Source organism: Hemicordylus capensis, chromosome 11 (genome assembly GCF_027244095.1).
Source record: "Hemicordylus capensis ecotype Gifberg chromosome 11, rHemCap1.1.pri, whole genome shotgun sequence".
NCBI lineage: Eukaryota > Metazoa > Chordata > Lepidosauria > Squamata > Cordylidae > Hemicordylus > Hemicordylus capensis.
The window spans coordinates 6,976,744-7,038,053 of NC_069667.1; the positions used below are offsets into that span (position 1 = coordinate 6,976,744).

The window sequence follows — 61,310 nt, forward strand, 5'->3', positions numbered from 1 at the left end:
TGGGGGGGGCACTGGGGGGGGGCTGAGGAACTCTCTCTCTAGCGCCCTCTCCAGTGAAACAAAAGGCTGAGATCAGCAGCATCATAGAAGAAGCAACAAGGATGTCGACCGAGCACCATCACGGACCAGATACAGGCTCGGGCTGGCCCACAGGCCAACAGGGCAGATTCCCGGGGTGCCCTACCCGTGTGCCCCAACTCTCACCCTTCACGACCGATTCTTCTCCAGATCTGGCGCCCTCCCCACACACATTCTGGCGCCCTCTCAGTGCCCCCCGTCCGGCCGTGACCAGATCTGGCACAAAGACTCGAAGGGAGACGAGAAGGAAAGAGGAAGAAACGGCGGGATGCTAACAAAAGTGGCAACTTTATTAAGATACTCAATTAGGCCACAAGTCGTCACTTAACTTTCTAACTAAAGGAAACAAAACAGGGCAGAATGGAGTAGGCAAAAAAACTTCCCATCTCGGCCAATCTGTTGGAAAGCCAAAAATTCCTACTCGGCCCCCAACAGGGCGACCAGCAAAGCCCATTCTGCCCCTGGGAGGGAGGGGGAGGGAGGGAAGGAAGGAAGCCCAGGGTCACCAAGGCAATGGGAGGGCAAACAAAATTGGGGGGAGTCCCAGCCAGTCCCCCACCCCACCCCCACCCCGCTCCTTGCAGGCACGTTCACTTGGTCTCCTCTTCTGGGGCGGATCGACTGACTCCTCCAGCCGCCCAGCAGCAGCACATGCCTGCAAGAAGCACAAAGCAGCATCAGTGGGGTTGCCCTGCTCCTCCTCCCTTTCCGCTCCGGCAGCCCAGCAAGCGGGGATCGGGCAGTGGGGTGGGGGTTGATGGGGGGGCAAGCCAGAGAATTCTGCTTGACCTCAGCTCCCCACTGTGCAGCAAGGGACGGTGTCATGGCCACACCTCCCGCCCCGCTCCAAAGAGGATCTTCTGCTCACTCCCCCCTGCCTGCTGGAGCAAGAGGGGCTCCTCGCTTGCCCAGAGCAGATGGAAGGGAGCAGGGGTGAGTGAGGAAGCGGGAGGTCGAGGCATCGTCCAGCCTGGCCCAAGCACCCTCCCTCGGCCTCCTCGGCAGACCTGGTGGCTGATGACTCCCTTGCCCCCTCCCCTCTGGGGTGGAGAAGGAGGAGCCCCTTTGGTATAACAGGGAGGGGAGGGGAGGGGAGGCCTGCCGCTGGACGCCTCATCACGTGCTACACAGCAGGGAGCGGGAGGGAGAGGAGGGTTCTCTGGCCTGCCACCGGGCAGCACCAGGGGGCGCTACTGGGGCTGCAGGGGGCCCCCAGAGTCTCCCGGGCTCCTCTGCTGCTGCCCCGGTTTGGGAGGGGGGAGGAGGGAGCGGAGGGGGGAGGGAGGCGTGGCTGCGGGAGGGGAGGGGGGAGGAGCACACCCTCGGCAGGGGAGGGGGCGGATGCCTGGATGGTGCTTCCCCTGCCAGGGGAAGCCAGGCCGCTGGGGAAGGGGAGAAAGGTGGAAGGAGGAGGGGGCGCTCCCCGGCCAGCTGGTGGAAATGGAGGGAGGCGGTGACCTTGCCCTCCTGCTGGGGCCACACAGCCTCCCCGGACCCAAGGAGAGCCCAAGAATGGTTCCCAAGGGCCACTTGGGGGCAGGGTGGTCCTGTAGCCTCCTCCCACAGCCTGCAGCAGAGGCAAGGGGAGGGGCTTCTGCACCCCAGAGGCGGGGCTTCCTTGGGCCAGGGGAGTGGAGCCTGCTTCCCCCTCACTCCTCAGACAGAACTGCACTTCCCTGCTGCCGTCTTGTGGACAGCTCTTTCTATCCACGGGGTTGGAGGAGGTCTTCTGGCTGGTCCGGATCCACTGCGCTGCATGGTCTTTCTTCAGTCTCCCTTCAGCTGCTGATCTTCCAGGGGAGAGCACGGGGCTGTTGTTCCTGGAAAGAGAGAAGGACATTGGTTCAGAGATTGGGGGTCTTCTCACACTCTCCCCCATGACACCACCCAGCACCAGGGACTCCTGGCAGAATAGCCGTGTCCTCATTTCCCAGAGGGAAGAGAGATCTTTCCTCTTTCCCTTGGGCTACTTGTACAACTGGCCACAAGGGCCGAAGATGGCATTCCAACACGAGGGAGGGCTGCCCAGATTGCTGCCCGCCCTTCCTGCAGCCCCAGCCCCCTCCCTAACCATCGGGGCCCCTTCCAGTGAAGCCCTGCCTTGGTCTGCTCACCAGTCGGTCAGGTGGAGAGATCACCGTACTCTGGCGGGTGTCTCTTCTTCTTACAGCCTGCCCACAAGCGCCGAACGGCAGCCCGCAACCCATGCCGGGAGTGGAGGGAAAAGGCCTTCTTCACGATCTTCTCCGTCTTGCAGGCAACTCTCCCGACCTCGGGGTCATGGTCGCCAAGCAAGCTCTCCAGCGCTGGAAGGATGAAGGAGAAACTTCAGCAATGGCATGAAGAGGTCACCCCACCCTTCGCCAAGCCCCACCATTTCCACACCAAGAGGGAGCAAGTCCTGACTCTTTCTCCCCTTCACTCTGGGAAACCCTACTGCTGGGCATCCCTGAGGATGCAACCGGGACCTTCCCTTTGAGGGTCTGTGGTCCCTAAACCTAGGCCTCTCCCCTCACAGAAACTGCCCCTTCCCACCCAGAAACCTGCACTTACCAGCATGGAAGGTCTCTATGTTCCCTTCAGTGAGGATGCTGCCCTTTTTGTGGACCAGGTGACCTAAAAACAAGGGTGGAAGGAAATGGGAGCACAGTTCAGGACCCTGCGCATGGACAGCTCACTTCCCATCATTCAGGAGAGGAAGTCCCCCCCTCTCTGCTCCCTCTGGGACTGACAGATTGAGCCATTCCTCCAGGGACTCTTATGTCACCTTGGGAGGAAATGAAGTCAAGACTCCTAGCTAACGCTCACTGGGCCAGTCCTCCTGGGGAGGGAACAGCTCCTGCCCCCCCACCCTTCTGGAAGTGCCCTCAAAGAGAGTGAACCTTTGCCCACCAAGACGACCCACGAAGGGAGACCCAAAAGTCTTGTTTCCCTTACCGATCAGCAGGGCAGCTGTTCTCCTCACTGAAGGCTGCTCGCTGCGGAAGAAGCCCAGGATCTTGGTGGCCTCCATCTCCACGGCGTCCTCTGTGCCGAGCTGCCGAATCTGGGATCAAGAGCAAAGAAAATCCCGAGTGAGCAAAGCATCGCCCAAAGGTCCTTGAGCCATTTGAGCCGAGGGACGGACAGGGAGGGGCTGCCCTTACCAGACGCTTGGCGATCTTGTGCAGCAGCTCCTGCAGGCTGTAAGAGTCCCGCGCCAGCAGCCTGCCCTCCAGGTGCCATAGGAGGGCTTCTGCCAGGAGGCTCAGATTGTCCTTTGCAGCCTGCCAATGAAAGACCGGAATGGGAGTGGAAAAGCCTCCCAAGGGATTCCAAGAAACCTCTTAGGGGGCTTCAAGGAGTAGGGGAGATTTTGGACTTTGGTGGCCTCTCGTTGGCTGAAGCACAGCCGAGGACAGCCAGATTCAAGAGGGGAAGCTTTGCCCCATCCCAGGAAAGAAGGGCCCTGGATGAACTCTGGGAAGAGAAAGTAGAAGGGGGTGGAGAGGTCTATTCCCTGAAAGGTTTCAGAGAGGCCTGGATGGGCCAAGCCACAGCGGGACAGCTGGATGATTCACCACCCCGTGAGGCTAGCTCTGAGGCCTGCCACTGGGCGGCTGGACTTGGGGAAGCCTAAACACCTTTGTAGAGGAGGCAGGGAAAAGTGGGCTCTCACCTGTGCTACCTCCAGGTCCTCATCCTCCACGTGCATCAGCACCGCGATGAGGGTCGTGATGTTCTCTTCTGTACCCTCATGATGGTGGTGGCGGTGCTGCAGGAGATCCAGATGGGTCTTCATGGCTGCCCTTCGGATCTTAGCCTCCTCCTACAAAAAAACAGGGGTTGTCGTTGGCAGGGAGGAATTCCTCACCTCCATCACCATGAAGAAGAGCTTGCATGGGTCTCTTGCAAGAGGTCTCAAGGGGGTGTCCGGTTTCCCTTCTCCAACCCGGTCGGAATCTACAGGTTGGCCGGCCCTCATAGAGCCGGGGCGGAGGGCTGGTGTGCAAGTACTCACGTGGTGGAAGAGAGGGCGGCACAGGGCAGCCAGGGCAGCATTCACGGTGGCCTGATGTTCCGATGGGCAGTGCCTCAGCCGCTCCATGAAGGCCAGGACCCCCAAAGTGGCTTCCAGACTGGAGGTCCTGAGCCCTCCCAGGATCCCGGCACTAAAATCCTGGGGTTTCTTTGCCTAGGGTGAAAAAAGGTGGATCCTTGGAGTTCTTTCAAAGACATGCTAGTCCACCCCCTGCTAAACAGACCACAGGCCTCTCGGGGGGCTGATGCCGCTTGGCCTCCATCCACTGCCTTGGGGAGGAGATCACTCAAGCCATCCCAGAGGCACAGAGAGGGGGGAGAAGGCAGCATTGGAGCACGTGGGGAATCAGGGCTCCCACTGAGAGATGCATTTCTGTGCCTTCCCTTAAGGATTTCTACTTCGTCCTGTGGCAAGGGTTCCACAGGCTCAATCCACCCAACTGGAGAAATCTCCCCATCACACCTGGGGATGCCTAGGAGCACCAGCCTCAGGTAGGGCTCCCCAAAGAGAGGAGTTTCCATGCCCAGAGATGCTCCCAGGCTCGTGGGTCTGGGTCACTCACCGCCTTCAGCTTTCCATACATTTGGAGAAGTCCCCTTTCGCTCAGGTAGCGGATGTTCTGGCTGGGGTGGACTAGCCACGCTACCAGGAGCGTCCAAGTCTTCTCCAAGGCGGCGAAGTCTTTGTCTTTCAGGAGCAGCTAAAAGAGGGAAAGGAGGAAAACATCCATCAGCCCCTGGGGCCAGACCCTCCTCTCAGGGAAGCCCACGCTGAGGAACTCGCTGCTCACCTCCACAAAGAAGGCCACCTCTGCGAGGGAATGCTGTTCTGGATCTTTGTCCAGGCTGAAGAGGGAAGCCAGGTATGCCTTCAGCCTGGCCACTGTGGAGGATGGTGTCTGTAGGAGAGCCCTGCAACACACCAAAGGACCCTGCTGAGTCCTGGGCGGAAGGCCCGGAAAGAGCAGACCTGACCCAAAGCACCCCAGCCCCCAGGCCTCCTGAGAAATCTCCTCTTCCCTCCTACTTACCTCACCAAGAGGGCCACACCCCGGAGGCAGCTCTGCGGAGAGCACAGGGATTCCCAGCAGGTCTTCTCTGGGGTCACCTGTGCCACCCTCTCCAGCAGGGTCCGGACAATCTGCGAGGTCTCCCTGCAGAGAAGAGAAGAGGAGGTGGCTGTCCCCAAAGTGTGTGTCTCCTTGCGGGGTGGCGTAGTAGTGTCAAGGGTGGAGGGACTGTCTTGGACCATAGGAGGGAGACCACAGGGGTGAAGTGACTTTCCCCACAGCTGGTTTTTTAACACCGCAGACGCATTTTAAGGCTTTCTGCAGATCCAAGAGGGCTGCAAATTCTGGGGTCTCCTCTGTGTAGCTGAGGGAGGGGACCACCGTGCCAGAGTCACCCCAAGAGGCCAGAAATGCTCCTCACCCATCATTGTGGGACATGGGACAAATGGCCCTATCCTGTCCTCCCAGAGTGCTGGAAGGAGGACTTGCTGGCCTCGCTTTCCCCAGCGCCATGACTTACGCAGGAGGCAGGTCTTGGCTCTCCCGGTTCCCCACTCCCTCGGTGGTGTTCTGCAGGCCGGTGAGGATCTTGTTCACCAGGCCCACCAGGAGTTCGGGGAACCTCTCCTCCACCTCACTGGCATACTCCATGCACCGGATGACGTCCCCGATCTTCTTTGTTGCTCTCCCCTGAGGAGAAGGGGAGGGCCAGGCCTCAGCACACAGTCCAAGGGACAGTAATGGGTCAGGAGAATCCCCGGGGCCAGGCAAGTGCCATGGGTGTCTGCACGCACATCTGGGCCTGGAGGGTGCTGCCTCTGGCTCAGGGAGCATGAGGTCCACTGCAAGGGAAAGACATCCCCAAGGGGGAAGGGCAAGTCCCCGCCTCCCGTGTGAACAGTGGCTGCCATCCAAGCCGCCATGCTGCGTAGTGCAGGAAAGGAAGGGCGGAGGGGTGGAGGGAAGTCACCCTTGTTTTCCGCCCCTTACCTCTCCCAGATGGACCGAGGAGAACCAGTCTGGGGCCAGCTGTCCTCTTCCTTCTTCACCGCCGCCGATGTTCCTGAGAGAGGAGAGGAGAGAGAAAAGCTGCTCAAAGGTCTGTCCTGTTGGAGATGGCAGCCAGCTGGAGAAGAACACGAGCACCCAAAGAGATGGTGAGCAAGGATCTTGCCTCCCTTGGGAGGTGGCTGGCAGGGGAAATTCACCAGGCCAGAGATCTCCCAAGTCCAGCCTTTCGTGCCCCACTGAGAAGCCCTGGGAAGTGTTCAGAGAGGGCATCGAGAAAGGTGCCCTCCCCTGCTCCTTCTCCCCAACACCCGGTCATGCCAACAGCATGGGGGTCTCGGAGCTCCCTCTGCTAACAGCCAGCAATAGACTTGCTGCTGTCTGTCTCGCACCTGCTGCCAATCGGCTTCCTTGGGTGAACTCCCCCTCCAGAGTCCTCAGAGGGCAAGGAGGAGGAAACATCCCTCTGTGGGGCTCAGACATGGGGGAGCTGCCCCTGTCCCCTGCAGCCTTCTGCTGGCTACGCTAAAAGACCCCCCCTGCTCTCTACTGGCTCCTAAGGCCCTTCAGCTGAGAGGAGGGTACCTACCTGGCTGAACCGGGGGCCGGTGGAGAGTCCCACACCTCGTCCTCGATGCTGCTCACCTCATACATGGTGTCATCCTCGTCCGTAGAGGAGCACTGGGGAGGAGAGAGAAGAATAATTGGATTGTTCCATGGCTTGCATTGACCTTGCGAGGCTTCTGAGAGGAGGAACTAAGCCCAAGGGACTTAGCGCTGAGTCCAGGCAGCACCCTGTTCCTGCTGAGTAGGGCTTGACCAAACTTTCCAGAGGAGCAGGTGGTTTGGGGTCATCCATCGTGCTGTAAGGGGCGCTGAGGGTTCCAATGAACGGATGACCCTCTAAAACAGGGCTGCACAATTTCAACCCTCTAGACATGGTTGGACTACAACTCCCATCATCCCCAGCCACAGTGGCCCATAGTCGGGGATTATGGGAGTTGTAGGCCAACATCTGCAGGAGGCCCAAGGTTGTGCAGCCATGCTCTAAAACCAGACGTGCCTCTTAGAACAAAAGCATTTGGCATCTCCGTCCAGAAGAGCCTTCCACCGCATTTCCAACCCCTTCCCAGTGCCTCAACGGGAGCCCTGCATTTTCTTCCCACCCCACTCATCCAAATCCCTCCCACCCTGCGGCATCTAGAACTGGAACTGTTCCAGGTTCTGTCTCCTATCGGGGAACAGGGGACACACACACACACACACAACCCAGAGCCCATCCACCTGAAAAAATGGATGAGCATTCCTGACCTCTGCCGAGGACGAGTCTTCCACCACTTCAGTGTTCAGCAGCCTCTTGATTAGCCACTTCTTTGGCTTTGGGACTCTGAGAGAAGAAAGGAGAGACGGGGCATGAGAACATCCATGCATGCCAAGAGCCCTGTGGATCTGGTGAAAGACACGTGTAGCCCAACAGTGGACAGCCAGATGCCTATTTAGTTGGTTGTGAACCACTTGAGACCTGGTTATATGTGGCATCAAAATGTGTTTATTCACACACAAACACACCCCCCCCTGCAGATTCTGAAGTTCCTTGGCTATCAAGGGTAATAGTCTTCAATTGGCTTCTCCTCCATGAACGTGTCTAATCATTTGCTGGACTTAGTGGCCATTAGCCCATCCTGGGGTTGTGAATTCCGTAGCTTTCAATGTGTGGTGTGTGGGGCGAGAGGGAGAAAATGCATTTTCTGGGCTCTGTGCTGCACCCAACGCCAGTCTACTCCTTGTGTTGAGCTCCTATCCTCGTGCAGTGAGGGGGGCAGGGAAATATCCCTCCAGGGTGCTCAGGCCTTTCAGAAACGCCCCCACCCCAGGCTCCCAGGGAAGGTGATCTGCCTCTATGATCCCAGGAGCTGCCCTTCAGCTGAGAAAGGTACCTGGGGGAACTGGTGTCACCGTCCCCTTCCGACCCCTCGTCCTCCACGCTGGCTTGCGGAGTCTCGGCCCCCGGGAAGGAAGAACTCTGTGAAGGAGAGAGGAGGGAGAAATGGCTGCTCTGGCCCTCGTGTTGAGCTTTCCAGGATTCGGCAGGGAAAAGGCCAGCCGGGCACCTCCCAGCGGTCATCGCCAGGTGAGCTGGATACAGGAAGTGGGCCGGAAGTGGACCTTTGATGTCCCAGAAGAGCTACAGGGGAGGCCAATTCTGCACCACAGCACGGCCATTTTGGAGGTTTAAGCAAACTCTTGTCAGAAGGTGGCCACCCACCCTGCAGCTTCTCAAACTGGAGCCATTCCACATTCTCTCTACTCCTGGGCAACACGGGGGACCCACAAGCCCAACCCTCAGTCCTTCCAAGGGAGGGACTGGATGTGGATGCTTTCTGACCTCTCCAAGGGATGGTTCTTCGTCAGCAGCAGTGTTGTGCAGCCTCCTCTGCACGGTGCTTGGCCTCTGGACGCTAAGAAAAGAAAGAAAGAAGACAGGTGAGATCAGAAGAGCAGTGCTTAGAAAGAGCTCTGCTTGATGAGAAGAATGAGACATGCAGCCCAGCACCCTGTTTCCAGGAGTGGACAGCCAGATGCCTGCAGGAAGCCCACAGGCTGGGCATGGAGACCCCTGTCCCCTTGTGGAAAGAGGAGGAGACAAACAACTCTCCAAGATGCTCAGAGCTTCTGCCCACCCCCGGCTTCTTGCTAAACTAACCACCTCCCCCGGCCCCAGGATGGGCTCTTAAGGAAAGTCTTCTGCTTCCATGAGCTCTGGATCTGCCCCTCCAGCTGAGAAAAGAGTACCTCTGGGAACTGATGAAACTCTCCACGTCCAGCTCCTGATCCCTTGGGTTGACCTCTGGGATCTCGGCCTCTTCGATGTCGGCACCCTGCAAATGAGAGAAAAAGGAGAGCAATGCGTGAAGTTGTGCTCACTCTGATCTCCCTAGGGCCTTGGGGTTTAGGTTTTCTCCCTTCATTTTCTTTGAATTCATGTTTATTTCTTTAGATTATTTTGATTTTTAAATAAAAAAGTCTTATTAAAAAAAATAAACAATGTGCTCTAACATTAACTGATATTGGGAGTGCCAGGGCACAGCCACCACATGCTTGTGGCCATTTTCTTTCATGGTATGCCCAACAATGAACCTCCACTGTGATATGCGTTCTGCTGTGGTCAACAAAATGGCAGCACTCTGGAGCTCTGGTCCAAAGACAGCATGTCAGGTAGGTCTCCGAGATCTCTTTCTTTACCCAAAGAAAAGCAGTCCTTAACAGAAAGGTCAGTGCATAGGAGCTCTAGAATTGAATGCTAATTTCTTCTTGTCATTTCTTGCCATTTTTTTCTGCATTCCTTTCATGGGGAATGGAAACAAATGCGAATGGGACCCCCTGGTATTTATAGTTTGGCCCCGAGAGTCTTCTTCATGCAAGCCCACCATGTCCTCTGCTCTCCTATTCCCAGGTTAGCTCCCTCTTTCCAAGGGGAGAGACAAGGTGGGCCCCTGAGTCTGGAGCGAGGGCCATCCCTCCTGCTGTGGAGACTCTGGGCTGCTGTTTTGACCAGAGGGGGTGATGATTGTCTCTCAAGAAATGCCTCTTCAGTCAAGAGACATTGAGTCTCTCTGCCAGGAAGACCCTCTCATCTCCTGACCCATGTCAGGGTCTCGGGTTCCCTTTCTGGATCCGTCCCAACTTCTGTCTGCTGCAGGCGGAGATGCAATCTCCCCTCACTCCTCAACCATCCCATCCACAAAAGTGACAGGAACTGTGTCCTTACCTCACAAGACCATGTGGTGGCAATGGTCTGCAGGAACCACCCATCGTCCTCAACCGTGAAGACACTGCAGGAAGAAATACAATGGCATGAGTACCTCGGAAAAGCCTTGCTGGATCAGACCAAAGATGCATCTAGCCCAGCACTCTGCCTCCAATAGGGGACAGCCGGATGCCTCCAGGAAGCTGTCCCCTGTGACCTTCAAGCTAGTGGACATCACCACCATATCTTGTAGGACTGAATTCTTCTACAAAATGTATGAAGACCTCATTTTTGTAGGTCCTGCACCTCTTGCCAGTCAGCTGCACTGGATCCATCCCAGATCCAGGCCGGCTGTGGGACAGAAAATCTTCCCTACACAACATTTCAAGAAGAAACTCTACCTCCTCTGGGAACTGCTGGCAACCGCTTCATCCAGGATCCCGTTCCCACTCTTGACATGCTGGATCCTGGAGCCGTCCGAGATTGACTTCTGTGAAGGAGAGAGGAGAGAGGAATGGGTGCTCTGACGCCCACTTGATCTTTCCAGGGCATCTGGGAGGCAAACGTCACACCTCCTTCAAAGGGACCTTAACAGATGCGCTTAAAGCAGGAAGTGGCTCCTTTGCACCTCAAAAGGGTGCTGGGGACGCTCCCCCACAGAACTGGGCCCCTGCAGTTGCGTTGCTGACTAAAAGAGACACTTCCTGTTCTCATATTGCTTTTCTTGATGATGCATCTAAGCTACTATTTAGAGTCTTGCAATATATATCTATAGCTATCTCATTGAAACTTGATTTTTTAAAATTTTTGTCTTTATATTTTCTTTTCATTCAGCTGATTTATATGTGTGTGTGTGTGTGTGTGTGTGTGTGTGTGTGTGTGTGTTTATTTTAGTCTATTTTTACACTCATTGGTTTTGGTTTCTCTTTCCCCACCACAAAGAGAGTGCATCCTTCCTGAAGTACTGGGTCTGAACGGAAGCTCCAGCGCGTGGGACCTTCCTTAAAGAACAAGGCCCTGCCCTGCCAGAATGTCATGGGTGGCAGAATGGAGGGCAATGCCTTTGGGGAAGAGATGGCTGCCCCTTCGGTCTCCGATAGAGATCGACCGGCCTTGAGTGGGAGCCCAGGTACACCACAAGAAGCCAGTCCTAAAACCAATGTCAGCGAATGGGACCTACAAACTGGACACACTTTCATGGCCATTTATTTCATGGGTGCCATTGTGTCAGAGCGAATGGAAACACATAGGAATGGTATCTGTTTCCATTCATTCAAAAAATAAATGCTCAGAGAGGAACCAAACCCCAAAATCTACTGAAGCCCAGAGATCAGCCTCCCCACCACCCCCCATTCCTGGGGAGCTGGGTGAGATCCTAGGTATTAGACCATTTGGAGTCACAGGATCCCGGATGAGAGTCAGGCCTCTTGCTGTAAGGGACACGGTGGTTTCACATTCAGGGGAGGTGCTTTTAGATCAGAGAAGCCTAGCTAGGTTTCTCTCTTTGCTGGGAAGAGCTACTGGCCGTCTGATGCAGCCTCGTGTTTTGAGGGCCCTTCTGCTCCTCAACTACATGCTAAGCCAAGCCGGAAAGGGGGTGATGTGGAGCCGAGCAGGGGCAGAGTGGAAGAAGTGCCCAATCTGCCCCAAGGAAGACTTCCCCACTCTAGTTCCCCTCCAGACTGCTCCCTTTCTGGACATGTTTTGTGCTTGGTGGTACAGAAGAAAATCAAAGTCTGGAACCCTGCGGGGAGGGAGTGATTTGGGGCAGGAGAGCGGAATGAAGAAGCGAGGGGTGGAAGGCAGGTAGAGACACCCCCTTCCCTCTCAGCACTTCCCATCCCCCAATTTCCCATGCTACTTCCTCCATAGGGAGGGGCTTCCACCTTGGCATGAGTGACTTGTAGTTGAGCCCCGATGGTCACTCATCCCACCCACCCAATTCACGGCTACTACCACTGCAAATTTCGAAGCCTATGGCTTTGCAAGACAAGTTCTCAAAACGTTCCTCCCACCTGCTCAGACTGGGTCTCCCGCACTCCCTCTAGACTCGCTTCAAGTGGGGTCTCTCCCACCCCCTCCCAGCCCTGCCATGTACGGACTGGATTTCCATCCCTTACCAGTGACCATTTGCTGGTTTCGGTCACGGAGCGCTGTTCGTTAATCTCCTGTGGCTGGAAGTCACTGAGAGGAGAAAAAAGACAAAAGACACAAGGGAGTGAGTGTGTCGAAGGAACCCCGAGTACCCAGTTTCCAACAAGGGACAGCCGGATGCCTCGTGGCAGGGCGTGGAGGCAAGAACTGTGAGATGGAAAATTCCTTATTGTTCTCTACTGCTGAAACTGTGGAGTCTCTTATCTGCCAAGGACAGACAGGGTGGGGGAAGAGGGTCCGGGTGTTGCAAACTTCATTAGCATAGGCGTCGAATGATCGGCTTATTCCCAACTGTAACTGTTCTGTTTCTTGGAATGTGGATGTGTCTTCTCTTAATCTGCTTGTCTGTCTGCTGAAGAACCGAAACTTAGGGCAAAGTCCCGCCTCAAGGCAAACACATGTGTAAATGTAATGAATGAATTGGTCCCTCGGGCTGAATGGGGGACGCCCAGCTGTGTAACAATGCCAAGGTATAAAACCCCAAGGCACTGGGTATTTGGCGCGTTTTTCCAGGTAGGCCGCGAGGCACCGGAAAAAGCCACCAGCGCTGGTTTGGGTTCCATAAATGGTGACTATTGCTTCCTTCAATCATCCTTGTCTGTCTGGTTTGTGGTAACTGGGGTCTCCCAGGTAACATAAACTGGTGCCGTGACTCGGATGGTCGGCTGGTGATTACCTGCTCATCGGTGGTTGCTTGGGGGGTCCCTTTCTCACGTCGTGGGAGAGCAACCCTTCGGCGCCACTTCTCCTGTTGTAAGAAGGAAGGTTTTGACCCCCGGCGGTGTGAGACCCAGACTCCCAAGCTCACCGAAGACGGGCGCGGAACGAGGCACACCAACGCAGGCGTCCGGACAGGTGGAGTATTAAGGGTCTCGAGACAAAGGGGGACCGGGGAATCGCCCACCCTGTGTCAAGAGCCGCTGCGGGCAGAGGGCACTGCCTAAAAGCAGGACGGGCTCTGGGAGGAAAAAAAGGGAGGTTGTGTGTGACTGTGTGCAGTTTGCAAGGATTTGGTGAGTGCAGAGGGGGACCCCACAGGGGGAAACCCACCGTGAAAGTGGCCTTGCAGTGGCAAGGCGGGACTCCTGAGTAAGTTCGACGGGAAGGGGACCCAAATCAGAGGTGCGGGCGTGAATTTGTCTGTTCATAATCCCTTTTGTGTCTCACTGCGGGACCCCTAACCCACAGTCTGTTCCCTTCTCCTACTTGTCTGTTTGTCTGGAGTGAAAGAGAGCACAATTCTGTAAGCATGGGTGGGGGAGGCTCGAGAGCATGCACCCCACTGAACTGCATGGTCCAGAACTTTAAAAAGGGCTTCACAAGAGACTATGGCGATCCACCTTGTAAACCTGAAATCCTGGTCAGACACTGTACACTGAACTGGCCAGCCCAAAGTTCAACTTGGCCAGCAGATGGGAGTTTCGAGATAGAAGAAATCTGCAAAGTCCATATAACAGTGACTGAAAGCCACCCTGACCAGTATGCATACATAGACCAATGGATGCTGAACGCCATAGAGGGGCCAAAATGGCTACGGGACTGTAGGAAGAAACAGGGAGCAAAGACAGTGCTGGCGCTCCGCACCAAGAGCACAGGCAAGCCACAGAAAACGGAGGGGGAAGGGGCCTCAGCCCCGTGGCTGCCACCACCTCCACCCCAGCTCCTAGAGACTGAGGAAGAGCCAGAACTACCACCACCGCCTCCTCCCTACAACCCACTGTACCCCAAAGTCCCACGTGGCCCACCCTATCCCCTGAGGTAGACAGAGGAGCGGATACGGCAGGCAAAAGCGAAAGAAGAAGAAGAGGCTAAAAGAAAGGAGGCGCAGGAACGGCTAGAATGGGAAAGGAAGAAGGAGGCTGAGATACAGGAGCGAGAAGAGGCGGCGGAAAGGGAGTTCAAGCTACTACAAGCTAGGATGGAGGAACTGGAGAAGGCAAAGAAGGAACTAGAGAAACAGCAGCCAGGTCCAGAAGAAGAAGGGGGGGGGCAACCATGGCCCCTCTATGAGTAACCACCTTCCCAGGGGAGAAAGGAGAAGCACTGTATCAGTACCAGTACGTGCCTTTCTCATCCTCAGACCTGCTAAACTGGAAGCGCACAACTAAGCCCCTTACTGAAGACCCAAGAGAGATGCTGGAACTTTTTGAGACGATTATGCGCACCCACCGTCCCACTTGGGGAGATATACAGACACTGATGGTGACTCTGCTGTCCTCGGAAGAGCGGGGATGAGTCCAAGAGGGAATGAAAAAGGCATTAGACGAACATGCAAAGAAGCTCAAAAGTGGGACAAATCCAAAGGAGCTGTACGAGCTCTACTTAGTGACCAAAGACCCAAACTGGCATCCGGGTGTGGGAAAGGGTGAAGATTTCCTGACTAAGTATCGAGACCTATACTTAGATAGAGGGCATGAAGGCAGCGGGCCGAAGAAATGTTAATCTCGCCAAAGTGTCAGAAGTCTTGCAGGGACCACAGGAGGCGCCCGGCATGTATATGGAGCGGCTGAAGGCAGCCTACAGCCAATGGAAGAGCATTGACCCAGATGATGCAGGGAATCGGGGGTGTCATGTCCCCTAGCTCTAACAGCGAGGAAGAAAGGGAAGCTGTCGGCATTTCAGCCGAGTCTGGAATGTCTGAAGGGCAGAGCCCGACTGCAGTGGAATTAGCTGACGGTTCAGAACAGACTCAACAGCCTGAACCAGCAGAAAATGTCAGCGACCAATCGGGGGATGATTTAGGCATTGGAGCTGCACCGACGCCACAGCAACGCAGGTATTTCAAACGCAGGTCACAACTGGAGGAGGTGCGGAGGAGCAAGCGCCTGTTATCGAAGGCTGACAAGACGTAAATCCTGACACCTGGGAGCTTTCGACTGGCTCCATAAATTGGAGCCTCTGACTCCCACTCATTGCTGAGTTTCAACAATTGTCATTCACCCATAGCAAGCAGCCGAGCCGTGTACTTCGCTGGCCTTGGGCCAGACCTTGACAGGGGGCAGATCAACATGACTTTCATAGCCCAAGCCCAGAAGGACATTCGCCGAAAGCTGCAGAAGAAAGAAGAAGCAGTGGACATGCCTGAGGAGATGCTATTGGGATTAGCCAGGAATGTGTATGCAAATAGAGATACAGAGGAAGAAAAGCAGCAGAAGGCTGCCGTTGTGATGGCAGCGGCCATCAGAGGGGAACTGCCAGGCAGACGGGGACGAGGTGGCAGTGGCAGTACCAGAGGGCGAGGGCGAGGAGGCAGAGGAGCCTACCAAGAGCGCCTAGGCCGTGACCAATGTGCCATCTGCAAGAGACATGGCCACTGGAAGAATGAGTGCCCGGAAAGACCTGAGGAGGAAAATGCAGACAGGGGGCACAGAGCGTCCCGAGTGATGGCTGGACGTGTGGAGGAGACAGAATGACGGGGCCAGGGTTCGCTGCACCAATTACCACTCTCCCCAGAACCCACGGTGACTTTGACTGTACAGGGGAAGAAGGTGCCATTTATGATTGACAGCGGGGCCACTATTTCGGCCATTCAACAACCTATGGGAGAGAAGACAGCCCTCAAATTGCCAATACAGGGGGCCACAGGTCGCAGTAACTCCAGACCTATTTTTGATGTGGACAATTGCAGTGTCAAGGGAAATACCTTTAGGCATCAATTCGTGTGGCTCCCCGACTGCCCTTTGAATTTATTGGGAAGGGACATTTTGTGTAAGCTACAAGCTACCCTGACTTTTGCAAAAGACGGAAGCTTCACCTTCGAAACGCCACAAGGGGGAGACGTTTGCACAATAGAAATGCCCAAAGAAAAGGCCTGGAAGTGGAAAGCCTGGTGGGACGGGAAACCGGAGGCCACCCAAGTCTTGATAGCGCAAGACATGGCAGGAAGCTTGCCAGTACCACAAGAGGTTTGGGCTGAAAATGGAGGATTTGGGCTAGCTGTTAACCAACCCCCTGTGTGCATTCGAATGAAGCCAGGAGCCACACCTGCCAACATACCACAATACCCAATTTCAGAGGAGAAAAGAAAGGGAATTCAACCAACCATCACCGCCTATCTCAAAGAGGGAATACTGCAAGAATGCCGGTCTGCATGGAATACCCCACTCTTTCCGGTGGAAAAGCGGGAACCTGGGCGCTACAGACCAGTGCAAGACCTGAGGGCGGTGAATGCAAGAGCTGAGAGTGCTGAAGCCATGGTGAAATATTTGCTCAATGACCACCTGCCCGCCCACCGACTGCCAATTCAGATCAACTCAGACAATGGAGGGGCTTTTGTCAGCAAGGCAGTGCAAGATGTCTCTAGGGCCCTTGGGAGCCACTGGAAACTCCATTCTGCTTGGCGGCCCCAGAGTTCCGCCAAGGTGGAGCTCATGAACAGAACAATCAAAGATCAGTTAGCCAAGCTGATAGAACTAACGCAAATGAACTGGGTGGCTCTTTTGCCTTATGTGCTGTTTAAAATTAGGAAGACCCCAAGAGGCAAGGAAAAACTTACTCCATTTGAAGCCATGTATGGCAGGGCATCACCCATTCTCCGCGTCCCAGACGGAGATCGCCCGCCCTCTACAGCTCAGTGGGCTAAAGTTTTGCACGATGTACGCAGCTCCCTACAAGAGACAATTCCCATTCCAATAATCGACCCTGTGCATTCATACGAGGTGGGGGACTGGGTGTGGGTTAAGAAGTGGAATGTGGAACCGCTGAAGCCCAGATGGGGAGGCCCGTATCAAATTCTGCTAATCACTCCTACTGCTTTAAAATGTGCAGGAATTAAGGCGTGGGTCCATCACACCAGGGTTAAGCGGGCGGAGGCGCCCATTTCGTGGCTTCCACAGAGGACCGGAGAGACGAAGCTGAAGATCCGCCGTCTACCCTGAGTCTACCCCCTGCTACACCCTACCGGGAACGGGTGCACGTCTTCGCACGGGTCCAAGGTACGACTTTTGGACGTCCCTACTGTGTGCCCAATACCGGAAGCGGCCACTCTACGTACGGACCACCGGAGGGGGAGGCGAGAGGGGAGAGCCTTTTTCTACCTGGACATGTGGGTTCGGGCATTGTTAACTCTGTGGGTAATGGGAACGGGCACCCCATACCAAGTTTCCCACCCGAAGGTCCCGGGGCTCCAGACTGTGATCGGAGCTACGTCTCTTAAAGACTGCTGGGTTTGCACCCATGGAGATATACACTCTGAGGAAAAGGTTGCTCTGGTGGTGGGCCCGGTATCCCTCGCTTGGTGGGTGCAAAAACCCAGAGTCACTTGGTGTTCGCCATGGATTAGCACCACTGATTTGGCATGGCGCCCGGACACAAGGGGGGGAACTGTCAGCCCTACCGCTATGTGAGGGAATGGAAACGCAATTGGTATTCCAAAGGGGTGCCCGAATATGAAGTGGAATCCTTGCTGGGACAACATCCCATCTGTATTCAGAATGTTGGCAGTACAGGACCCAGTCTGGGAGCAATTCCACATGCCCATTGCGCTCACACCTGGTCATTTGATAAATCTCTTGGCGAGTTCACACCGTTGCTGGACGATCATGGACCTGACCAGGAGGAATGTGATGGGGATGATCCCGCTGTGGGAAGGTATTTTGGATTGTATGGGGGGGGGGAGATGACACTCACCTCCGTCACTCTGTTCAATTTTACTAGTGGCCCCTGGCGGGAGGAGTCAAAATTTTTATGGAATCACACTCTGTATGTACATGATCGGTTGGGCATTCTAGTCAACAAAACACAGACTAAGCATGACACGTGTGACAGTAAACTTAACACATGGGAATCCCCTTTCTGGCACATCTGGTTAAGTATAACATGTGCGCACCACAAAGACCCTAACGTGACTCTCTCCTGGTTTGGGGGCCGGTCCAGCAAATCCGGACCTTTCAGCCTAGACGGGGAGTGTGCCACAGCCCTGAATATAGGGGAACGGAAGGTGGGGCCAGGAGAGTGGGAGACAGGGGACGTTCTGACCCTGTCCTTGCGAGAGCCTGGAATGTCCTGGCTCTGTGGGAGAAATGCGTACAAAGCACTACCACAAGGCTGGAATGGTCGATGTGCCCCTGCCTACCTAGCACCCAAGGTAGAGCTTCGCAAAAGCCTAAATGCCTCTGAAGTTTTAAATACGGGCAGTTTCCTGTACCGCGCGAGGCGTGGCGCAGAAAACCCCCTTGTGGTTCGAAACACCGGGTTTCATCAGGCCTGGCGAGCCATACTACCAGGTCTTGGTGTAATTGAACTAGAACAAGCAGTTAAAAACATCTCAAAGGAAATGGAAAAGTCCTTTAATAACCCACTGAAAATGTTAGTGGAAGTTCAACAGGAGGTTGATTCCCTATCAAAGGCGGTAGTACAAAACAGAAAGGCGCTTGATATCCTTGCTGCTCAGCAAGGGGGTGCTTGTGCCTTAATTGGGGAAAAATGCTGTTACTATGTAAACTACCAAGGCAAAATTGATCAAGAGGCGGCAAAGTTGAAAGAGTCCATCCAAGTCTTTCATAGCATCGGTCAGCCCGCCTCCGAATGGGGGATGTGGCAGTGGCTCACAAGTTGGCTGCCCGACCTTGCCTGGTTAAAATCATGGTTTATTGTCTTCATTGTCATTGTGATTATCTTGCTTATGTTACCCTGTGTGATCCCTTGTTTAACTAGAATAATAGAATCTGCTGTCTCTGCTATAGTCAGGAAAGAAGCTGCCCCACACATAATGGCAATGTACTCCAGTCTGCCTGTAAAGGAAGAGCCCTGAAATGGGCTCTTGAGGGGGGAGATGTGAGATGGAAAATTCCTCCTTGTTCTCTCCTGCTGAAACTGTGGAGTCTCTTATCTGCCAAGGACAGACAGGGTGGGGGAAGAGGGTCCGGGTGTTGCAAACTTCATTAGCATAGGCGTCGAATGATCGGCTTATTCCCAACTGTAACTGTTCTGTTTCTTGGAATGTGGATGTGTCTTCTCTTAAGCTGCTTGTCTGTCTGCTGAAGAACCGAAACTTAGGGCAAAGTCCCGCCTCAAGGCAAACACATGTGTAAATGTCATGAATCAATTGGTCCCTCGGGCTGAATGGGGGACGCCCAGCTGTGTAACAATGCCAAGGTATAAAACCCCAAGGCACTGGGTATTTGGCGCGTTTTTCCTGGTAGGCCGCGAGGCACCGGAAAAAGCCACCAGCGCTGGTTTTGGTTCCATAAATGGTGACTATTGCTTCCTTCAACCATCCTTGTCTGTCTGGTTTGTGGTAACTGGGGTCTCCCAGGTAACAGAACCCGCCCCCTCCCTGCAACATTCATGGACTTAGTTTAATTTAATCTAATTGATATATCGCCCGGGGCGTAACTACTATTAGGCAAGGGGAGGAGGGGGCCTGGGGGCCCCAGAGACTCCTCGCATGACTCCCCATTGCCCCCTGCCCAGCCCCAGGTCCCCTCGGCCACTTGCCCTGCTTGCCCGCCTCTCTCCTGCTTGTCCTCCCGGCCGGCAATCGAGGCACCAGACCAGCTGCCAAGATGGAGCTGCTTTCCTCCCGGGCGCCTCTCAGCTGACCGGCGGGTGGCGGGGCTTGCAGGGAGGCCTCCGTGTAGGCCCCAGTGAAGCCTGAACTGGAGTAGGCTGGCAGGGAGGCCCCAAGCAAGGAAGGAGGCAGGCAGGCAGGCAGGGTGGCCTCCGTGTAGGCCCCAGTGAAGCCTGAACTGGAGTAGACATGGAGGGAGGCCCCAAGCAAGCAAGCAAGGAGGCAGGCAGGCAGGGTGGCCCCCAGAGCTCTCTGCAGCAGACCCTCCGCCCAGCCCAGCATTTGCCAGGTAGAACCTGAACTCCTTTTTGTGGTCACCACCCCCTCACCCCCCCCCCCAATATTTAGGGATCTGCTTGCCATAGGGCTTTGATATGGACGGGGGGGGGGGGAGACTGAGAAGTCTCTGAATATTTAATTTAAAACAGCTTGGGAAATTTGCTGGCTTTCAAAAAAAGCCCTATAAGTGGCTTGTTTCATGGCAGAAAATTAGAAAAACTTCTGGAACAAAAAATACTATATTCATTCATTCATTGATAAATGCACTTATGCTCAAGTTCTTTTGCAACCCAGAAGGTCTGAGTGAGAACTGTGAAGCATGTGTGGTGCTTTTATTTTATTTTATTTTTCTTGGGTGTGAACTGCTCCCCAAGAACTCGCAGGGACTTCAGGGTCAATCTGGCCAACCTGGGAATGCAGCACCTCCATTCCAGAGGAGGAGAGGTGTGTTAAAGGGCTTTAAAAGCCTCCTGTGAAAAACCTCCTGCAATCAGACTTTACCAAATTTGTTCAAAATTCTGAGAAAACAGACATAGGCTCACCCTGCATGGTTGAAAGTCTCCTTTGCTAATCTGCAGCGAGGGTCCCATTTTAATAATTAGTGTTTCTAGTGTGTTCTGGGCATTAAATGTAGCACAAATATATAGTTCTCAATGTATATCACTATATATTGTGAAGTGTTTGTGTGTGTATTCAGTGAAATGTATTTCCAGGCAGCAGACTTATTTTGAAATATCAGACTTAAATCCTTGGGGTCCTGGGGTGTGCGGAGGCCCTGGACTTTGGGGGGGGGCCATTTTAAAATCTGGTCTCTGGGCCCACTCCAGCCTTGCTACACCCCTGTATGTCGCCTAGTGTGAAAACCTCTAAAACATCTCAGCTCCGCTGGTTGGGGTTTGGAGAGTGGCTGCTGGTCAGAGTAGACCACCATGAAGCGAGTAGATCAATGGTCTGACTCAGCACCACCTGTTCCGAGGGGCTGCCACGACCTCCTCCTCTGCCCCCCAGAGGGGCTTCCACTGCTCCCCACCCCAACTGCTCCCTTTCCCCTGCTGCCACTCAAGGAGGCACCAGGGGATCCAGCCCTGAAGAAGCAGCCAGCCACACCCTGGCTCCAGTCTCCCGCTCTGGGTGGCTGCAGGGCTCACCTGGAATCCAGGCACTGAGAAATGGTGGGCCAGGCACACCAGCCCATGGGGCCTCTCAGCCCCCCAGTCCTGGCAGAGCAGACTATGGGACCCTGCCCCATTGGAAACCCTAGAGAGCTCCATGTGCATGAGAACCCTGCCTCGCCTCCTGTGCCTGAACCCCTGGAGCCACCCCCAAAGCCCAGGTAGTTCAGACTGATGGGCTTTGGAGACCCCTTGGCCTGCCCTTGCTGTCATTCCTTTCTGTCTGGTGCTTCTTGTGAACAGGGACCTCTTGGGGGGGGGGCAGCTTATGAAACCCTGGCAGGGGCCATGTTTCTTGAAAGGGTCCCAAGTGGTCTTCAAATCCATGGTGCCATCCATCGAGACGGCCCGGATAACCCAGGAGGAGCAGGAGAACGTACCTGAGTGGAGCCACAGGAGTAGCCCCATCAAGGCTGCCCACGCCGCGGAGTAAGGGGCCTCCTTCTCCCTTGTCCTGTCCAGGAGAGAGGAGAGCAGGAGTGAGGATGGGCTGGGCCAGTCTGTTCGGACACACCGGGGTCAGCCCAAAGGGACCAGGAGGGACTCACTTCCGAGATTTCTCACCATGACCCAAACCGCTTTGAGAACTTTGGTGGTCGCCACCCCCCACCCATTGAACCTGTTTGAGGCAGGGTGGTGAGCCCTCCCGCTGGTCCCCTTGCCAGAGGAGGCCACGTTCAGCACTCCCTGGTGGCCCCAAAGGGACAACCTTTGGCGTGAGCAGCAGGAGAGACCGCAACGCCCTCCTGTCACCAGTCCGGTCCAGAGGCTCCCAGGGCAGCAGCGGAACCTCCATCCCCATCAGGATCGTCGGAACCCCAGCGCCATGGCAACCAGGTCAAGATACCCAGCCCTGGGATACAGCTCAGCAACGGCCACTTTTTGAATCTAAGCAAGGACTTCTGCGGCTACGCATATTTCTAGACCACTCTCCAACCAAAAGACTCCAAGCGGATGACAGGCACAGAGAAAGGAACCGAGAACACCTGAATGAGATGATGTCCTGTCCCCAAAGGGCTCTCAGTCCAAAAAGAAACCTCAAGCCGATGGCAGCAAGACCACGGGAGGAGGGATGCTGGGCTGGGGCTGGAGAGGGCCAGTTGCTCCCCCCTTGCTCAATAGGAGAGTCTCACCACCTGGGAAGGTGCCAACTCTCTCACTAATCCTGCTGCTGTGACTTCTGAAGGGGGAAGCTGCCTGCCGGGAGCTCGGAGAGGCCAGGAGTCCTTCCCTCGCTCTGTACAGGTGGCTCCATTCTGTGCTTCCTTGCGGGAAGATAGAGGTCCTGGAGGAGGGAGGGGGCTGAGGGAGCTCTGAGCCATCCATGGGGCCTTGTGCTCCATGAAGACCCAGTGAAGGTGCCCTGGGCCAGTTCATTCATGCCCACATGGGTCAGCCCAAAGGGGCCAAGAGGGACTTCCTAAATGTCTCCACCTTGACCCAGATCCGACCCCTGGGGGTCACCTGCCACCACATGAACCTATTTGGGGCAGGGCGGTGGACACTCACTCTGGACTCCTTGCCTGAGGCCATCTTCTGCGCTCCCTCGCGGCCCAAATGGGACGGAAATTTGCCGTGAGCAGCAGGAGAGGCCAGAAAGTCCTCCTGCCAACGGTCGAGTCCAGACAGTTTGAAGGCAGCAGCGGAACCTCCAGCCCCATGGCGACCGGTAAACACTCCCGGCCGGGGACCCCCCCCAGCAACTGCCATATTTGGATCTAAACAAGGATGGCAGAACTCCCAGGCCCAGTGGTGGGCACGAGGCACCCACAGGCAGGGTTGCCAACTCTCTACCTGGTCCTGCTCCTGTGACTTCAGCAGACGCCTGACATGCAAAGCTTAAGCCAGTGAAGCATTTTCCCATCTCTTTAGGCTAAGAATGGCTTCTCCTGCTCAAACTGGTCAAGCTTTTGCTCCGAGCAGAGGAGCCAGGCTACATCAAGAGGGGGCAATTCCCATCCTCCACAAAGTGCCACTTGGCAGATCTTGCCGTTTCTACCTCCCCTCCATCCCCCTCCACAACGTTTCATTTCTTTTATATCCTAGTTTTAGTTTAACAATATCAAAGAGGCTTACAAACAATAAAACCCGTATTATCACATTCTAAGCTACCGAGGAAGAGGCCTTCCAAAACAAGGAGGTCATCATCACCATCGATCCAAAGAGGGAGTGAGGGAGTGAGGGAGGGAGAAGGCCTCTCTGCAGGGGTGTTGCTGGAGACTTGAAGTGTTCCCGAGCCTGACCCCTTTGGAGCATCCAATGCAGGCATACCCGGCAGCTCCCAAGAATGACCAATGTTTTTTTCAAGCCACCTAATGGCCCAGCAAGGAAGCAACCTGCCTAGAGAGCAGGAGGCTGTTGGTTTGAATCCCTGCTGGTGTGTTTCCAGACAATGAGAAACCCCTATATTGGGCAGCAGCTCAGAGAGGTCAGGAGCTCCATCTCCAGCTCTCTGCAGGTGGCTCCACTCTGTGCTTCCTTGCTGGAAGAGGTCCTGGAGGGGGGGGGGCTGACCCATCGATGAGGGGCCGGTGCTCCATGAAGACCCTGTGAAGATGGGCTGGGCCAGTCCCTTCCTGCCCACCATGGTCAGCCCAAAGGGGCCAGGACAGTGTCGCTTCCGAAATGTCTCCACCTTGACCCAAATCCGACCCCTGGGCGTCACCTGCCACCACATGGACCTTTTTGGGGCCGGGCGGTGGACACTCACTCTGGACTCCTTGCCCGAGGCCATCTTCTGCGCTCCCTCGCGGCCCAAATGGGACGGAAATTTGCCGTGAGCAGCAGGAGAGGCCAGAAAGTCCTCCTGCCAACGGTCGAGTCCAGACAGTTTGAAGGCAGCAGCGGAACCTCCAGCCCCATGGCGACCGGTAAACACTCCCAGCCGGGGACCCCCCCCCAGCAACTGCCATATTTGGATCTAAACAAGGATGGCGGAACTCCATGGCCTAGTGGTGGGCACGAGGCACCCACAGGCAGGGTTGCCAACTCTCTACCTGGTCCTGCTCCTGTGACTTCAGCAGACGCCTGACATGCAAAGCTTAAGCCAGTGAAGCAGTTTCCCATCTCTTTAGGCTAGGAATGGCTTCACCTGCTCAAACTGGTCAAGCTTTTGCTCAGAGCAGAGGAGACAGGCTACATCAAGAGGGGGCAATTCCCATCCTCCACATAAGTGCCACTTGGCAGCACTGGCCCTTTCTATCCTCCCTCCATCTCCCACTCCACTCCCAGTGCAGAATTCTCAGGGCCTAGTGGTGGGCATGGGGCACAAGCACCCAGGGTTGCCAACTCTCTAACCAATCCTGCTCCTGTTCCTTTAGAAGATACCTGGTTACAGAAATTAAATTGCCAAAGGTTTTCCCATGTCTGCATTTCCATGACAGCAAAAGCTTCAGCTGCTTAATTTTTGAATGTCAAGACATTTTTAAAGGCACAGGAGCCAGGCCAGTAAAAAAGGTTGGCAACCCTTCAGATTGGGATCCAGACTGAAGTCTGTTCCTGAGCACACATGGCTGGGTGACAACAGGGCCGTGCCTTTCCTCCAAGGGGCAGGAGGAATCTTCCCAACATTTGGACCCCCAGATCTCCAGAGAAGTCAAGGGAGACGTCTCCACCACACAGGTGTTACGGTGCCTGAAGGAGAGGCTGCTAATACATTTGGATCATAGAGTTTCTGAGGAGCAGAAACCTTGGCAGAGCGGGGGGGGGGGGTGTTTGTAAAAGGGGGTCCGGGCCAGGAATCTCCTCCTTTCTGGATCATAGCAGGGCTGCCCTCCGAAGGCCATTGTGGCCAGTAAGCCAGGCGCAGCAGATGGCCAGTCAAGTCTCACGTCCTGCTAGATGTTTCACAGGTCTACTGGCTTGGCGCCATGACACCTTCAGGCCCCTGGGAGGAAAGAAGCAACAATTGTGTCAGGCACATTTCAGGGCAATCACACTCAGACACGCGCACACACACGGATGGCGCTACTATGTTGTCATTCTGCGAACCCATTCTTCTGTGGCTTGTCACACAACAAGGAGCCTCTGGAACTCACCGATACAGCACACAATAGACCCATCCGTCCCCACAGCAATGGTGCCTCGCAGAGCAATCCGTTCTGTTTCTTTCTTTATTGTTAAATTTCTAGACCTCTTTTCATTAAAACCATCTGAAGGTGGGTCACACAAAAGTTAACACAAGACTACAAAAATCACACAATTAAAATATCATTTGTTTGTTTGTTATTTTAATTATTTAACATATCCCTATACCACCCAAAACTTGCATCTCTGGGTGGTTTACAATTAAAATAATATAAACATTAAAATCATTAACATTCAAATAATTTAAAACCCAACATTAAAAGTATTAAAACTATACAGCTAATTCAAAGCCTGGGTGAACAAATATGTCTTCAGTGCCTTTTTAAAAGTTGCCAGAGATGGGGAGGCAAGAATATCAGCAAAAAGATAAAAATACAGATCTGATGAAAAGATTTAAAAACAAGCATAATATAACCATAAAAGATGCAAAGCAACAGCAATAGAAACAGAGGCTATTCCCACGATTGCAGAAAATCGGGCTGCGAGCCTGGTGGTTCTTGAGCGGGTCACAGTATTATCAATTTTGTTACTACCCATTTTGCTACCTCAAGACCACCAGTTGCTGCAGCATATGTAGATTTGGAGAGGGGACGCAATGGAGGCACGAAAAATATTTTATGCTAGTATCCATTCTGGATTATATGCATTTTGGATGATATACATGGGGAAGGATCCAGCTAGAGTTAAGCACAATGAAAGCCCGTTGCTTTCAATGGGAGAGTTGAGTCTGTGCATTGAAATATTGGAGCTTACAAGGGTTTAACGTTTGTCCCTGCTAACTTGGCAAAGAGGCACCTTTTTAACGTGGCGATTCTCTTTGATTGAGAAGAGTAACTGGCCCTATCCACCCCCAGCACAGGACCTCCAGTGACTGTTGCTGGTGTCTATCTCATGTTGTTTTATTTAGATTGTGAGCCCTTTGGGGAGTGGGAGCCCTTTGATTTATTTATTATTTCTCCAAGTAAATCACTTTGGAAGCTTTTGTTGATAAGTAGGATATAAATATTTGTCGTTGTTTATGTTTAACTTTGGCTGGACCAAGCCCATAATTTGTGCATTTTTTGATATATTTTTTTCATAAATATAGTTTATCTTGATGTCTTCATCAAGGTGGGGGGAGGGCAAACTAGTAAGCTCCCTTGAGTTGGCAAAAAGAGAGAGAGAAAGCTTCCAGCACTGAACAGCAGCCTTCTGTTTTTGCAAAGAGAATGCCTTAAACCTCACATTTTCCGTCATGGTGTTTGTTGGAGACTGGGGCCAAAAGTCTCCTTGGAACAGCTGAGCCATGCAAAACAATAGTAAAAATCAGAGTCATGGTGATGTGTGAAATTTCCTCAGAGTTCTAGGTGGTGGCAGAATGTGGGGTGGGGTGGGGTAGTGGGGGGAGAGGGAAGGGGGTGGCACCTGCGGTTTCTGGCTGGAGCAAAGGGATCCCCACACTGGAATGGAACTTGCAGATGTCCCCTCATTCCTGAGACTGAAGTTGTAAAAACAGGGTTCCACTTAGAGAAAGTGAAGACAAGATGATGAGAGAGTCACTTGATTCTTTATTTTTATTTATTTTTATTATTTTTATTTTTATTTTTTATTTTAATTGCAAATAATTCTGCAGAATAAGCTGTTGCAGGGATTCTCAGCTTTGAGTCCCCAGATGTGGTTGGACTACAATTCCCATCATCCCCAGCCACGATGGGAGTTTATGGGAGGAGAGCTGGTTTTGTGGTAGAAAGCATGCATTGTTCCCTTTGCCAAGCAGGGTCCACCCTGGTTTGCATTTGAGTGGGAGACGACATGTGAATAGTGTAAGATATTCCCCTTAGGGGATGGGGCCGCTCTGAGAAGAGCATCTGCCTCCTTGCATGCGAAGGTTCCAAGTTCCCTCCTTGGCATCTCCAGGTAGGAGTGAGGGAGACTCCTGCCTGCAACCTTGAAGAAGCCGCTGCCAGTCTGTGTAGACAATACTGCACTAGATGGACCAATGGTTTGACTCAGTAGAAGGCAGCTGCCTATGTTCCTATGATGGCCAAATGGCTGGGGATGATGGGCACTGTAGTCCAACAACACCTGGGGACCCAAGGCTGAGCACCCCTGGGAGTATGTCCCAAAAGGCAAAGCCCCATAATAGTTATACATGGAGGGCTCTGCATAAACCAGGTGCTGAATCACTCCCCCACTCCCCACTGAAAGCCGTTTCCCAGCAGATCTAGCAACTGACATGGGCTCTACCGAAATTGCATCCAGCTTTCCAGCCCACTGTGGGAAGCTAGTAGAGGTTTGGAAAGACGAGCTGAAATTCCTCAAGGAGGTGTGGAGGTTTAGCAGATCCCTAATGTACAGCTTTGCGTGAAAGAAAAGCCACTGGCACATGGGATGTTGGCGTGGGAAGGAAGGGGCCTCGGAGGTCTCCAGCCCTCCGCCTTTGGTATCCAGCCACCAGCCCAGCTCTCTCGCTGCATCTTCTGCCTCTGGCCCTTCATCAGCTTGCTGTTCCTCAGCCATGCCTCTGGCCTCATTGTCCGCATCTGATACCCACGCTTGGCTGATCCTCTGCTCTTTGCCTCCTGGCACCCCACGGGACCTCCCCCTCTGGCCTGTCTGGGTGCTTGGCCAAGATGGGGCAACAACTGTGAACAGGATCCTGTTCAGGATCCAGATGTTGTACTCTGGGGAACCCAGCCACACATAAGTCAGGGCTCTGCCTTCTGGGGATTTTGCAGCTCTCTCTGAGGTGGCCAGAGCAAGCTGGTGGGAGATTAGAGAGTCCATGGTCGCCTTTCCCCATGCTTTGGTCGAGTCCACACAGTTGTCTGAATCTAGGTTTAATTCCGGTTATTGTCATGAGTGTGATTGTGTGACTCCACTCCAAGGCAAGCATCTCAGCTTCAGCTTGGGCCATAATCCATCTTGGCACGGGTTCCCGCAATCAATCTAATGTTGGTAACCCACATTAAACCTAGGTTTGGATGCCGGTGTGAATCAGGCCTTTCTTTGTTGCTGCTTGTCCTAGTTCTCTTTCAATTGCTTTTTTCTATCAGGGGATTGGAAGGGGAGGAGCCATTGGCTAGCAAAGGAGAGATCAGATAAGCAGCAGTAAAGAATGGATGGGAAAAGGTGATCAGGGGCACGACAATACCCTCCAGCAATCACTGCCTCTCTCCAAGGAAGTTTTCAGATTTATCAATGGGCAAAGCTAGCTTGCATGTGTCTGCTCAGGGGATACAGTTAGCTGCTAAGGAAGAACCTGGATTGATGATTGACTCTGCTAAGGGACATCCTGGGAAGAAGCCTAGAGCCCGATTCAGAAATGTATGCTGTGCAAATGTGCGGATGTCTGTACACGCATAGTGGTGTTTGTGTGAATGACTGTACCTGTGTTCATGTTAAAAGTGAACCTGGATACGGGCCCTTCCAATGCAGGTTACAGATAGGAAATGCACTTCTGTACCTGTGTTCAGCATAGCTTGTGAATGACTGCACCTGTGTACAGATTTGTACCTGGATACACACTGTACACTGAAACAACCAACCAGCTGGGACAAGTTAGGCATGGGGGCCAGCGAAGCGCCGACAGAGACAGTGTTGTTGACTGCATACTCTCCTGTGAGCCTCTGCTCATTTCTGTTGGAAAACACAGCCCCAAATAGGAAGGGTGCACAGGCACAACTCAAATAACCCTCAGGGCTGCTTGTGCGTTTTTCATCCAGGAAGGCCACTCTGCACCTTCAGCTGTGGAAAAGCAGTTCTGTTGCATCTTAAGCACACTGGCTGATGTAGCGCAAGGATGTCCCAGCGGGGCAAGAGAACAGCCTAATAGGATTTCCAAACTAACTGCACCGGTGCAGTGGGGAAGCAGAGGGCTGCACAGCCCTCGGGGACATATGTTCAGGTGGCACTGTGCAGTTGCCTGTGCTTGGGTTTTTAAAAAACTGCTTTCAATTTAAACCATGGTTTGAGTTCCAACTTGGATTGCTTCTCCTCCACTGATGGATATAACCATGATCAGCCAAATTGGGTGTGATGTCATTTTGCTTTCTAGAAAGAGAAGCATTGTTAGCCAGTGAAAAGAGCTTCAGCCATGAGCACAATGGAGCAGTCATCACTTGCATGGTTTCCATGATCCTGATACCTGGAGAATGCGAAGTGAGTCCGTCATTGATGGCTGTAAGCTGAAAAATAAGGGACAAATGGCACCCCATGAGGGACAGACTATTTGGGGCTAAAATAAATGCAGTCCCTGCTAATAAGGGGCGGTTTATTTTATTTATTTTTACATGTATATTCTGCCCTTCCTCTGAGAAGCCCAGATCAGTGTACAAGGTTTATGTTTGTTTGTTTGTTTCACATTTTTTATACTGCCCAAAACTTGAGTCTCCGGGCGGTTTACAATTAAAGTTGCCCTGAGGTTACGTCACCCTGTTGGTAACCTTAACTGAGGGCATCCTGGGGAAAGGGAGTGTCAAAAAGTACTGCTTCCCCACTGCAGTGGGCATTTTTTAGGCAAGTTGCACTGGACTGCTCTTTCACTGCACCAAGACTTCCTTGCTCTGAATATCAGCCAGGATCCTTCCCTTCATCATCATTTCCTTCACCTTTTATTTTCCAGAATTCAGAAGATGATTGACTGGGGCAAACCTTCTTGGAAACTGCCATTCACCGAGTCAGGCCATTGGTCCATCTAGCTAAGATTTGTCTACATTCTACACTGACTGGCCGCAACTCTCCAAGAATTTCAGGCAGCAGTCTTTTTCTGGAGATGCTACCAGGGCTTGAACCTGGAACCTTCTTCACGCAAGCATGCAGATGCTCTTCCACGGAGCTATGGGGCCATCCCTTAAGAAGAATATCTTCCAGCATTCACTTGCAATTGCCCATCCAAATGCAAACCAAGGTGACTCCTGCTTAGAAAAGGGACAATTCTTTTGGATGGGGTTGGGGACCCCAAAACACCACTTTATGTATGTATATATGTATGTATTTATTACATTTTATATCCTGTTCTTCCTCATGACAATTGTAATAAAAGAAACTATAAACATATTTACACAATTTCTTCCCTGCTCTCTGGGCATCTACCCAATGTCACATAAAATCTAAGGTATAGATGATGGAGCTCTACCGTCTGAAGATGTGTCTGGCTTATCCAGTCTGCATGTTGCAGACCATTAATACAGGTTTGCAGAGGAGAGGAAAAAATAGCAAAGTGTTTCAGAATGAAGAACTGAGAAGGACAAACAAAATCTTTTGGTTTATTATGTATAAGTTAAACATCAAGACATGTTTTCATAGGTGTAAGGCACAAGGCCCTACAGCATTAAGAAATATTTTTCCTGCTTCCCAGTGAAATGCATAAAAGTCATATAGCCAGGTCGTGAAGCGTAGAGAACAAGGACGGTATCTTCACACTTGTCAAAAGCCTTCCAGGCCTGTTCATGACATTGACCAGTACCTATTTTGCGGGTTTATAAAGTGTTTTCAACTGTTAAAGTAAAACAGAGATGGTATTGCCACGTATTTGCCTGACCATCCTGCAAAGAGATTGAAGGACAGCGTAATCTGCTACTGTGATTACTATTAACCACAGTATTAAATATTAATTAATATCCTATAAAGCACTCTCTCTTTTCCAGGGGTGGAAAAGGCCCCCACCTGAAGACCACTGCAGCCAGTTAGGATATAGTCAGGTAGGGTTTATCAGCCTTGGGTCCCCAGCTGTTGGGACTACAACTCCCATCATCCCCAGCCACCATGGTGATGACAATTGCAGTCCAACCACATATGGGGATTACAATGGCATCGGCTGAGAACTCTTACAGCAGAGAAAGGCTTAATTCTTCTGTGGCCTGTCACCTGGCCCCCTTACTAGATTCTCTGTGGTCTAAACTTACGAAGCAAGAACACAGGCATTCAGGATTTTGCAGCAGTTAAGGTGTAAGTTGCCCGTATTAAATTCTTGAGGGGTAGCCATGTGAAGTCTGTTACAGTTCCCCAACATTAAATAATTTCAGCCTTGGACCTTCTCCAATCTTGTACCAGTCAGACAGACTGGTGGATTTATTGCAACAAATGTTTTTGTGGACAAGAGGCTCTTTCACCAGGGACCCCAATAAATCTGTTCGTCTTTAAAATCCCACAGGGATCCCTCTTGGGGTATGACCCTTCCCCTTTAAGAATGTAGGAAGTACCTTGTTGGATTAGACTGTATTCAACACTTGTTTCCAGAGGTCAGCACACAAAAGGTCAGAAATGGGATTGTGGTCCGATAGCAGACTGAAGTGCTTCCTGGAGACTCGCTAATGAAATATTTTTCACGATATCAAACCATTAAAATCTTCAGCATTCTGAGCCCGATTCAAACATTATGCTGTACATGTGTTTGTGTGAATGACTGTACTGTACCTGTGTTCGTTTCAAAAGTGAACCTGGATACAGGCCCTTCAAATGCCTGGTATAGAGAGGTACTTCTGTACCTGTGTTCAGCATAACATGTGAATGAGTGTACCTGTGTACAGATCTGTACCTGTATACATTGTGCACCTGTACAAGTGTTGAACATAACATGTGGATGGGAGATGAATGCCAGCTGCTGGAGAACTCTCAGTCAATCCTGGAGAGCTGGTAACCCAGGCATATCCTAGTACAGATTTTTCATGTTTCATTTGCATCATGGTTTGCTTCAACTTTGTTGTGATACTGTGTGTATTGGTGGCTGTACTAGCCAAAGTTTTGTCATAACTTCCTCTATGGGGAGGCACAAACGAAACAGCAACATGGACACTGTAATAAAATAAACTATAAACATATTTATACAATTTCTTCCCTGCTCTCTGGGTACAAACCCAAAGTCGAATAAAATCTAAGGTCTAGATGATGGAGAGGTGACGAGCAGCAGGTCTTTCAGCTAGCTGGGATGTAAAATCCGCTCAGTCCTCTCTTGGGATGAGTAATAATACCTTGTCCTTTCGAAGTCCATTGCACAGGCAATCCTGAGGTCAGCCAGCTTTGCATTGGCCCTCTTCTCTGTGTAAACGGTTCTCCGTTCCTCTGTGGGCTGCTGCCAGCTGTTCATTTCAGCTTCCTTTTTCCAGCCAGAGAGCGCAAAGGCAGGGACGCTTCAATCCATTCATTCGCCGTGGTCATCATTTCCTGCCAAAATGCGACCTCCTCTTGTGTGGAGTCCATCCAGTCAACGGCAATCCCATAGCTGGAGCCTTTGAAAGGAACAAGAAACAAGTGAGCCTTGGGGAGGAGGAGAGCTGGTCTTGGGGTAGAGAACGTGAATGGTCCCCTTTGCTAAGCAGGGTCTGCCCAGGTTTGTATTTGGATGGCTGTCTACATGTGAGTACTGTCAGATATTCCCTTTGGGGGATGGGGCGGTAGTTCAGTGGAAGTAGGGCTGGAGAGACATCTGCTTGAAACCTTGGAGAGCTGCTGCCAGTCAGTGTAGACCAGGGATTCTCAACGTTGGGTCCCCAGAAGTTATTGGACTTAAACTTCCATAATCCTCAGCCCCAGCGGCCTTTGGCTGGGGATTATGGGAGTTGAAGTCCAATAATATATGGGGACCCAACATTGAGAATCCCTAGTGTAGACAGTACTAAGCTAGATGGACCCAGGGTTTGACTCAGTATGAGGCAGCTTCCTATATTCCTATGAACTGCTGTATCAGCGGCTATGAAAAGGGGCAACCTATGATCGTGCTCCTTTTTTGAGAGGTCATAATCAATGCTGCAAGCAGTCAAGTTCATGGTAGGACTGTGTGTATCATAGGAACATAGGAAGCTGCCTCAGGCTGGGTCAGACCATTGGTCCATCTAGTTCAGTCTTGTCTACACAGACTGGCAGCGGCTTCTCCAGGACTGCAGGCCAGAGTTTCTCTCCGCCCTGTCTTGGAGTTGCCAGGGAGAGAACTTGGAACCTTATGCATGCAAGTAAAAAGATGCTCTTCCACTGAGTTATGGAACCTGCTGCATGCAAGTGTGCAGGTGCTCTTCCCAGAGCGGCCCCATCCCCTGAGGGGAATATCTTACAGTGCTCACACATGTAGACTCCCATTCAGTGCAAACTAGGGTGGACTCTGTTTAGCAAAGGCGGCAATTCATACTCGTTACCACAAGACCAGCTCTCCTCCCTTAATGGTGTTCCTTGTCAAACACAGAAGAAAAGCACCACTGACTGTCTAAAATGGAAATACCCTATGGAAGATGACTCTGAATTTAAGACGATCCCCTTAAAAAGTAGAGGTTACATTCAAGTTATACCTACACTGACTCAAAAATAACAGGACTCTGAATATAAGATGACCTCCTGATTTCTAACATCAAAATACTTGGAATAAACCTAGTCTTGTATTCAGGTAAATACAGTATAGTCACAGCGGTTATATCTAGCTGTTTTTCTTGAGCGACCTGAGGTTTGCCAGCCCTGCCCTCCAGGATCCACTACTGAAACTAATCCTGGAGATTCTTCTGGCCTGGTGTGGTGAGAGATATTGCATTACAAAAATGGGAGCGGGGGGAACCTTGCAGGAAGAGCTCCAGTCAGGGTTGGCAACCCTGTTAATCAAGGCCACTCATTTAACCCACAGGCTCTTCCAGGCTCAACGACACTGGTCTCGGAAGCAGGGATGGCCGACTTGAGACTCTCCAGATGTTGGTGGACTACAACTCCCATTGTCCCCAGCTGCAACACATATATATCACAGCAGTTCTCAGAGCAGTTTACATAGCAAAAGGGATGAGGAAATGGCTCTCTGCTCCAAAAGAGCTCATGGTCTAAAACAAGCTGAGAGAGGGGGTGGGTGACGCGGAGAGATCCTAGCAAGAGCCACTGGGAAGGCTGCTATACTTTGTGTGCTGAACAGGGCCAGCTACTCTCCCCCTGCTGAATGGAAGAGAGCCGCCATTTTGGAAAAGTGTCGCTTGGCTCAGTAGCAGGAGCCCCTTGAAGGAGGGCGGCCTTTGCCTGAGGGGGCTGCTCATTCATTATTCCCTGAGCAGCTGCTGTCCTCTCTGCTTTTCCACAGAAAAGTTCCCAAAGCAATTTCTATAGCAACAGCAAGGAGAAAAGATGGTTCCCTGCCCAAAGAGGCTCCCAATCTAAGGGAGGGAGACACAAGGGAGACCCCCAGCAACTGGGAGGGATGCTATTCTAGGCTGAATAGGGCCAGCTGCTCTCCCCGGCCGCCATTTTGAAAAGGCGCTTCTTGGCCCAGCAGAGGCCCCTTAACGAGGCCGACCTTTGCCTGAGGGGGCCGCTCATTCATTATTCATTGAGCAGCTGTCCCCTCTGCTTTTCCACCGGAAAAGTCCCCAAAGCAGTTTCCAAGGCAACAGGAGTGAGAAGATGGTTCTCTGCCCCAAGGGCCTCACTGTCTAAAAAGAAACACAAAGGAGAGCCCAAGCAACAGCCACCTAGGCTGGGCTGGACAGGGACAGCACCTCTCAATGGAAGAGAGCCGCCATTTTGAGAAGGCGCCCCCTAGCCTGGTCAGCAGGTACTTAACGAGGCCGACCTTTGCCTGAGGGGGGCTGCTCATTTATTATTTATTGAGCAGCTGTCCCCTCTGCCGTTCCACAGAAAAGGTTCCCAAAGGGGCTTCCACAGCAAAAGGCATGAGTAGATGGTTCTCTGCCTCCAAGGGGCTTGCAGGCTAAAAAGAAACACCAATGAGACGCCAGCAACAGCCACTGGGAAGGACACTGGGCTGGGCTGAATAGGTACAGTTGCTCCCCCTCTTGTGGGATACGAGAGAGCCGCCATTTTGAGAAGGTGCCCTTCGGCCCAGTCAGCAGGGGCCCCTTCAGCAAGGCCGGTCTTTGCCTCCCTTCTTATTTATCCCCCTCACTTGTCTACCCTGCTTCTCGACCAGAAAAATTTCCCAAACAGCTTTCATAGCAAAAGCAAGGAGAAGATGGTTCCCTGCCCCACAGAGGCTCCCAATCTGAAAAGGAACACAAGAGAGACGCCAGCCAACAGCCACTGTAGGGACAGTGTACTGGTCTGAAGAGGGACAATTGCTCTCCCCCTGCTAAATGCAAGAGAACTAGACCACTTTCTAAGAGGTGCCTCTTTCCTCAGTTAGCATGACTGCTGCATTTCACCATCATCTTAAGCCACAAATTTAAACAAACTCTTGCACAAATATATCAATAGGATCATATAGTAAAGAATGACAGGGAATGCCCACTAAGATGCACTGGTTAGAAACATAGGAAGCGGCCATATACTGAATCAGACCATTGGTCTACCTAGTTCAGTATTGTCTACCCAAACTGGCAGTGGCTTCTCCAAGGTTGCAGGCGGGAATCTCTCTCAGCCCTATCTTGGAGATGCTAGTGAGGGAACTTGGAACCTTCTGCTCTTCCCAGAGCAGCTCCATCCCCTGAGGGGAATCTCTGACAGTGCTCACACTTCTAGTCTCCCATTCATATGCAACCAGGGCGGACCCTGCTTAGCTAAGGGGACAAGTCATGCTTGCAACCACAAGACCAGCTCTCCTCTCCTCTCCATTGGCCATTCAGAAACTCCATGCAGTCCCCTTGCCATTTGGAAAGAACCAGTGCATTTTAGTGGGCATTCGCTGTCATTCATTTTAGGATGTCCTGACCCTAGTCCAGTGTACAACTTGCATGCTGATGGCTTCAGGTTCAACCCCTGAAATCATCCGGGCTATGTTAGTCATGACTACGTCCTACTAAAATTAATAGGAAATTAATGGGAAATGAACGGTACTCATTGATTTCAATGGTGCAGAGGCCTGGCTTGCTGTGAATTCTAATTTCCGCCCAGCCACGCTTCTGAAGAGAAGCCCTTTCCATTTTGATTTGTGGTCCAAAACATGCCCTTTGGATGTCTGCTCTCCCTGTTTATATTTTCTGGGCAAGGAGAACATGTTTCATGTCGAAACTGGAATGAGGCGAAAGGGCCTCGTTATTACCTGTCCCAAGTCCCAGCCGGATCCCTCCCAGAAAGTGATTGGTCAGTTTCTCATGATCCCAGACGGTCAGCTCGACACAGGCATCCTTCAGATCTTCTGTATGAAAGCCGTCGTACACGATGGTGTGGTTAAACACCGGGTTGGAGTCCCGCTTGACAATGCGGGTTTTCTGGTAGCTCTTTTTACTGGTGTCCGGAAGAACGTAGCTTGCAAGGGAGAAAGAGCATTTGACATCAGGCAGAATGGCGACAGAGAAATGTCATCTTCCACTTATTTTTTCCAGCCATTCAGCTAAGCAAACAGAATTCAAGCCCTCCGGAGCCTAGCTATTACTATTTATTATTACTTTAATATCCACGATGGAACTTGGAGCCCAAGCCAAGAGAGCGGAGTTCATAGTGGCAACATTTAACACACTTAAGAGGCCTGCTGGGATTAAAAAAAATCAAGAGAGGATTGGAAAACGAGCAGGGAAGACACCACCAAGTGAACCTCAAGTGGCAGGGAGTTCTACAGAGTGGGGGATCCGAAAAAGCTCTGTCCTGCATCGCCACCAACTGAGCATCAGACAGAGGTGAGAAACAAAAAGAGGGCTTCCCTCATGGATCTTATATGGTGGGTGGAGTCATGTTCAGATATGTTGGCTCTAAACTGCTTAGGGTTTAAAGTGGTAGGGACCCCTCTGAGCATTTCTTTGTCAGCGAAGGTATGTGTGATGAATGAGCACCATGGAAGCATATGGTTGTGCTTGCTTGGGTCCGTGTGGGTATGAAATCCACCCCCCGCCCCATGACACACCTACCATTTCACAAAGGAGTCCACTCCGGAGGGACGTAACTGGGGCAGATCTTTGGTGTCCTTGACCCAGATATGGACCTCCCCAGACGGAGGGGTCTTTCGACCTGCCATGAAGGATCAAGAGACATAGTTGGTTGGTTACCAAGAAGTATGTTAGCTTCCTTCATCCAAGAGTCTTAATAAAACAGATCCCAATGGACAGTAAAACGTGCTATAGTGGATAAACTGGGGCAGGTAGATTCCTGTTCACATCCCTGCTCATCAGCCGGGCTCACTGGTGACCCAGTTGCTCTCACTCAATCTCGCCTACCTTGCAAGGTTGTTGTGAGCATAAAATAGGAGGGAGACTGTGTGTACTGCCCTGTGCAAGGAAAACATGACATTGATAACAAGTGAAACCATTCTTTACTTTATAATATGGGGTGGGGCCATGGATCAGTGGCAGAGCATCTGCTCCGTATGGAGAAGGCTGCAGGTTAAATATTTGGCAGCATCTCCAAGAAGGGCTGGGAAAGACTCCTGCCTTGGAGAAGCCGCTGCCAGTCAGTGTAGAGAATACTGAGCTACATGGACCCAGGGCCTGACTAGAAGGCAGCTTCTTGTGTTCCTATGAGCACTCCTTGATCTTTGGGGGATCGGGCAGGTTGGAGGTTCAAACCTTGGTAGTATCTTTGGGTAGGGCTGGGAAAGACTCCTGCCTGAAACCCGGGAGAGAGCCGCTGCCAGTCCGTGCAGACAACACTGAGTTAGATGGGCCACTGGCCCGACTCGGGGTAAGGCAGCTTCCTATGTCTGCATGACAGTAAACCAGTTTGCTGAGGCAGATCTGGATGCAGGGTCGGGGCTACCATTAGACCAACTAGGCAGCCGCCTTGGGTGCAGACCTCAGAGGGGCGCAGAGTGTCGAGTGTCAATGTGTTTGCCAAGGGCACAAAATAGTCTGGCACCGGCCCTGCCTGGATGGTGCAAGGCGAGCTGCATGTGGAGGGCAAAGGAGCAACCCCCCAAATTAAAAGTCATTCATTATGCATTTGGGCTAGGGATATATTCCGTTCTAATCTCCGGTAATATATATGAGACGTTGAGGTTGCACATGCGACCGTCGGCTGCTGCTTCCAAGGGCTGTGGGGGAAGGCAGCTGGTCACCAGATGAGTGGAAGCCGTGCTTCCCTTCGCTACGCCACAAACCCACACGAGCGGCGGCGTGGAAAAGGTAAGAGCTGGGAGTGGGAACACTTCCCCCTCCTGCCAGCCGCTCACATTAGAGTAGTCACTGCACTCGGTGCGGCCACTCCTTCCCCCAGCTCGCTGCTAGAAATGGTAGCAGACCAGGGGAGGGGGAGCCCAGTGAGCACGATGGCCACCAAGTTAAAATGAACCTCGATTAAACAAACCATGGTTTGTTGGCAAGGTTAAACAAACCTCAGTTAAATGAACCTAGGTTAAATAAACCCGGTTTGTTGGTGAGGTTAAATGAACCTCGGTTAAACGAACCCCAGTTAAACAAACCTCTGTTCATTTAGCCTCGGCAAATCGCCGGGCTAAAAAGTTGGACTAGTGGGGGCGGAAGCACCAGGATCGGGAAAAATCCTGGTGCTCCACACGAGCAGTCCAACCCAGTCTGGGCGGCCCTAGCCTGGGTTGGGCTGCTGGTGTGAATAGCCTCATTATATACAGTCACGAGAGTGGCTATTTCATGGAGTCTCCCTGTTAGCAGCCTGAAACATTTTTCTGAAGGCACAAGGGGTTTTTTTTACCTAGGGATCCTGGTGGGATGTACTTAATGGACAGGTTTATCACTCCTCGATGGTCAACGCAATTGATTGTAGAGAGAGACTGCAACAGAAAAGTCTACGATAGGCAAAATGCGCATAAACACATGGATTTTTGACCAGCTGATGATCAGAGCTGGTGCTCTGGAACCAGTGTGCAGATTTCCCCTGTGGATTTGAGGAGTTCCCCCTCAATTTAATGCACTCCTCCACGAACTCATATCTCAGAGGCCATATCTCCACTCCCAAAGTGTTTTTCCCCTTCCCCCCAAAAAATTTCTTCAAGCCAGGAGACTTTTGCTGGAGTTGTTATGTTAAGCATATCCACACCCACAAGGGAAGTGCACTTTCGGAAATTTGGGAGCCGGGCTACAAGCTGATTTTCGTGCACAAAATTCGGGTATTTTTGCAATGTTCAGAAATGTTGCAGAAAAAAAACTGTGGCTGAAAATATAGAAGGGAGGAGTCAGAGAGCAGCCACTGTCCCTTTCTCACCAGAACACTCTCTCTTTAAAGGCAGGGAGAGTCACTCCAGCCCACGCTGCCAATGCAGCGAAGGCCGATTTCATTACCAAATGGGGTAATGAAGAGAGTGAAATTACCCCCCCCCAAACACACACACGTTTGATGTCAGATATGGGGGCAGGTCGGGGCCGCGAGGTGCGGCCCCAGATTAACAACGGCCCAGGTTCTTTGAACCTATTTGCCCAACGGTGGCTCTGCTCCTGGGACTAGATGGGAAATCTTTGCTAAGCTGAAATCCTGCTTTTGCTTGCCTTCCTTTCCTGAGATCAAGGGAACTGCTGGCAGAGCTCACATTTCAGTGATGCTTGCAGTAGCCTCTACACATCGCTGCTGCCTGAGCCGTCTGAGGTTGTTTTTGAGCCTCTGCTCCGTGGTGGTCCATCCGTTGCAAACTCTCCCTTTACAGATCAGGCCCTTGCACTTTACACACAACCCTGAAGGCATATCTTTAAGGAGAATCCCTCCTTGGCTGAAGCACACTCACCCGGGGTTTCAGCATATACCAGTTCAGCTTATTGTTCCTCCAGTCCCAGCCGGCCAGGTCTACTTCCATCTCACCCAAGAAGCTGTTCCTCCCCAAAGGGTCATTGTGCCACACCGAAAGACTTAGCTTCTGAATCAGCAGAACCATTTTCTCTATTTTATACTGCCGAGAAGGAGAAAGAGAGTTTAGGAACATAGGAAGCTGCCATATACTGAGTCAGACCCTTGGTCTATCTAGCTCAGTATTGTTTTCACAGACTGGCAGCAGCTTCTCCAAGGTTGCAGGACGGAGTCTCTCTCAGCCCGATCATGGAGATGCTGCCAGGGAGGGAACTTGGAACCTTCTGCTCTTCCCAGAGCAGCCCCACCCCCTGAGGGGAATCTCTTCCAGTGCTCACACGTTTTCCATCATATGCAAGCAGTGCTGACCCTGCTTAGCTAAGGGGACAAGTTGTGCTTGCTACCACAAGACCAGCTCTCCTCTCCTTGAAACATGCAAACGTTTTGCTTTTAGGAACATAGGAAGCTGCCTTCTATCAAGTCAGACCCTTGGCTCATCTAGCTCAGTATTGTCTACCCAGACTGGCAGCAGCTTCTCCTACATTACAGGCAGGAGTCTCTCCTAGCCCTGCCTGGAAATGCTGCCAGGGATTGAACCTGGGACCTTCTGCATGCAAAGCAGATGCTCTGCCTCTGAGCTGTGACCCCATATCTTATTGCACTTACATGTAGCTGCGCATCTAAATGCAAACTAAGGCAGACCTTGATTAGCAAAGGGGACAAGTTGATATACTCAGAAAACCAATTTTATACTGAGAGGTTTAAAACACACTATATGATAAGAACTTAATTAAAGGTTATCTCTGGAATTTCCTCTCTAGCCCCAACTGTTATCTCTGAGACTTCCTCTGTAGCTCAACCGTTATCATCGGAATCTCCTCAGCGATTTCTATTGTTATTATTTACATACAAGTGAGATAATGTAATCATCATGTAATTACTTGCCTACGTGATCTGTAAAGTATAAAAGTCTGTTGAAAATGATGCTTGGGGTTCAGGAATTTAGGCAATAGCCAACCAGAACCTTTGCTTCTGCAGAGCAAATAAAGCCTTTTAAAACTTCTCCGCTGGTGATGTTCTTTGGCTCGCTGACCCAGTAAAAGAACCATTTGGATGGTATAGCAAATTGGTGCCGTGACTCGGATCGGGGCCACGTTCCTTACACGAACGTAGGCAACCCCCACTGGGTGGAGAGGCCCCCGGCGACGGATAGACTAACCAGCCCAGCCGGCACCTCACCTTTGTTGAGGAGTGGGCAAGGCTCTACTGTCGCACCGGGACCTTCCACAACCAGGGGCCAGAAATCGGAGAACTACGGCAAGGCAGGTAAAGGTGTAAAGCGCGCTGAAGGGAAGGACGCTCCGGAGCGGGTAAGTAGACTTAAACAAGAGGGGTTCGAGTCCCCAGATTTTAGTTTACGGGTTCAAGTCCCAAATTACTAAAAACTACTTACCAAAGAAGGATGGGTACTGCTCAGAGCAAGAAAAAGGGGAGAGACGGAGACTGTACTCCGCTACAATGTGTCTTAAACCATTGGATGTCCCTAACGGGAGGAGATCCCCTTAGGAAAAAGAAAATGATTAATTTCTGTCAAAATTGTTGGCCATATGACGAATTAGAAAATGGATTAAAATGGCCGAGGGTTCTGTTGATTACCAAACTATTTTGCAGTTATTACTGTTTTGCACCAGAACCTCAAAATTTGAAGAACATAGCTATGCACAGGCTTTTATGGAGCTTTGGAGAGAGGAGGATATGTTAAAAGCAAGTGGGCTACGGAAGACTTCTTTGATCGCCGTAGGGAAGACGTTCCCTGCAGCCCCACCACTAAGGAAACCTCCTCCATATGTGCACCCTTGCGAGTCTTATCCCTTCCCTGCACCCGTATATTCTCCACATGCAAGCACGTCGTCCCGGTCCAGACCCGGGGGGAGGGCATAGGTTGTGGGCTGTGTGGTTTAGGGGATACGGGACACTGGGAGGGGGAGGGCATAGGTTTGGTTGATACTGGGAAACAGGAGCGGCGTGATTTACTCTCCTCATCTCAGGGCTTGCCACAAAATCTACCCCCTTCCCAAACCCCGGCTCAATATTCCCCAATAGCAACACGTACTAGGGCTCAGACACAAAGCCTAGCCTTGCAATGCCCATTGCGGGAGCAAATAATGGCAGAAGGGGAGGTGGCTTTGATACATGTGCCTTTCACCTCAGCAGATTTATTAAATTGGAAAAATAACTACCCCACCCTTAGGGAAGATCCAACAAAAATGGCTGGATTATGGGAATCCATTTTTGAGACTCACAACCCCACATAGTCAGACATCAGACAGATGTCTCGCAGTCTTCTAACAAGTGAGGAGAGGCGATTAGTGGAAGCCCACGGCCACCAGTTGGCCCTTGAGGGGACTGATAAGAATGAGCTACAAGCTCAACTTCTCTTCCCATCAGAAAAGCCCGCATGGGATCACGGAACTAGAGGACAAGAAACTTTAAAGAAATATTGGGACAAAGAGGCTCTAAAAACTTGTATTCCCAAACCAATTAATATGGCTAAAGTGCACCAAATTACACAAAAGCCTGAGGAAAACCCTGGCGAATTCCTGGAAAGATTGGAAAAAGCTTTTGGGCAATATACTCAAAAAGACATTAGCAAGAACGAAGGGGAGTACATTCTTAAAATGGCTTTTGTAAGCCAACGCGCCCCGGTTATAAGAAAAAAATGGCAGAAGATGGAAGGTGGACTTACTCTCCCCTTAGCACAATTAATGGAACAGCCAAGAATGACTGTGATTTAGCTCAGATGGGGGAGGAAAATCTATATAAATATGTACAAGGTATTGCTGCGTCTGTACTTTCTCTCTCTGCCTTTATTCGTTTCTGCAACTGCACTAGCATTTCCAACCTATGAGAAACCCTTTTGCTTGTTTGTAAAAGAGGACAAAGGATGTATGGCTGCAGTTGTGACCCAATCTTTGGGTCCAGCATCACGACCAGTAGCCTACCTTTTTGGAAAATTGGAAGGAAAAGGGATTACCATGTTTCTTCTTATTGCAGCTAAATATAAAAAGTGTAATTCCTGCATTTTAACCATTGTATGTGGGTCTTGGGGAGAATTGGAGCCTTTTCCTCTCCCCCTGCTTCAGTAAAATCTCTTGGGAATCCAGCCCAGCCAACCTTTCAGTTAGATGCCAGCCAGAGGAATAGCTAGTGGAGAACTCCAGTTTGCAACCTATTGGCATTCATTGAACTTTTATCAAGAGATTTAAAGCATATTTCACCATTCATATTATATATATATATATACGATAACTAGCTGCAGAAAATAGTTTAATACTGTGCCAAGTGTGTTATGTATGTAACGTCTTTGTACATTCTCTTATGGGAAGCTTGGGTGAATTTGGTGGATGGAGTTGTTGTTTGGAAACACTTTCATGAGGAAGCAAAAGGGAGCTTTTATGCTCTGAAGATGGGTAACGCCTTGGTCATATAGTGAATGATTCTTCTGTAAATGATTGTGCTTCTCTTAAAGTTGAAATAAGGCAAATTAACTCTTGATTCATAGTAATAGTAGAAAATTAGGAAAGGATTCTAAGGTCCCAATGTTGTAATTCAGCTGAACCCCTTTAAATTGATCTCTTGTTTATTTTGGGTTTTTGTATTGTCTTATTAGATGCCATTAGTCTGTTCAGTTATCGATAAAGTAATGAGAAAGAGGGGAACTGTAGCACCTTCCCAGTCCCACACCCACCTTTTGTACAGGAGGGGCTCTTAGATCCCCCCCGCCCCCACAGTTAACCTTGCTTAAGATTTTTTTATGTTATGAAGGGATGTCAGTAAATTGTGGGAGGAAATAAATAAATAAATAAATAAATAAGGAAGAAAGGTTTTCAGCTGAATGGATAAAAGGAGTTGCAAACACAAGCTGATATAATGTGTTGTAAATACTAGAGGTTTTTATGTCTTTGTAATATTTTTGTTACCATGTACACTGAGAGCCACTATAAAATAGTCTAAGGCTTAAATTTAAATTTTTCCTCACAGCCAGCCTTGCTTTGCCTCCGCAAAGAACTTTTGAAATCTAGATGCCACTCCTGTAGCCAGTTATAACAAGTGGCAGGGAGTTCCCAAGTACCCATTTGCATTCACCTGAAGGTCTTCTCAGCTTAAAAGGATCTAGCTTTCTGTGTGCTGCTGTTAAACCCATACTGTTTTCACAGCTCTTGATTAGAGACTTGATAATAACTTGTGTTTGTCAAAGGCTTCACCCCTCTGCAAGATTATGGACAATTTTCTTGATAACATTTTACCATAGAAGCCTGTTTGTTTCATGAGACACTAGGCCCTGTGAAAGAGATTTCAATCCCATTTCTACAAGGTATATTAATTTTGCCTGGAGGCAAGGACTGTTTCCTTTATATAGGTTGTGATAAGGACATTGCTGACAGAGAGTTGGAACACTACCTAAACGTGGCTTAGGTGGGGACAGTGAAGCTCTCGAAAGCCAGGTGTCACTGACGAATCATCCTGTTATGGAGAATGAAGTCAGGTACACTGGAGTACACTGGATGGAGGCCGATTGCCCAAACAGAAGTCTGTAAGTATGCTGGCACAGCGTGGTGTAGTGGTTAGAGTGCTGTGCTAGGACCGGGAAAACTCGAGTCCAGTTCCTCATTCAACCCTGACACTTGCTGGGTGACACTGAGCCAGCCACTTAAACGGTCTGGCCTGCTTTGAAGGGTTGTCGTGAGAGGAAACTTAAGTATGTAGTACATCACTCTGGACATCTTGGAAGAAGAGCTGCATGAGGCTACAGGAGAACAGGACTATCAGCAGTTCTACCCAAAAAGGCCTTTGCGAGATTCAAGTACTGAAGTTGATGTTGTGGCCTCTCAAGTGACAAGACTATGTTTGACCTGCCAGGTTTAAAAATGTTTCTTCAAAGTCACAAACCCACAAGGGTGGGGAGAACGTGAACATGATCATCATCATTATTTTTTATTTTGACTTTTATTACTTTTGCCTCCTGCCCAGGATTGCTGCTTGCAAGCTGACCCATTGGGTTGAAGCCCTTTCTACAGCCCACAAGCCATAGTGGCCACTGCAGGCCCCAGTGGGGGACATTATCCCCTGTTTTGGACTTTAGGAAGTGGGGAAGTGAGGGAAAGTAAGGAAACAAAAACATGATTGGAAAAATAATAATAATATTGCCAAAAGACCAATTTGAAGTGGCCTCAGGTTTTACTTATTGTGTTGCTTGCTTTGACAACTAGACCTAAGAAAGGTTATGACTTTCCTCCTTTGGGAATGTTGGTTGGCCACCCTGATTCCAGGATGCTGTCTCTTGCGGGGGGGGGGGGGAGGAACTGATGACTTGTATGCCTATCTTTTCTCTCAGTAAGCAGGTTCCTCTCCAGGTTCTGTTGGTGACCCAAACAGTGGTCAAATGTAAGGGAAGAATCTAAAGGGAGTCTCCAGAGGATGTCAACCCTGACCCAGAAGAAGGACCAGCAGTCCACCATCAGCAACAGTTGCAACAAAGGAGAACCCAGAATGCTGGGGAGTTGAACCCCTTGACGGGTTAAAACTTTGTTCTAAAGGGAAAAAGGAGATTGAACTATGGGGAAATCTGTTAATCATTAACTTTTAGCTTTTGGTGCTCTGATGCTTTTTGGATGTGGTTTCTCTTGCCTATAATTTGTATTCAGGTAGTTGCTTGTTGTTGTATACCATGGGTCCCATACTGTTTCAACCGGGCGATGACACATATAAAAAGGGAATCCGTGCCCCGGGTAAGATATCATCGCACCAGAAGGGGCTAAGGAATTAGCTTCCACAAAAGAAAAGGGTGGAATTGATATACTCAGAAAACCAATTTTATACTGAGAGGTTTAAAACACACTATATGATAAGAACTTAATTAAAGGTTATCTCTGGAATTTCCTCTCTAGCCCCAACTGTTATCTCTGAGACTTCCTCTGTAGCTCAACCGTTATCATCGGAATTGCCTCAGCGATTTCTATTGTTATTATTTACATACAAGTGAGATAATGTAATCATCATGTAATTACTTGCCTACGTGATCTGTAAAGTATAAAAGTCTGTTGAAAATGATGCTTGGGGTTCTGGAATTTAGGCAATAGCCAACCAGAACCTTTGCTTCTGCAGAACAAATAAAGCCTTTTAAAACTTCTCCGCTGGTGATGTTCTTTGGCTCGCTGACCCAGTAAAAGAACCATTTGGATGGTATAGCAAAGTCATGGTTGCTACCACAGGGCCAGCTCGCCTTCCCTTGTCTTCCTGTTCTCCCAGTTACATCATACCACAGGGCCCAGTTAATGGTCTGGCAGCTCCTTGGTCAGCATGACTGTGGAAGATGGTGGAAGGCGATGCAAGTTGGTGGGAGAAAAAAGAGAGAGAGAGGAAGCAGCCACCTTCTTCTCCTGACTCTAACAGAAAGTGTCTGATCCCAGCCCAAAACAGCTGTGATATATTCAGAATTATTATATTTAGCAGGCGAAGAGCAACTGCCCCTATTCAGCCCAGCATAGCATTCCTGTTATCAGGGGCTGTTGGGGGTATATCCCCTTTATTTGTTTTTTTAAAGACTGTGGGCCCTTTTGGGACAGGGAACTATTTTCCTGTTCCTTTTTTCAACATTTGGTCACTTATTTTGTTGTTGGAAAGAGGCACAGTATAGTGGTGATGGTGATAATAATATCATGGCTTACATAAGAAGCTGCCTTCTGCCGAGTCAGACCATCTATCCATCTAAAATTGGGGCAGAACAGGTCTTGTGGTAGGAAAGGAAAGGAAAGGAAAGGAAAGGAAAGGAAAGGAAAGGAAAGGAAAGGAAAGGAAAGGAAAGGAAAGGTTGCGCTGCCGAGTCGATTTCTACTCCTGGTGCCCACAGAGCCCTGTGGTTTTCTTGGTAGACTACAGGAGGGTTGACCATTGCCATCTCCCACGCAGTGTGAGATGATGCCTTTCAGCACCTTCCGATATCGCTGCTGCCCGATAGAGGAGTTTCCCACATTCTGGGAAACACACCAGTGAGGATTCGAACCGGCAACCTCCTGCTCTCTAGGCAGGTTGCTTCCCCGCTGTGCCATTAGGTGGCTCTGGTCTTGTGGTAGTAAGCACGAGTTTCCCCCTTTGCTAAACACAGTCTGCCCTGGTTTGCATTTGGATGGGAAACATGTGAGCACTGGAAGAGATTCCCCTCAGGGGATGGGGCTGCTCTGGGAAGAGCATCTAGGCACCAAGTTCCCTCCCTGGCAGCATCTCCAAGATAGGGCTGAGAGAGACTCCTGCCTGCAACCTTGGAGAAGCTGCTGCCAGTCTGTGCAGACAGTACTGAGCTAGATGCACCAATGGTCAGACTCAGCAGAAGGCAGCTTCCTATGTTCCTTCCTATGTCCACAGCTCAGTATTATCTACTCTGACTGGCAGCAGCTCTCCAGAGTTTCAGCTAAGAGTCTTTCCAGCCCTACCTGAAGCTGCTGCCAAGTGCTGAAACTGGGACCTCCTGCACGCAAAGCAGATGCTCTGCCGCCGAGCCACAGCCCTTTCCCTGCTCCGTCCCTCCCCACGCTTTTATCCATCCTTACCCGCAACACCTCGTTGTAAATGGGGCTCACGGTCCTCTTCCTCACGGATGTCTTCCTCTTGCCCATCCGCGCTTTGTCTGGAAGCAGGTAGGTCTTGACATACCTGGAAAGAGATTCCTGCGGAGTTAACAGTAAAAAACAGCAGACGCTTAACATACAAACCGGCCCCTTGAAGCGGACGGCATGTCTAATGAAGAATCCCGCTGGGTGGTTAGCTTGGCATCGGTGTGGAGTTATAAATCATTCGGCAGAGACGGGGGGAGGGACTTGGACCAACACATGCGGAAAGAGACTGCCTAGACATGGCCAGGTGGTGATTTAGAGACTGCTGTGAAAGAGCTGCTGTTAGGTCTCCACCTGTAAAAGATGGGGAAGGAGGTTGTGACAGAGCTGGATATTCATGCGGGTGACCAGAGGTGCACCTAGATAATTTCGGAGCCTGGACCTAAAGGCCTTTGGGGGCCCCCCTGCTGCAAGTTAAGCATCATTTTTTAACTTGTAGGTTCTTGAGGGCACAAACCGCACCACTCAGGACAGACTCAAGAGCATCTGGGGGCCCCCAGGACTTCTGCAGGCCCTGGACTTCTGGCCCCAAAGTCTAGAGGTAAAAGCACCTCTGCAGGTGATTCTGTGGTGGTGGTGGAGGCAGCAGCATCTATGGGTGAAATGTGAGAGGGTATCTGGGAAGGTGGTGGTGGTGGTGTGTGTGTGTGTGTCTGTGTGTAACAGGAGGCTTTTCACACGTGGCTTTTAGTTCGCATCTTTTCCGCAACGAACGGGGTGCATTCACATATTGGCCAAATTTACTGCAAATTCCCTGCGAGCTATCGGGGAGAACTTCACACACAATTTGGGTTTTCCATGACACGTTAGCATGTGGTCCAGTTTGTATCCGGGATTTATAAAAAACATTTTCTGGCGTCGTTTCTTTTGGGCCACTTCGAACTTGCAGTAAAGCCTCACAGAAAACCCATGGTAAAAAAAGCCTGTTGTCTGGGAAAGGTCCAGGGACCATGAAGTTTTCTATCACCAGGTGAATGGGAAGTAACGGGGCTGCCAGTCGGGAGCCACGAACCATGAAAAACGATCCGACTGTTTAGGAGGAAAGGTTTTCGTGATCGTAAAATGGTTCCCCAGAATTCTGGGAATCGTGTGGGTGAGACGATAGCCCTGTCCGGCCATTAGGACACGGTTGACAAGAGGGTAAGAGAGGGACGCAAATGTGTCAAATAAAGAAGTTATATGTGTGTGTGAACATGTAATGTAAATTATACTGAAGTGTGAAGGAGGCCTCGCACACGCTGATTCGCCCCCAGCCCCGGGTCGCCCCAGGGGAAGCCTTGCTCACAGGTTCAGCAGTATGCTTCCGATCCGAATCAAGCATTTGAGAGGCCTGGACCCAGCGTTACTTTCAGAATGAACACAGGTACAGTCATTCACACAAACACATATACACGTACTGCCATCTGTACACCCACACAACGTATTGTCTGAAGAGGGTTTATATGCAAGTACAAGGAATGACATCTGACTGCTTGAGCAGAATGGTGAGAGTTCCAGCTTTCTGTTTTCCTCTTCAAAAAAAGAAGTTTCTAGACCTCATGGTGGAGGCTGCAGCTGGAATTTGGGTGGGATTCTGCTGGGGTGGGGAACTGGGGCACTCTCGCTCGCTCTGATATTGATGGCCTTTGGCGTATGGGGCCGGGGCAGCTCTGATGGGGGGGCACTGGGGGGGGGGGCTGAGGAACTCTCTCTCTAGCACCCTCTCCAGTGAAACAAAAGGCTGAGATCAGCAGCATCATAGAAGAAGCAACAAGGATGTCGACCGAGCACCATCACGGACCAGATACAGGCTCGGGCTGGCCCACAGGCCAACAGGGCAGATTCCCGGGGTGCCCTACCCGTGCGCCACAACTCTCACCCTTCACGACCGATTCTTCTCCAGATCTGGCGCCCTCCCCACACACATTCTGGCGCCCTCTCAGGGCCCCCCGTCCGGCCGTGACCAGATCTGGCACAAAGACTCGAAGGGAGACGAGAAGGAAAGAGGAAGAAACGGCGGGATGCTAACAAAAGCGGCAACTTTATTAAGATACTCAATTAGGCCACAAGTCGTCACTTAACTTTCTAACTAAAGGAAAAAAAACAGGGCAGAATGGAGTAGGCAAAAAAACTTTCCATCTCGGCCAATCTGTTGGAAAGCCAAAAATTCCTACTCGGCCCCCAACGGGGCGACCAGCAAAGCCCATTCTGCCCCTGGGAGGGAGGGGGAGAGAGGGAAGGAGGGAAGGAAGGAAGCCCAGGGTCACAAAGGGAATGGGAGGGCAAACAAAATTGGGGGGAGTCCCAGCCAGCCCCCCCCCCCCCCGCTCCTTGCAGGCACGTTCACTTGGTCTCCTCTTCTGGGGCGGATCGACTGACTCCTCCAGCCGCCCAGCAGCAGCACATGCCTGCAAGAAGCACAAAGCAGCCTCAGTGGGGTTGCCCTGCTCCTCCTCCCTTTCCGCTCCGGCAGCCCAGCAAGCGGGGATTGGGCAGTGGGGTGGGGGTTGATGGGGGGGCAAGCCAGAGAATTCTGCTTGACCTCAGCTCCCCACTGTGCAGCAAGGGACGGTGTCGTGGCCACACCTCCCGCCCCGCTCCGAAGAGGATCTTCTGCTCACTCCCCCCTGCCCGCTGGAGCAAGAGGGGCTGCTCGCTTGCCCAGAGCAGATGGAAGGGAGCAGGGGTGAGTGAGGAAGCGGGAGGTCGAGGCATCGTCCAGCCTGGCCCAAGCACCCTCCCTCGGCCTCCTCGGCAGACCTGGTGGCTGATGCCTCCCTTGCCCCCTCCCCTCTGGGGTGGAGAAGGAGGAGCCCCTTTGGTGTAACAGGGAGGGGAGGGGAGGGGAGGGGAGGGGATGTGCCCCAGACTTGGGGAGGCCTGGGAGGGGAGGCCCGCTACTGGACGCCTCATCAGGTGCTACACAGCAGGGAGCGGGAGGGAGAGGAGGGTTCTCTGGCCTGCCACTGGGCAGCACCAGGGGGCGCGACTGGGGCTGCAGGGGGCCCCCAGAGTCTCCCGGGCTCCTCTGCTGCTGCCCCGGTTTGGGCGGGGGGAGGAGGGAGCGGAGGGGGGAGGGAGGCGTGGCTGCGGGAGGGGAGGGGGGAGGAGCACACCCTCGGCAGGGGAGGGGGCGGATGCCTGGATGGTGCTTCCCCTGCCAGGGGAAGCCAGGCCGCTGGGGAAGGGGAGAAAGGCGGAAGGAGGAGGGGGCGCTCCCCGGCCAGCTGGTGGAAATGGAGGGAGGCGGTGACCTTGCCCTCCTGCTGGGGCCACACAGCCTCCCCGGACCCAAGGAGAGCCCAAGAATGGTTCCCAAGGGCCACTTGGGGGCAGGGTGGTCCTGTAGCCTCCTCCCACAGCCTGCAGCAGAGGCAAGGGGAGGGGCTTCTGCACCCCAGAGGCGGGGCTTCCTTGGGCCAGGGGAGTGGAGCCTGCTTCCCCCTCACTCCTCAGACAGAACTGCACTTCCCTGCTGCCGTCTTGTGGACAGCTCTTTCTATCCACGGGGTTGGAGGAGGTCTTCTGGCTGGTCCGCATCCACTGCGCTGCATGGTGTTTCTTCAGTCTCCCTTCAGCTGCTGATCTTCCAGGGGAGAGCACGGGGCTGTTGTTCCTGGAAAGAGAGAAGGACATTGGTTCAGAGATTGGGGGTCTTCTCACACTCTCCCCCATGACACCACCCAGCACCAGGGACTCCTGGCAGAATAGCCGTGTCCTCATTTCCCAGAGGGAAGAGAGATCTTTCCTCTTTCCCTTGGGCTACTTGTACAACTGGCCAGAAGGGCCGAAGATGGCATTCCAACACGAGGGAGGGCTGCCCAGATTCCTGCCTGCCCTTCCTGCAGCCCCAGCCCCCTCCCTAACCATCGGGGCCCCTTCCAGTGAAGCCCTGCCTTGGTCTGCTCACCAGTCGGTCAGGTGGAGAGATCACCGTACTCTGGCGGGTGTCTCTTCTTCTTACAGCCTGCCCACAAGCGCCGAACGGCAGCCCGCAACCCGTCCTGGGAGTGGAGGGAAAAGGCCTTCTTCACGATCTTCTCCGTCTTGCAGGCAACTCTCCCGACCTCGGGGTCATGGTCGCCAAGCAAGCTCTCCAGCGCTGGAAGGATGAAGGAGAAACTTCAGCAATGGCATGAAGAGGTCACCCCACCCTTCGCCAAGCCCCACCATTTCCACACCAAGAGGGAGCAAGTCCTGACTCTTTCTCCCCTTCACTCTGGGAAACCCTACTGCTGGGCATCCCTGAGGATGCAACCGGGACCTTCCCTTTGAGGGTCTGTGGTCCCTAAACCTAGGCCTCTCCCCTCACAGAAACTGCCCCTTCCCACCCAGAAACCCGCACTTACCAGCATGGAAGGTCTCTATGTTCCCTTCAGTGAGGATGCTGCCCTTTTTGTGGACCAGGTGACCTAAAAACAAGGGTGGAAGGAAATGGGAGCACAGTTCAGGACCCTGCGCATGGACAGCTCACTTCCCATCATTCAGGAGAGGAAGTCCTCCCCTCTCTGCTCCCTCTGGGACTGACAGATTGAGCCATTCCTCCAGGGACTCTTATGTCACCTTGGGAGGAAATGAAGTCAAGACTCCTAGCTAACGCTCACTGGGCCAGTCCTCCTGGGGAGGGAACAGCTCCTGCCCCCCCACACCCTTCTGGCAGTGCGCTCAAGGAGAGTGAACCTTTGCCCACCAAGACGACCCACGAAGGGAGACCCAAAAGTCTTGTTTCCCTTACCGATCAGCAGGGCAGCTGTTCTCCTCACTGAAGGCTGCTCGCTGCGGAAGAAGCCCAGGATCTTGGTGGCCTCCATCTCCACGGCGTCCTCTGTGCCGAGCTGCCGAATCTGGGATCAAGAGCAAAGACAAATGCCGAGTGAGCAAAGCATCGCCCAAAGGTCCTTGAGCCATTTGAGCCGAGGGACGGACAGGGAGGGGCTGCCCTTACCAGACGCTTGGCGATCTTGTGCAGCAGCTCCTGCAGGCTGTAAGAGTCCCGCGCCAGCAGCCTGCCCTCCAGGTGCCATAGGAGGGCTTCCGCCAGGAGGCTCAGATTGTCCTTTGCAGCCTGCCAATGAAAGACCGGAATGGGAGTGGAAAAGCCTCCCAAGGGATTCCAAGAAACCTCTTAGGGGGCTTCAAGGAGTAGGGGAGATTTTGGACTTTGGTGGCCTCTCGTTGGCTGAAGCACAGCCGAGGACAGCCAGATTCAAGAGGGGAAGCTTTTCCCCATCCCAGGAAAGAAGGGCCCTGGATGAACTCTGGGAAGAGAAAGTGGAAGGGGGTGGAGAGGTCCATTCCCTGAAAGGTTTCAGAGAGGCCTGGATGGGCCAAGCCACAGTGGGACAGCTGGTTGATTCACCACCCCGTGAGGCTAACTCCGGGGCCTGCCACTGGGCGGCTGGACTTGGGGAAGCCTAAACACCTTTGTAGAGGAGGCAGGAAGAAGTGGGCTCTCACCTGTGCTACCTCCAGGTCCTCATCCTCCACGTGCATCAGCACCGCGATGAGGGTCGTGATGTTCTCTTCTGTACCCTCATGATGGTGGTGGCGGTGCTGCAGGAGATCCAGATGGGTCTTCATGGCTGCCCTTCGGATCTTAGCCTCCTCCTACAAAAAAAGCAGGGGTTGTCGTTGGCAGGGAGGAATTCCTCACCTCCATCACCATGAAGAAGAGCTTGCATGGGTCTCTTGCAAGAGGTCTCAAGGGGGTGTCCGGTTTCCCTTCTCCAACCCGGTCGGAATCTACAGGTTGGCCGGCCCTCATAGAGCCGGGGCGGAGGGCTGGCGTGCAAGTACTCACGTGGTGGAAGAGAGGGCGGCACAGGGCAGCCAGGGCAGCATTCACGGTGGCCTGATGTTCCGATGGGCAGTGCCTCAGCCACTCCATGAAGGCCAGGACCCCCAAAGTGGCTTCCAGACTGGAGGTCCTGAGCCCTCCCAGGATCCCGGCACTAAAATCCTGGGGTTTCTTTGCCTAGGGTGAAAAAAGGTGGATCCTTGGAGTTCTTCCAAACACATGCTAGTCCACCCCCTGCTAAACAGACCACAGGCCTCTCGGGGGGCTGATGCCGCTTGGCCTCCATCCACTGCCTTGGGGAGGAGATCACTCAAGCCATCCCGGAGGCACAAAGAGGGGGGAGAAGGCGGCACTGGAGCACGTGGGGAATCAGGGCTCCCACGGAGAGATGCATTTCTGTGCCTTCCCTTAAGGATTTCTCCTTCATCCTGTGGCAACGGTTCCACAGGCTCAATCCACCCAACTGGAGAAATCTCCCCATCACACCTGGGGATGCCTAGGAGCACCAGCCTCAGGTAGGGCTCCCCAAAGAGAGGAGTTTCCATGCCCAGAGATGCTCCCGGGCTCGTGGGTCTGGGTCACTCACCGCCTTCAGCTTTCCATACATTTGGAGAAGTCCCCTTTCGCTCAGGTAGCGGATGTTCTGGCTGGGGTGGACTAGCCACGCTACCAGGAGCGTCCAAGTCTTCTCCAAGGCGGCGAAGTCTTTGTCTTTCAGGAGCAGCTAAAAGAGGGAAAGGAGGAAAACATCCATCAGCCCCTGGGGCCAGACCCTCCTCTCAGGGAAGCCCACGCCGAGGAACATGCTGCTCACCTCCACAAAGAAGGCCACCTCTGCGAGGGAATGCTGTTCTGGATCTTTGTCCAGGCTGAAGAGGGAAGCCAGGTATGCCTTCAGCCTGGCCACTGTGGAGGATGGTGTCTGTAGGAGAGCCCTGCAACACACCAAAGGACCCTGCTGAGTCCTGGGCGGAAGGCCCGGAAAGAGCAGACCTGACCCAAACCACCCCAGCCCCCAGGCCTCCTGAGAAATCTCCTCTTCCCTCCTACTTACCTCACCAAGAGGGCCACACCCTGGAGGCAGCTCTGCGGAGAGCACAGGGATTCCCAGCAGGTCTTCTCGGGGGTCACCTGTGCCACCCTCTCCAGCAGGGTCCGGACAATCTGCGAGGTCTCCCTGCAGAGAAGAGAAGAGGAGGTGACTGTCCCCAAAGTGTGTGTCTCCTTGCGGGGTGGTGTAGTGTCAAGGGTGGAGGGACTGTCTTGGACCATGGGAGGGAGACCACAGGGGTGAAGTGACTTTCCCCACAGCTGGTTTTTTAACACTGCAGACGCATTTTAAGGCTCTCTGCAGATCCAAGAGGGCTGCAAATTCTGGGGTCTCCTCTGTGTAGCTGAGGGAGGGGACCACCGTGCCAGAGTCACCCCAAGAGGCCAGAAATGCTCCTCACCCATCAGAGTGGGACATGTGACAAATGGCCCTAGCCTGTCCTCCCAGAGTGCTGGAAGGAGGACTTGCTGGCCTCGCTTTCCCCAGCGCCATGACTTACTCAGGAGGCAGGTCTTGGCTCTCCTGGTTCCCCACTCCCTCGGTGGTGTTCTGCAGGCCGGTGAGGATCTTGTTCACCAGGCCCACCAGGAGTTCGGGGAACCTCTCCTCCACCTCACTGGCATACTCCACGCACCGGATGACGTCCCCGATCTTCTTTGTTGCTCTCCCCTGAGGAGAAGGGGAGAGCCAGGCCTCAGCACACAGTCCGAGGGACAGTTATGGGTCAGGAGAATCCCCGGGGCCAGGCCAGTGCCATGGGTGTCTGCACGCACATCTGGGCCTGGAGGGTGCTGCCTCTGGCTCAGGGAGCATGAGGTCCACTGCAAGGGAAAGACATCCCCAAGGGGGAAGGGCAAGTCCCCGCCTCCCGTGTGAACAGTGGCTGCCATCCAAGCCGCCATGCTGCGTAGTGCAGGAAAGGAAGGGCGGAGGGGTGGAGGGAAGTCACCCTTGGTTTCCGCCCCTTACCTCTCCCAGATGGACCGAGGAGAACCAGTCTGGGGCCAGCTGTCCTCTTCCTTCTTCGCCGCCGCTGATGTTCCTGAGAGAGGAGAGGAGAGAGAAAAGCTGCTCAAAGGTCTGTCCTGTTGGAGATGGCAGCCAGCTGGAGAAGAACACGAGCACCCAAAGAGATGCTGAGCAAGGATCTCGCCTCCCTTGGGAGGTGGCTGGCAGGGGAACTTCATCAGGCCAGAGATCTCCCAAGTCCAGCCTTTCGTGCCCCACTGAGAAGCCCTGGGAAGTGTTCATAGAGGGCACCGAGACAGGAGCCCTCCCCTGCTCCTTCTCCCCAACACTCGGCCATGCCAACAGCATGGGGGTCTCGGAGCTCCCTCTGCTAACAGCCAGCAATAGACTTGCTGCTGTCTGTCTCGCACCTGCTGCCAATCGGCTTCCTTGGGTGAACTCCCCCTCCAGAGGGCAAGGAGGAGGAAACATCCCTCTGGGGGGCTCAGACATGGGGGAGCTGCCCCTGTCCCCTGCAGCCTTCTGCTGGCTACGCTAAAAGCCCCCCCCCGCTCCCTACTGGCTCCTAAGGCCCTTCAGCTGAGAGGAGGGTACCTACCTGGCCGAACCGGGGGCCGGTGGAGAGTCCCACACCTCGTCCTCGATGCTGCTCACCTCATACATGGTGTCATCCTCGTCCGTAGAGGAGCACTGGGGAGGAGAGAGAAGAGAAATGGGATTGTTCCAGGGCTTGCATTGACCTTGCGAGGCTTCTGAGAGGAGGAACTAAGCCCAAGGGACTTAGCGTTGAGTCCAGGCAGCACCCTGTTCCTGCTGAGTAGGGCTTGACCACACTTTCCAGAGGAGCAGGTGGTTTGGGGTCATCCATCGTGCTGTAAGGGGCGCTGAGGGTTCCAATGAACGGATGACCCTCTAAAACAGGGCTGCACAACTTTGACCCTCCAGACATGGTTGGACTACAACTCCCATCATCCCCAGCCACAGTGGCCCATAGTCGGGGATTATGGGAGTTGTAGGCCAACATCTGCAGGAGGCCCAAGGTTGTGCAGCCATGCTCTAAAACCAGACGTGCCTCTTAGAACAAAGGCATTTGGCATCTCTGCCCAGAAGAGCCTTCCACCGCATTTCCAACCCCTTCCCAGTGCCTCAACGGGAGCCCTGCATTTTCTTCCCACCCCACTCATCCAAATCCCTTCCACCCTGAGGCATCTAGAACTGGAACTGTTCCAGGTTCTGTCTCCTATCGGGGAACAGGGGACACACACACACACAACCCAGAGCCCATCCACCTGAAAAAATGGATGAGCATTCCTGACCTCTGCCGAGGACGAGTCTTCCACCACTTCAGTGTTCAGCAGCCTCTTGATTAGCCACTTCTTTGGCTTCGGGACTCTGAGAGAAGAAAGGAGAGACGGGGCATAAGAACATCCATGCATGCCAAGAGCCCTGTGGATCTGGTGAAAGACACGTGTAGCCCAACAGTGGACAGCCAGATGCCTATTTAGTTGGTTGTGAACCACTTGAGACCTGGTTATATGTGGCATCAAAATGTGTTTATTCACACACAAACACACACACCCCCTGCAGATTCTGAAGTTCCTTGGCTATCGTGGGTAATAGTCTTCAATTGGCTTCTCCTCCATGAACGTGTCTAATCATTTGCTGGACTTAGTGGCCATTAGCCCATCCTGGGGTTGTGAATTCCGTAGCTTTCAATGTGTGGTGTGTGGGGCGAGAGGGAGAAAATGCATTTTCTGGGCTCTGTGCTGCACCCAACGCCAGTCTACTCCTTGTGTTGAGCTCCTGTCCTCGTGCAGTGAGGGGGGCAGGGAACTATCCCTCCAGGGTGCTCAGGCCTTTCAGAAACGCCCCCACCCCAGGCTCCCAGGGAAGGTGATCTGCCTCTATGATCCCAGGAGCTGCCCTTCAGCTGAGAAAGGTACCTGGGGGAACTGGTGTCACCGTCCCCTTCCGACCCCTCGTCCTCCACGCTGGCTTGCGGAGTCTCGGCCCCCGGGAAGGAAGAACTCTGTGAAGGAGAGAGGAGGGAGAAATGGCTGCTCTGGCCCTCGCGTTGAGCTTTCCAGGCTTCGGCAGGGAAAAGGCCAGCCGGGCACCTCCCAGCGGTCATCACCAGGTGAGCTGGATACAGGAAGTGGGCCGGAAGTGGACCTTTGATGTCCCAGAAGAGCTACAGGGGAGGCCAATTCTGCACCACAGCACGACCATTTTGGAGGTTTAAGCAAACTCTTGTCAGAAGGTGGCCACCCACCCTGCAGCTTCTCAAACTGTAGCCATTCCACATTCTCTCTACTCCTGGGCAACACGGGGGACCCACAAGCCCAACCCTCAGTCCTTCCAAGGGAGGGACTGGATGTGGATGCTTTCTGACCTCTCCAAGGGATGGCTCTTCGTCAGCAGCAGTGTTGTGCAGCCTCCTCTTCACGGTGCTTGGCCTCTGGACGCTAAGAAAAGAAAGAAAGAAGACAGGTGAGATCAGTAGAGCAGTGCTTAGAAAGAGCTCTGCTTGATGAGAAGAATGAGACATGCAGCCCAGCACCCTGTTTCCAGGAGTGGACAGCCAGATGCCTGCAGGAAGCCCACAGGCTGGGCATGGAGACCCCTGTCCCCTTGTGGAAAGAGGAGGAGACAAACAACTCTCCAAGATGCTCAGAGCTTCTGCCCACCCCCGGCTTCTTGCTAAACTAACCACCTCCCCCAGCCCCAGGATGGGCTCTTAAGGAAAGTCTTCTGCTTCCATGAGCTCTGGATCTGCCCCTCCAGCTGAGAAAAGAGTACCTCTGGGAACTGATGAAACTCTCCACGTCCAGCTCCTGATCCCTTGTGTTGACCTCTGGGAACTTGGCCTCTTCGATGTCGGCACCCTGCAAATGAGAGAAAAAGGAGAGCAATGCGTGAAGTTGTGCTCACTCTGATCTTCCTAGGGCCTTGGGGTTTAGGTTTTCTCCCTTCATTTTCTTTGAATTCATGTTTATTTCTTTAGATTATTTTGATTTTTAAATAAAAAAGTCTTATTAAAAAAAATAAACAATGTGCTCTAACATTAACTGTTATTGGGAGTGCCAGGGCACAAACATCACATGCTTGTGGCCATTTTCTTTCATGGTATGCCCAACAATGAACCTCCACTGTGATATGCGTTCTGCTGTGTTCAACAAAATGGCAGCACTCTGGAGCTCTGGTCCAAAGACAGCATGTCAGGTAGGTCTCCGAGATCTCTTTCTTTACCCAAAGAAAAGCAGTCCTTAACAGAAAGGTCAGTGCATAGGAGCTCTAGAATTGAATGCTAATTTCTTGTTGTCATTTCTTGCCATTTTTTTCTGCATTCCTTTCATGGGGAATGGAAACAAATGCGAATGGGACCCCCTGGTATTTATAGTTTGGCCCCGAGAGTCTTCTTCATGCAAGCTCACCATGTCCTCTGCTCTCCTATTCCCAGGTTAGCTCCCTCTTTCCAAAGGGAGAGACAAGGTGGGCCCCTGAGTCTGGAGCGAGGGCCATCCCTCCTACTGTGGAGACTCTGGGCTGCTGTTTTGACCTGAGGGGGTGATGATTGTCTCTCAAGAAATGCCTCTTCAGTCTAGAGACATTGAGTCTCTCTGCCAGGAAGACCCTCTCATCTCCTGACCCATGTCAGGGTCTCGGGTTCCCTTTCTGGATCCGTCCCAACTTCTGTCTGCTGCAGGCGGAGATGCAATCTCCCCTCACTCCTCAACCATCCCATCCACAAAAGTGACAGGAACTGTGTCCTTACCTCACAAGACCATGCGGTGGCAATGGTCTGCAGGAACCACCCATCGTCCTCAACCGTGAAGACACTGCAGGAAGAAATACAATGGCATGAGTACCTCGGAAAAGCCTTGCTGGGTCAGACCAAAGATGCATCTAGCCCAGCACTCTGCCTCCAATAGGGGACAGCCGGATGCCTCCAGGAAGCTGTCCCCTGTGACCTTCAAGCTAGTGGACATCACCACCATATCTTGTAGGACTGAATTCTTCTACAAAATGTATGAAGACCTCATTTTTGTAGGTCCTGCACCTCTTGCCAGTCAGCTGCACTGGATCCATCCCAGATCCAGGCCGGCTGTGGGACAGAAAATCTTCCCTACACAACATTTCAAGAAGAAACTCTACCTCCTCTGGGAACTGCTGGCAACCGCTTCATCCAGGATCCCGTTCCCACTGTTGACATGCTGGATCCTGGAGCCGTCCGAGATTGACTTCTGTGAAGGAGAGAGGAGAGAGGAATGGGTGCTCTGACGCCCACTTGATCTTTCCAGGGCGTCTGGGAGCCAAACGTCACACCTCCTTCAAAGGGACCTTAACAGATGCACTTAAAGCAGGAAGTGGCTCCTTTGCACCTCAAAAGGGTGCTGGGGACGCTCCCCCACAGAACTGGGCCCCTGCAGTTGCGTTGCTGACTAAAAGAGACACTTCCTGTTCTCATATTGCTTTTCTTGATGATGCATCTAAGCTACTATTTAGAGTCTTGCAATATATATCTATAGCTATCTCATTGAAACTTGATTTTTTAAAATTTTTGTCTTTATATTTTCTTTTCATTCAGCTGATTTATATATATATATATGTGTGTGTGTGTGTGTGTGTGTGTGTGTGTTTATTTTAGTCTATTTTTACACTCATTGGTTTTGGTTTCTCTTTCCCCACCACAAAGAGAGTGCATCCTTCCTGAAGTACCGGGTCTGAACGGAAGCTCAAGCGCGTGGAACCTTCCTTAAAAAACAAGGCCCTGCCCTTCCAGAATGTCATGGGTGGCAGAATGGAGGGCAATGCCTTTGGGGAAGAGATGGCTGCCCCTTCGGTCTCCGATAGAGATCGACCCGCCTTGAGTGGGAGCCCAGGTACACCACAAGAAGCCAGTCCTAAAACCAATGTCAGCGAATGGGACCTACAAACTGGACACACTTTCATGGCCATTTATTTCATGGGTGCCATTGTGTCAGAGTGAATGGAAACACATAGGAATGGTATCTGTTTCCATTCATTCAAAAAATAAATGCTCAGAGAGGAACCAAACCCCAAAATCTACTGAAGCCCAGAGATCAGCCTCCCCCCCCCATTCCTGGGGAGTTGGGTGAGATCCTAGGTATTAGACCATTTGGAGTCACAGGATCCCGGATGAGAGTCAGGCCTCTTGCTGGAAGGGACACTGTGGTTTCACATTCAGGGGAGGTGCTTTTAGATCAGAGAAGCCTAGCTAGGTTTCTCTCTTTGCTGGGAAGAGCTACTGGCCGTCTGATGCAGCCTCGTGTTTTGAGGGCCCTTCTGATGCTCAACTACATGCTAAGCCAAGCCGGAAAGGGGGTGATGTGGAGCCGAGCAGGGGCAGAGTGAAAGAAGTGCCCAATCTGCCCCAAGGAAGACTTCCCCACTCTAGTTCCCCTCCAGACTGCTCCCTTTCTGGACATGTTTTGTGCTTGGTCGTCCAGAAGAAAATCAAAGTCCGGAACCCTGCGTGGAGGGAGTGATTTGGGGCAGTAGAGCGGAATGAAGAAGCGAGGGGTGGAAGGCAGGTAGAGACACCCCTCTTCCCTCTCAGCACTTCCCATCCCCCAATTTCCCATGCTACTTCCTCCATAGGGAGGGGCTTCCACCTTGGCATCAGTAACTTGTAGTTGAGCCCCGATGGTCACTCATCCTAACCACCCAATTCACGGCTACTACCACTGCAAATTTCGAAGCCTATGGCTTTGCAAGACAAGTTCTCAAAACGTTCCTCCCACCTGCTCAGACTGGGTCTCCCGCACTCCCTCTAGACTCGCTTCAAATGGGGTCTCTCCCACCCCCTCCCAGCCCTGCTATGTACGGACTGGATTTCCATCCCTTACCAGTGACCATTTGCTGGTTTCGGTCACGGAGCGCTGTTCGTTAATCTCCTGTGGCTGGAAGTCACTGAGAGGAGAAAAAAGACAAAAGACACAAGGGAGTGAGTGTGTCGAAGGAACCCCGAGTACCCAGTTTCCAACAACGGACAGCCGGATGCCTCGTGGCAGGGCGTGGAGGCAAGAACTGTGAGATGGAAAATTCCTTATTGTTCTCTACTGCTGAAATTGTGGAGTCTCTTATCTGCCAAGGACAGACAGGGTGGGGGAAGAGGGTACGGGTGTTGCAAACTTCATTAGCATAGGCGTCGAATGATCGGCTTATTCCCAACTGTAACTGT

The 61,310-nt window shown here is 52.2% G+C and overlaps 3 protein-coding genes across 5 annotated transcripts; all 3 read right to left on the reverse strand.

Annotated features, from left to right (window-relative positions):
• Positions 1 to 347: 347 nt before the first annotated feature.
• LOC128335740 (uncharacterized) lies at positions 348 to 19,756 on the reverse strand. Of its 3 annotated transcripts, none has more exons than XM_053274451.1 (22): positions 19,456 to 19,756; positions 12,695 to 12,766; positions 11,985 to 12,048; positions 10,266 to 10,354; positions 9,886 to 9,949; positions 8,910 to 8,995; positions 8,503 to 8,575; positions 8,054 to 8,139; positions 7,428 to 7,503; positions 6,706 to 6,797; positions 6,099 to 6,171; positions 5,629 to 5,798; positions 5,130 to 5,252; positions 4,890 to 5,010; positions 4,662 to 4,799; positions 4,079 to 4,252; positions 3,737 to 3,886; positions 3,225 to 3,344; positions 3,016 to 3,124; positions 2,632 to 2,694; positions 2,193 to 2,384; positions 348 to 1,898 (listed from the first exon to the last, which is right to left on the reverse strand). In XM_053274451.1, exons 2-21 carry the CDS (start codon positions 12,700 to 12,702, stop codon positions 2,200 to 2,202), a joined length of 2,064 nt encoding a protein of 687 aa, XP_053130426.1. In that variant the 5' UTR covers positions 12,703 to 12,766; positions 19,456 to 19,756; the 3' UTR covers positions 348 to 1,898; positions 2,193 to 2,199. The 3 variants fall into 3 exon arrangements, with proteins under 3 accessions (XP_053130426.1, XP_053130425.1, XP_053130427.1); XM_053274450.1 differs by having other exon boundaries at positions 18,464 to 19,756; XM_053274452.1 differs by lacking the exon at positions 12,695 to 12,766 and having other exon boundaries at positions 17,509 to 19,756.
• An 11,946-nt stretch (positions 19,757 to 31,702) lies between these two features.
• Positions 31,703 to 47,422, reverse strand: LOC128335564 (synaptotagmin-like protein 2). Its single transcript, XM_053274074.1, has 6 exons — positions 47,247 to 47,422; positions 39,581 to 39,742; positions 38,557 to 38,635; positions 36,804 to 36,903; positions 36,002 to 36,207; positions 31,703 to 32,273 (listed from the first exon to the last, which is right to left on the reverse strand). Exons 1-6 carry the CDS (start codon positions 47,400 to 47,402, stop codon positions 32,128 to 32,130), a joined length of 849 nt encoding a protein of 282 aa, XP_053130049.1. The 5' UTR covers positions 47,403 to 47,422; the 3' UTR covers positions 31,703 to 32,127.
• A 1,888-nt stretch (positions 47,423 to 49,310) lies between these two features.
• On the reverse strand, positions 49,311 to 53,825 carry LOC128335336 (uncharacterized). Its single transcript, XM_053273375.1, has 8 exons — positions 53,672 to 53,825; positions 53,089 to 53,262; positions 52,746 to 52,895; positions 52,234 to 52,353; positions 52,024 to 52,132; positions 51,638 to 51,700; positions 51,199 to 51,390; positions 49,311 to 50,904 (listed from the first exon to the last, which is right to left on the reverse strand). The coding sequence occupies exons 1-7, from the start codon at positions 53,690 to 53,692 to the stop codon at positions 51,206 to 51,208; spliced, it is 822 nt and encodes a 273-aa protein (XP_053129350.1). The 5' UTR covers positions 53,693 to 53,825; the 3' UTR covers positions 49,311 to 50,904; positions 51,199 to 51,205.
• Between the last annotated feature and the right edge of the window lie 7,485 nt (positions 53,826 to 61,310).

Coding starts and splice junctions, on each gene's coding strand:
- LOC128335336 (XM_053273375.1), bottom strand. CDS start 53,692: ATGTATGGAAAGCTGAAGGCG. Junction 53,263..53,671: donor TGTATGGAAAGCTGAAGGCG/GTGAGTGACCCA, acceptor TTTTCACCCTAG/GCAAAGAAACCCCAGGATTT. Junction 51,701..52,023: donor AACAGCTGCCCTGCTGATCG/GTAAGGGAAACA, acceptor CCTTGTTTTTAG/GTCACCTGGTCCACAAAAAG.
- LOC128335564 (XM_053274074.1), bottom strand. CDS start 47,402: ATGTTAAGCGTCTGCTGTTTTTTACTGTTAACTCCGCAGGAATCTCTT. Junction 38,636..39,580: donor GGTATATGCTGAAACCCCGG/GTGAGTGTGCTT, acceptor TTTCTGTTGCAG/TCTCTCTCTACAATCAATTG. Junction 36,904..38,556: donor CATCCCACCAGGATCCCTAG/GTAAAAAAAACC, acceptor CCTTCATGGCAG/GTCGAAAGACCCCTCCGTCT.
- LOC128335740 (XM_053274451.1), bottom strand. Junction 9,950..10,265: donor GCCAGCAGTTCCCAGAGGAG/GTAGAGTTTCTT, acceptor TTCTTCCTGCAG/TGTCTTCACGGTTGAGGACG. Junction 7,504..8,053: donor GGTGACACCAGTTCCCCCAG/GTACCTTTCTCA, acceptor TTCTTCTCTCAG/AGTCCCAAAGCCAAAGAAGT.